This window comes from Aotus nancymaae, unplaced genomic scaffold (assembly GCF_030222135.1).
Source record: "Aotus nancymaae isolate 86718 unplaced genomic scaffold, 86718_ANA_hifiasm-v0.15.2.pri h1tg000048l, whole genome shotgun sequence".
NCBI lineage: Eukaryota > Metazoa > Chordata > Mammalia > Primates > Aotidae > Aotus > Aotus nancymaae.
The window spans coordinates 15,076,253-15,148,341 of NW_026988462.1; the positions used below are offsets into that span (position 1 = coordinate 15,076,253).

Sequence of the window (72,089 nt, forward strand, 5' to 3'; positions counted from 1 at the left end):
CTCCCACCAGCTCCTTTTCTCAACAAGTGGGGATTATGGGAATTACAATTCAAGATGAGATTTGGGTGGGGACACAGAGCCAAACCCTATCAGTGACTATAGTTAATGATGTAAGGTATATATCAAAATAGCTAGGAGAGAGGATCTTGCCTGTTCTCACTCCAAAGATATGATAAATCTTTCAGATGATTAATATAATAATTACCCTGATTTGCTCATTACACTACATAGAAGATCACATTGTACCCCATAAACATGTTTAATTATTATGTTTCAATTTTTTTAAAGTAAATTTTTTACCAACATATAGTTGCTACTCAATTGATTTGCTCTAAGCACATTTTTTTCCCTGATTTGTCAAAGGGACAATTGCTATTTCTATAATACAATCCCCAAGTAGTCAGTAGTCTTTATACAGATGGCAAGATGTCCCTAAAGAAAATTCTTCTCTCTTGTGACTTTCCTAACTAATGATCACTAAGTTTCTTCTGTGTTTATTCTTCCTTGATGTAACAAGTCTTTTGGTGGTGAAAAAATGCAATGCTGTAAAATTAGATAATGATGATGGTTGTACAACTCCAAATAAATTAAAAACCAGTAATCATGCACTTTAAAATAATGAATGTTATCATAGCTTGATTATACATCAACTGTTATCTATGAAAGTAAAAGCATCCAAAATGTTCTTAATAGAGAAAGACAGACTGATTTTGGAGTTAGCGAAAGTGCCAGTAAGGAAAAAAACCAAATACATCAAAGTATGTAAAAATGAAAAAACAGGTCCGGCGTGGTGGCTCATACCTGTAATCCCAGCACTTTGGGAGGCCGAGGCAGTTGGATAATCAGAGGTCAGGAGTTCGATACCAGTCTGGCCAACATGGCAAAACCCTGTCTCTATTAAAAAATAAAAATTTTGCGGGCTCTCTTTCGGTTCCGTATGAAGTTTAAGGTGGTTTTTTCCAGTTCTGTGAAGAGGGCCATAGGTAGCTTGATGGCGATAGCATTGAATCTCTAAATTACTTTGGACAGCATGGCCATTTTCACAATATTGATTCTTACTAATCATGAGCATGGAATGTTTTTCCATCTGTTTGTGTCCTCTCTTATTTCCTTGAGCAATGGTTTGTAGTTCTCCTTGAAGAGGTCCTTTACATCCTTTGTTAGTTGTATTCCTAGGTACTTTATTCTCTTTGCAGCAATTGTGAATGGCAATTCGTTCTTGATTTGGCTCTCTTTAAGTCTGTTATTGATGTATAGGAATGCCTGTGATTTCTGCACATTGATTTTGTATCGTGGGACTTTGCTGAAGTTGCTTATCAGTTTAAGGAGATTTTGGGCTGAGAGAATGGGGTCTTCTAATCCTGTCATCTGCAAATAGAGACAATTTGACTTACTCCTTTCCTAATTTAATACCCTTTATTTCTTTTTCTTGCCTGATTTCCCTGGCTAGAATTTTCAATACTATATTGAATAGGAGAGGTGAGAGAGGGCATCCTTAAGTGTAAATTAGTTCAACCGTTATGGAAGACAGTGTGGTGATTCCTCAAGGACCTAGAAATAGAAATTCCATTTGACCCAGCAATCCCATTACTGGGTGTATACCCAGAGGATTATAAATAATTCTATTATAAAGGCACATGCATATGTATATTCATAGCGGCACTGTTTACAATAGCAAAGACCTGGAACCAACCCAAATGCCCATCGATGATAGACTGGACAAGGAAAATGTGGCACATATACACCATGGGATACTATGCAGCCATAAAAAACAATGAATTTGTGTCCTTTTTAGGGACATGGATGACTCTGGAAACCATCATTCTCAGCAAACTGACACAAGAACGGAAAATCAAACACCGCATGTTCTCGTTCATAGGTGGATATTGAACAGTGAGAACACATGGACACAGGTAGGGGAGTATCACACACTGGGGTCTGTTGGGGAGGAATAGGGGAAGGATAGCCAGGGGTAGGGAGGTTGGGGAGGGATAACATAGGGAGAAATGCCAGATATAGGTGATGGGGGGTTGGAGGCAGCAAACCACATTGCCATGTATGTACCTATGCAACAATCCTGCATGATCTGCACATATACCCCAGAACCTAAAGTGCAACTATATATATATATATATATATATATAAACAACAACAAAAATTAGCTGGATGTGGTGGCAGCTGCCCATAGTTCCAGCTACTCAGCAGGCTGAGACAGGAGAATTTTTTGAACCCAGGAGGCAGAGGTTGTAGTGAGGCGAGATAGCACCATTACACTCCAGCCTGGGCAACAAGAGTGAATCTGTCTAAAAAAAAAAGACAAAACAAACAGGTTTACTATGATTTTATATTTTAAAAAAGAAGATTTAATAAGTATTTTAAATGATTTTAGTGCTTTTTAATAATATTTTATAAAAATATTCAATAACATCATTAACCCAGACATTGTGTAAGTTAATAATCATGAAAGAAAATCTCTTGTAAATAATATCTTCAAAATGCTGAAAAGAAAAAACTAACACTGAACATAGTAATAAAAGGAATAAAAAATAAAGAAGTGATAATTAGTCTAAAATTGAAAAAGTTTTTTGCTTATGTTGGTCTAAAGGATATCAAGTTGGGCAGCATGTGAGATTTTGCAACCAGTCAAAAGATCTCTGTATTACAATTAGAAAATCAGCTGTGAATGATAAAAATCAGGGTGGAGGAAACAAGGATGTAAATGAGACATCTCTGATTTTGTTTTATTATGTAACTAGACTTTGAAGCCATGCAAATATTTTGTATGTTTAAAATATAAATTTAAAGCAAAAGTTAAAAAAGCACTTCCTAACAATTGAAAATAACATGGAATGAATGAACCTGTGCTTTAAGGTGGTAACAAAATCACATAGAGAATATTATTTCAAGTGACTTTAAAAGAGTATTTTGACAGTATATCCATAGTCATATAAATTCAAAGAACAGATATAGTTCTGAGGAATCTGAATGTCAATTCTTTATTTCTTCTAATAATACAAAATGCGGTATTACTTAGAAATTATTAAATAATATTGTATATTTAATTGTATGTATCAATATAAAGAAAAATGTTTTCAAGAGGTTATAAATACAACTTTTCAGAATAAAGGAAATTACAGAAAAGCCCTGAAATGTTAAAATTGAAATATATAAAATTTAGTTTTTCCAAAAATTCATATTTTTTACCTTTGCCCACTCAGAAGGCCAAGAAGCCATAACGTCTAAATGGCAAGTGTCCCAACCACTAGAGCCCAAACTGTGAACTCTAAATGCCATTCCCATTAGATAAATGGCTCTTTAGAAGCATGGTGACCCTAGGACAACTGTGTCAGAAGCCGAGGATGCTGACAAAATGAGGAGGTGTGTCAAAGGAGAGAGGTATCAACAGGAATGGCCCTATTGGCCCTGAAGTGGGTCAGTTTCAAGCATGACTTTAAGAATTGAAACAAATGTGGTACATATACACCATAGAATACTATATAGCTATAAAAAAGAATGAATTCATGACTTTTGTGGGTATACGGATGGAGCTGGAGGTTATCATCCTCAGTAAACTAATGTAAGAAATGAAAAGCAAATACCACATGTTCTCATGAGAGCTAAATGATGAGAACTTATGAGTACAAAAGAGAAAACAACAGACACTGGGATCTACTTGAGGATGCAGGGTGAGAAGAAGGAGAGGAGCAGAAAAGACAATTGTTGGGAGGAAATCTTGACTTGTGTGTGATAGAGTATATGTTGCTTGCTGTAAGGTGATGGCAAGGATCACCAAGCCATCCCCTGGCAGGAAACTGCTAGAATAAGCAAGCAGTATGTACTGGTCATGAACTAGTTAAACCAGCTCCCAAAAGACAGGATATATGACCTTGTCCCGTTGCTGACTCACAAAGAGTGTTTTTTAGCTTATTTCTATCTTAGTAGTGAGCAGGCACTATCTGTCTGTTTAGTCTATCTTTATTCTATGAAGAAACACTGAGCACCTGATTATTAAAAATAATCACTTATTCACAAAGAATAAGTACATGGGTCAGAGTCAACTCTGGCCTGTCAGCTGGGAAATGCTGGCAGACCCCTGACAGTCCCAATCTGATCCCACTTTTTCAATGTATCTTTGTTTCTGTTTCTTAATTCCTTCAGCGCTGCCTGGGTTGGGGTCTTTATGACCCAGCTGATCTCGGCAGACAATTATTGGGTACTGGACTTAATTCCTGGATGATAAAATAATCTGTATAACAAACCCCTGTGACATGAGTTTACTTAGGTAACAAACCTTCACATGTACCCTGAACTTAAAATAAAAGTTTAAAAAAAGTTAAAAAAGAAGAACTGAAACAAATATATATTTTTGAAAATAACATTTTAATTATTAATATTATAAATATTACATATAAATATATATATTACATATATATTATAAATATTACATATAAATATATAAATACTACATATTTATATGTTGAAAGTAAATGGGATATATAATTCAAGAAGTTTATAATAATACTTTCTAAAGCAAAAAAACCCAAGGTGACCTATGTAAAACATAGTTCTAAAATTTGACGATCACTATTGAAGTATTAACTTACCATCGGCAGACAGAGAAAATTAAAGTATTTATTTTGCCTTTCTTGTAGACTTATATCTCAAGGTAATCAAATAACTCTAGTTAATGAAAAAAAGTTTTCTTTGCCAAAAGAATTTCAACTAGTTGTAATTGTGGAAGGAATATGAGAATTTGACAATCATTATTTTTTTCAATTACTAGTGAAGTACATGATTCAAGCAAAAATCATTAATAGGTGAAATTATAAGATTAAAGCTTGAGGAGAAATTATATAATGAAGGGATAAGTCACCACCTAACCCTCAGATATCTTAGAAGACAGCCAGACATTTGTATTTCAATATGATACAACAGAAACTACACAGCACCAATGTAGCTGCATTCTTGCAGAAAAGAAAATAACCTGACTCAAAATAAGGCTTAAAGCTGAGTCTTGTTTGTAGGAAATACAGAAGATACAGCAAAAACATTAAATAGCATAAAAAAAATGAACAAATGTATAGTAAAACTGACCTGATTTCAACAAAAAAATACATTTTTAAAAATAATAGGATTATACTTCTGATTAAAACAAAACAAAAACAAACAGAAAAACAAGATGGCCAGGCATAGTTTCTCATACTTGTAACCCCAGCACTTTTCAAGGCTGAGACCATATGACTGTCTCATCCCTGTTGTTTGAGACCAGCCTGGGCAACATTGTAAGACCCCATCTCTAAATTAAAAAAAAAAAAAAAAAGGAAAAGGAAAAAGCTATGCATGGTGGCACATGACTGTACTTCCGCTACTCCAGAGGCTGAAGCAGGAGAATTGCTTGAACCCAGGAGTTTGATGCTGCAGTGAGCTGTAATATTGCCACTACACTCTGGCCTGGGTAACAAAGCAAGATCCTGCCTCAGAAAATAAATAAAAATTAAAATAATAAAGAAATGCAAAGTGTTGACAGAACCTCTCCTATAAACATATTACTTCGCCTGTAATATTAATTACTTGCTTCTACTATATCACTTAATGTGTTGCATATTATTTATCTCTATTATTCAGTCTTACTAATTTGAGCTCCTCAAAGTTGGGATTATATCTTATTAGTTGATAGTGTATTCTCATCTATCATCGTTCTTGATTCATATAGAATAGCCACATTTAACATGTTTGTTCAATGAATAAGATTTGAAAATATCTCCATTGGGAAATGTATTAGTTTTATATTGCTATAAAAAGTTATTGCAAACTTAACAGTTTACAAAAACATTTATCACATAGATTTCAGGGCTCAGGAGTCCAGGCATGGCTTTATCTGGTTGTCTGTTAAGGGTTTCATAAGGCTGGATTGCACTCTCATCTGGAGGCTTGCTTCCATGATCCATCAGGTTGTTGGCACAATTTATTTCTTTACTATTGTAGCACTGACTGTCCCAGCTTCTTGCTGTATGCTGTTCTCAGTTCCTAGAAAATGATCACAGTCCCAGCCACATGGAGTATCTCCAACATGGCTACTTACTTCATCAAGCATTGGAGGAAAGTCACTAGGGTGAGCCCCAGTTTGCTGGCAAGATGAAGTGTTACACGACATGATGTAATTATGAAAGCGACATGAAATTTTTTTGCCATATTCTATTGTTTAGAAGCCATAGAATCAAGTTACAAGTACTGTCTATACTCAAGTAGAAGATAATACAGAAAGGCATGAATAACAGAAGGTGAGATAATAAGTGCAACCTTCCAATCGGTCTAACATAAAAAATCAAGGGTAATCAATTGCATTCATCCTTTACAAAAGCAAATTGCCAAAAGTATATCCCTACTGTAGAATTAAATCTCTTTGAAAGCAGCCATAGTTAAATCCCCAAAAAACTTACTTTAAAATATTTTTACTTTAAATATATTTGATTTAATTAAATAAGAAAAGCCATTTAAATTAGGCTAAATTTTTGAAGAAATTGACAGGATAAAAAATTAAAATACAGTTTCAGTAAAATAATGCATTATAATTTTTGATATTGAAAAGTATAAATGTGCTGTTTTTGCTGTTTGTGGTCCTAATGCACCTGTTAATAAATTGTTTATCTCTGAAAAAGAAATATTTTAGTATACATAAAAATTTTATTTCTATAGCTAGTTTATATATACTTTTGCAGCTACAGATTGATATATATAGATATAGATATAGATGAAGATATAGAATTAGATATAAATGTAGGTGCAGATATAAATCCCCAAGTTTGCAGGAGCACTGAAATTGTAATAGAATCAACTTGCCTTTTGAAAATTAAGATGTGATAAATCCAACTCAATGCTGAGTCAAAAGAAAACTGAAATGAGAGCATGATTATATTTGCTCTCAACTCACTTTACTCTTTTCTTCTTTATAGCTCTCTTCATGGCTTTCTAACTCTTACCCCATCATCACATACTAAAATTCACATAAAAATACTGTTGCTGGGTTTTGGGGTGCAGGGGAGGCAGCTCCCCCGAGAGGATGTTTTTTCCAGGCTCTTGGTCCCTCACTTACCCAAGAATGGGAGAGGGGACCAGGCTGGGCATGGTGCACTCGTAAAGTAGATACTGGACCCAAAAAGTTTTTGCAGAAAGTGATTTATCTAGGTAAAGAGAAAGAGAGAGGAAAGAAAAAAGGAGAAGGGGAGAGAAAGAAACAGCTAGCTCTCACACTGAGTGAGAAGAAGAAAAAGCCGCTCTTAAACTGAATGAGAAGGGTTCCCAGAGGGGAAAACCAAGAAGAAAAGCTCCTCTCACACTGAGTGAGAGAATCCAGAAAGATGGAATCCAGGAGAGGAAAAGCAGCGTCCATGAGGATTGTGGAAGTGGACCCAAGGATGGAATCCAGGAGAGAGAAAGCAGCTTCCAGGAGAGTGGAAGGGGACCCAGAGGCAGAAATCAGCTCGGATGAGGGAGACAGGGACTTTTAACCCGGGAGGAATTTTCACCTTCTCCAAGCCCCCTGGCCAATGAAAAGAGTTCCTTTAAACTTCCACTGGAGTGATTGGCTTTTGATCCTTTCCTGTACCTTCGAAAATTTAAACAAAGACCGTTAGGTCTCCTAGATAGAGAGAGGGGATGGGGGCACCCGGATGGAGACGTGGGGCAAGGCAGGTAGGGCAGGTCCCTGGAAATTCCTGCCCTTAAAACTACGCCCCCTTGTGGACCCAGAGATAGAATACATTCCCTCCAAACTACGCAAAGAAACAGGAAGCCAGGACTCCAGCTCAAACTGAAACTAGGGAACAATTACCTTCTTACTGCTACATGCTGGTTTGGTTTCTGATTTGGTTTGTGGATCTGCTGAATCTCACCTAATGGCTGACTAAAATTTGCCCTTTCCCCCACTCAACTATATAAATTCTGTGACTGAAATATTTATCTCACCAAAATCAGAACCTTAAGCCATTGAGCCAGCACCCTAGTAATTCTCTGTGAAAGATCCTAGCAGTGTCTCTACTACAGCGAAAACACTGATGTGTCACCTGTGCTCAAAGTTCGTACAAATTGCTCCTTAAAGATTATTTGCCCTCATTTAAATATTGAACAAAATATATTTAGTTTTTTACTCTATTGGCTTTATTTCCCATACAACCAATTTTTTATCTATTTGTAGATAATATAAATTATTATTCTATAATAAGACAATACCATTAACTTAGGTAACTTTGGTGAAGTAGAATTAGAAGTATTTCTTGTAAACCTACTACTCTATCTGAGATTAATAATTGGTAGGGCTAGACAGATACATGGTAGTGTGTATATGTCTACAGTTGAAAATAATGTTTAAAAAAATCTAAGAATGTCAGAAATGGAATGTATAAAGAAAATTTACTTACATTGCTAAATAGTGGTTGAAAATTGGTTATTTAATAATGTATATGTTAATAAGATTATTATTACTTTCAGAATATACTGGTTGCCAATTATGTTTATGAGTTTCTAGACCCACATGCATAATTCATAATTTGAGAAAAACTAAAGAGCAAAAGCGTCTCTAATATGATTACATTTGTAAAACAGAAATTGCCTCTGGAGCCCTGCTTGAGCTTCCATGTGAGGGAACGTGATTTAGCCCTTCAAACAGATGTCATCCCAGCAAAGAAATAGCATCTACTGACCTCATAATCAACACTACCATCCTATATTTATAAACTCTTTTTTTCATTATTGTTTAAAAAATCAAACTAAATAATGAATCATTGAGATAATATTTTATATTAATGTTAAATGAAGGGGCTAAAGAATATATTATATTTATAGGTTTTAATTATGAATTCTAACAAATTATTTAACTCAACTGTGACATCTTATATAAAATTCACAAGTTTGCATGTTATTAATCAAATGTACTTCTGCTACTAGAATTATAAAGTACAAATTTCAACTCAGTAAGCAAAATATGACAAGTCAAACATTAATGGGACCATTGTTTTTTATACTACTAAGTATCTGGTAACATCTGTTCTTAAAATGTTTTACAAGTCAAATTTCACTTTTAATGCTTTGTGGTATGGATGTCTGCTGCCTCAGCAAGAAAAACACAAAATTTGACCAGTGATAATCAAATTTTTAAAAATTTTGAAGAAAACAAATTACTCCTACTTTCATGTGGTTCTGTTCTTTTTCTGTTTGTTTCCCAGTTAGAAATATATACTTTTCATCTTACTGGGTAAATCTGTTAAGTATTTCAGTTGTTTTTTATTTTTGTTTTTACTTTGGATGGTCCTTTAACATGTTTTTGTAGTTTACTTTTAATTGTTTTCACATACTCTTCCTTATTTCCTTCAGAATTTGACAGGCTGTATATGTAAGAAAATGAAGGACAGTATGAAACAGCTTGAATTTCACCTCTCCTGAAAGTCAGATTTGAAACTTGAAAATGATTTCTAGAGATACTGGTTAGATAGTTCAGAGGATGGATCACAGAAATACTGAGACTGGGAGTTTAACAAGTCTTTAGCTCATTATCAGAAGTTTGATGGCAATTGAAAAAAACATCTAATAACATATGTGTAATATGAGAAGACATATATGAAGCTCACTTGCCTCCATCTCAAAATTTCTTGGCAGTGTGTATCTTGAGCTCCACGAGTATACTTTCATGAAAATATACACTGATTTGACTCAATGAGGTAATAACAACAAACAAATAAGTAAATATACCTTCTTATAATTTTCATTTGGTTGTTCATAGATACATGTTCAAAGACGTTCATAACAGCATCAATTTTATTAACGAGCAATTGGAATCAACTCAAATGTCCTCAAATAGGAAAATGGATGAATAAATTTTGGTTTATCAAATACTATAGATCAAAAAACATATATACGGAAACCACCATGAAACTTTGAAATTCAATTTTGTTTGTATTTACACAAAATCTTTTGAATGCTTATCACATATCTTTTAGGTTTTTAGGATACATCAGAGACCAAAACTGGCAAAGGTCCCTGCTCCTCTGGAAATTACAGAAAAATATGATGAGCTGGTTAATTAATGAATGGTTTAAATTATTTTTTAAAAATTTTCTTTAGTTCTCATATTCAACCATGTAAATGGTATATGTTTATTATAAACACATTCTGTCATATACATGTATATTATGCATGTGATAAAACACACAAAAATAAAAATTTAGATAAGATAATTAAGTATTTAAAACTTTTATTAATGGCAATACCCAGCATTTAATTGATACATTATATTTTACATATTTATTGGGTACATGTGACTATTTTTACATACACAGAATATAACGATCAAGTCAGAGTATTTGTGATATCTATCACCTTGAGTATTTATCATTTCTATGTATTGGGAATATTTGAAGTTCTCTCTTCTAGCTACTTTGAAATAAACAGTACATTATGGCTAACTCTATTTAGCCTACTCTGCTACCATTAGAACTTATGCCATCTATCTAACCACGTTTGTACCCATTGTTCAACCCCTCCTATCCACACACTTTTTTTAATCCTCTACTATCTGTCATTCTATGTTCTACCTTCAGGAGACCAACTGTTTTAGTTCTCGTATGAGTGAAAACATGTGGAATTTGTCATTCTGTGTCTGGCATTTTTCATGACCTTCAGGGGAATTCATGATGCTGCAAATGCCATGATTTCATTATTTTTATGGCCAAACAGAATTGCATTGTGTATATACAACACATTTACTTTATCTATTTGTCTGTTGATGGACACTTAAGTTGATTCCATATGTTTGCTATGTTAAAGTAGAAAGCTGCTTCTCAGCAAAGGATATCATCTACAGAATGAAGAGACAACCCGTTGAATGGTAGGAAGTATTTGTAAACTATTTATATGAGAAGAGACTAATACCCAGAATATACAAGGAACTGAAAACCTCAACAGAAAAAAAAATTCCATTAAAAAGTGGGCAAAGGACACAAATAGACATGTCTCAAAATAAGACATACAATGGTCAAATTGTATATGAAAAAATACTCAACATCACTAATTATCAGGGAAATGCAAACCAAAACCACAATGAGTTATCATCTTACCCCAGTTAGAATGGTTATTATTAAAAATACAAAAAAATGACATCTACCGGCAAGGATGCAGAGAAAAGGGATCTCTTATACATTGTTGATGGGAATGTAAATTAGTACAGCCACTATGGAAAAAAGTATAAAGATTTCTCAAAAAATTAAAAATAGAACTACCACATAATCCAGCCATTCCACTACTGGGTATTTATCTAAAGGAAAAGAAATCAGCATATCAAAGAGAAAGATAGCAACCAGTATTTCTAGAATCATGATTATATTATTATTATAAAGAGTGGTGTGTTTATATTCAAAGTTTTATAATTCTAAGTTAGCACTTTTTAACAGTGACTCAAAGATATATTTCTAAATAACATCTGTTCTATTTCTTGAATTTAATAACAAATTTTTGCTAAAATTTATACCATAGAAAGTTAAATGCCTTGATTTTTAAAAGTTCATATTCTACATATAGTTAAAAATACTTTTTGCTACAATTAGATTTTAGTATAACTTCTGTCATCATTGATTAAAGCAGAAAAATAGATAAATTTTTAAACAAAAGCAATTAAATACTGCTTTTGTAAACATTGATTGATCATAATTTCTAACACTATGTTCTAATATTAACTGGCTACTCATTATATTCATACCCACATACGCAAACATATTAAGTATCAATATGTATACATATATTAGTGGTAATTATTCTGTTGTAAATTGGGAAAATGTACATTTCATCTTTTCAAAAGTCTTTATCTAAATTTCATTCAAATCATATTTTATCAAATTTCTAAAAGGCAATTAGATTTCCAGAAAATATAGCCATATCACTATTAAAATCAAATGTAAAAATATTTATACTAAAATATATTAGAGCAATACTAGAAATTATACATAGAGAGAAAGAGAGAGATCTAGAATGTCAAATCCTATTAAAAAGTGGGCAAAGGATGCAACTTATTTGAAAAAACTACTTATTTTAATTATAAAATTTCGCTCTAAAAGTAAATCTATCTTTCAAATACTAGTGTAGATAACATCTTACATGGATTACAAAGTAATATATGGTCTTTAGAAAGAGTCACTGATTTTAGCATTTGTATGAATTAAATGTCTGTGTGAATGAAATGTCTTGCTTATTGCCCATTTTGCTCCGTATTAAGTATGCTATGGCAAAAGAAATAAAATATATAGTCATGTTTAAACTAAAACCCATTAAAAATTCAATTTCTAGAGGAGTTTAATTTACCAAGAACCATTAAGTGATTTTTGGATTAAAATCCAATTTTCCTGATATTGTACAGTCTTATGCAACTTTATAACTCTCTAGTTCTTTGTTTTAAAGCTTGTAAATAAAATTTCCTTTTAATAGAAAGCATTTGTAATTTACAACTATAAAACTTTAAGATTAAATTTTGTTCAAAATGTAGTATAAGCCTTATCTCTCGATTAAAACTTAAAGTTTTCAAAGAAACTTTGTAAAGAGAATGAAAATTAGAAAATTATTTGTTAATTAAAAGTAAAAAATAAATTAAGAACACTATATCTCTATTTAAAATCAACTCAGTAGGGATACAGAAATTATTCAGACAAAAATTGAACTTCTCTTCTACTTTTTCATCTTTTGGGCAGGCAAGCAGTTTGGAAAATAGAACAATTAAAGTTAAAAAATGCTGCTTAAAACTTTGGTTTTAAGATTTACCTTGGAACTTTAAAAATAAAATTGTTAGCTTTGCAGGTCAACACATTCAAACCCAACATATCTGAGCTAGCTCATGAGATAGTAACACAAAATCATGCATTCAACCTTAAGATCTGGGTGAATCATTCTAATGCAGATGACCACTAACTGATCTCAGGAGGTTATATGAGACTAATATAATAAGTTAGAATGCGGAAGGCCTCAGAAGAGCATTAGCCATTATTATTATCATTATTATTATTACTAATAAGAGCATAGCATATATTCCTTAACCAAATGTTATTATGCATTTTTACATTTTCTACAGGGAGGCTTACTTTACCATGTTGAGCAATTATTAAAAACTAGCCTCCTAATTTTGTTAGTAACCACTTAATAAATTTACTCAAATTACAGAATTTTTAAAATTTCAGCTCTCTCTAAATGAAGACCTAAACTGTAAAAAAAAAAAAAAAAAAAAAAAAAATTGTTTTTACCTTCTCCTGTCACAGGAGAAGGTATGAGTAACACTTTACTGGGCCTCTCACTTTTGTAAAGAAAAACAAAATCTCTGGGAATTTATATAATTTTTAAGACCAAATATAAAGTGGTATGTTATTATAATTATTTATCTCAATTTTTGAAATCTTACATAGAAGTCAGATGCACACACGCTGAGCAGATAGAAAAACATTTCCTCAACCCTCAATGATCTCAGTTCTTCCATATGAAGTAAAAATCATTATTATTTTAAAAAGTAATAGCTGTATTAATATGAGTGTCAGTAGAGATTTTAATGCTCACATATTTCTGAGCATAAAAAGTATCTTTACTGTAATTCCAGCACTTTGGGAGGCCAAGGTGAGCAGATAATCTGAGGTCAGGAGTTCAAAACCAGCCTGGCCAACATGGTGAGACCTTGTCTCTACTAAAAATACAAAAAATTAGCTGGGCGTAATGGTGGACACCTGTAATCCCAGCTACTCAGGAGGCTGAGGCAGGAGAATTGCTTGAACCCTGGAGGCGGAGGTTGCAGTGAGTCAAGATTGTGCCACTGCACTCCAACCTGGTGACAGAGGGAGAGTCTGTCAAAAAAAAAAAAAAGAAAGTATCTTTAAGTAACAGCCATTCATTAAATCCTGATAAGGACATAGACTTATTCATCTAATTGTTGCCCCAGAAACAGAAGGCTCGATTTGTTATTGTTTTTTGTTATTCTAACAATATAAATTAGACAGTTTCATACCAATTGATGTGAATTTTGAATCTCAGACTTTAGGAGAAAGCTTGACATATTACTGAATTCTTACAGGTTAGGCTATAATCCCAAGAAAGCAACTACTTATCAACAATGTTCTCCAATTTCTGCTGTTGTGATTACTTCGGATAAATTGTGAAATTTACTAAGACACTATACGGTTTGCTAATATCCAGAGATAAAACAATAAAACAACACATTTTTCAGACAGAGAGTATTTTCTTACTGCTCTGTCCAAGGGAGAGAATACAGTCATGGGTTTTTAGTTTCTCTTTCTGGTTGAGCCAGTAAAGTCCTTTCCTCAGCCCTCCTTTCCATTTATCACTAGAGATAGAAACTAAAAATCATGGGTCTTCAGGCTGTTAAAAGCCTAAAACAACACAAAACAGAATAACGACAAAATAAGGTGGGTTGGACAAACGTACTTGAGACTTGACTTATACTTTGTGAAAATCATATATATTTAATCCAAAATCAACTGATACATAGATGGTAAAGGCCAAAATAAAAGCCCCAATTTCCAAATTGCCAGACAAAGCAAGACCCAGCCAATATATTCTCTTTCTGCTGGTCTGCCTTCACTTCAAAGTTCAGGTGGTAATGCACACACACAGATTTACCAACTATAGGAATATCAGTCATGCTTGCAACATAACTTCCATATTATTTTAAAGGACCAAGTCCTCTTTGAAAAGGATGGCCAGCGTTCACATAGCTGCCACTGAGATGCAAGAGATAGTACTTTGGTCTAGAATGATTTGGAAAAATAGTTTGTACAAACTTTTTATTGCAGTCTAACCAAAGAAAAGTTATACAATGAAAACAAGATCCTATAAGAGTCTACTTAATCTCCCCTTCCATGAACGGTCCCTTCGTGGAAGCTGTTTTTCTTGGATTGCCCCTCTGAAGTCCCCTTCCACACTCTCTTGTGGACGCCTGTCTTCCCCTCCTAAAGTCTATCTCTCTCTATTCCCTTCTACTCTGTGGAAGCTGCTTTCCTCTCCTGGATTCCATCTTTCTGGATTCTCTCACTCAGTGTCAGAATTAGCTGTTTGTTTCTCTCTCCTTCTTTTTCTCTCTAAATAAATCACTTTCTACAAACAAACAAACAAAAAAAAAAAAGAGTCTACTTAATCAACTCAATTAACCAGGTCAACTCATGCTTCATTAGTGCTTAAGAAGGAAATGAAAATCACCTTGACAATACTAAAATCTTAATCCGGTCTAAATTTATTTTTAAAAGATAAAATATTTTTTGAACAAGATGTTTTCTTTATACGGAGATTGGACACCCATAAATACAAAACAAAACAAAAACAAAAATATTTTGATGTGAACTTTAAAGGCTTGGAAACTAACAATGTGCACAGAAGTTTGTTGTTTTTTTTCCCTGCTTTTCTTCTAATTTGATGTCTAGCCATCTGCCCCCCTGCAAAAAAAAGCCACTGAATTTCTACAAAGTACGCTAATTTAATATGGTAAAGAAATAAGTATAAAGAAGACAAGAAGACTGGTTTTTATGTTTTTAGTGTATTCAGACACATAATTAGACATTTTACTCAACATTTAAAACTAATATCTGTAACATTTCATTTTTATAACTGTGTAAAGTAGCTCAAAGTTATTAAATTTGCTGACTCCTATTAATCAACTCAAATTTTATCAGTAAATTTATAATTTCCCTGAAGCCTGTCTTTATATAGGATTATTGGCTAGCTTTATAGATGAATAAACTAATATAAAAAGTCTAGAAATCGATCTAACATTGTCATTTAATTCTTTGTTTTTTTAGAATCATGGTCTTGCTCTGTCACCCAGGCCGGAATGCAGTGTTATAATCATAGCTCACTGCAGCTTTGACATCCTGGGCCCAAGAGATCCTCTTGCCTCAGCCTCCTGAGGAGCTGCAACCCAGGTCCAGGCTACCACAACCAGCTACAAGAATAGGCATTTTTGACCAATGATGCTGAAGCAATGAATGTCAGTGAGCAAAAAAGAGAGCCTCTATCCAAACTTTGTATGGCATACAAATATTAACTCAAAATAGTGAACTAAACTCTAATAATTAAAACTATAAGTAACTAAATAGAACACTGGAAAAGGTGTGACTTAGGTTGGACTAAAATTTTAGATGTGACAGCAAGAGCATGCTCTATAAATGATAAATTGTACTTCATCTTATTTTACTAGAAACTTCTACTCCACAAAATATGTTGTGAAAAGAATTAAAAGAGAAGCTAGAGGCTTGGAAAATATTTGCAAACTATGTATTAGTAAAGGATTCATATCAAGAATATCTAAAAACTTTCAAAACTCAATAATAGGATACTGAACAACTCAATAGTGAAACAAATAAGCATAGGAAAATATGTTCAACATACTCTGGCACTACAGAAATGCAAATTAAAGGTGCAAAGAGATTTTACTGTACACCTGTTAACAATGTCTAAAATAAGAGATTGAGCATACAAAATATTATAGAGGAGGTACAACAACTGTAACACTCCTGCTGATAGAGATGTAAACTGTTATGACAGGTTTGGGTAATAGTTTGGCAGTTTCTAAAAAGAAATGAATATATACTTTGCATATAACCCAGTAATATCATTCCTTGGTATTTAGCCAAGTGAAATGATAATCCATTACATAAAAACCTGTAAATGAAGATTAATAATGGCTTATTTGTAATCTCCCCAAACTGGAAACTATTCAAATGTCCCTTACCTGGATCATGGATAAACAAACTGGGAAAGATCCATAAAATGAAATAATATTCAGCAATAAAAAGTAAAAACTCTTGATAATACCTACCAATATGAATGAAGTTCACATACTTTATGCTGCATGAAGAAAGTCAAGCTCAAACAGCTACATATTGTGTGATTCTAGATATAGGACCTTCTTGCAAAGATAACTCTATAGGGACAGAAATCAGATTAGTAGTTATAACTGCCATGAGGGAAGAGGTGATGGCAGAGGAGCAAGGGAGCATTTTCAAGGATAATATAATTCTTTTATGTTTTCATCATGATGGTGGTTACATGAGTATATATGCGTTTGCCAAAATTCTTAAAATGCTAAAAAGTGTGAATATACCTGATGCAGTTTGGCTGTGCCACTACCCAAATCTCATTTTGAATTGTCATCCTTACAATCTCTACTCTGGTGCTTGCTGTATCCCATGCTGCACAAAGTTTCAAAGACCTAAGAGGGAACGGTGGGGGATTAAGAAAGACGTAATCACAAACATAGAGAAAGCTGGGCCAGGGGGTCCAGGAGGTGAAGGATGTCAGTCTCTCCAGCCCCAACCTGTCTAAGTGTCCTTTATTTTATATGTTCACAAAGCAAATAACGGTGGGAGGGTGCAGTTACTTAGAACAGCCTGTGGTTATTATTTTCATACTTCAGTTAACATACTTCAGCTAACAACTATTTTGCAGCAAGGTCAGTGAAAGCTGGTTATCTTTTTCTAGGCCTGTCTGTTTTACTCCGAGACATACACATCCACCTATTATGGTTTCACTTCTCTGAAGTTCAACCAAAGTTCACAGCAGCCTTGCTGCTGATGCCCCCAGAGAGGGTGGGCTACTCTGGCTCTCTACATTCACGTGTTGTGGGAGGAACCAAGAGGGAGGTTATTGAATCATGGGGGCATTTACTTCGATACTGTTCTTGTGATAGTGAGTAAGTTCTTACGAAATCTAATGGTTTTATGAGGGGCTTCCCCTTCGCTCAGCACTGATTCTCTCTCCTGCAGCCCTGTGAAGAGGTGCCTTCCACCAAGATTGTAATTTCCTGAGGTCTTCCCAGCCATGTGGAACGGTGAGTCCATTAAACCTCTTTTCTTTATAAGTTACCCAATCTTGGGTATTTATTCATAGCAGCATGAACAAATACCTAATGTGAATTAAAATCCTAATAATAGATGTTTTCACTATAAAAATAAACTCCTACTCTTAAACTAGCTCAAAATCAACTGTAAAACTGAACTTCTAGGTACAGGAGAAACAGGAACTATTAAAAATACAGAGGGGCCCAATTGGTCCACTTCAACAACTTTAGCTTTCTGATGTATTCAGAGTGAAGGTGAAAGCAAGGAAAAAAGAGAAACTTATAATATTAAAAGTATGATATCTTTCAAATGTTTATGTTTAATAAAGTAATGCTTTTATCGGCACCAAAAAAAAAAAAAAGCAAATATGGTAAATCCCACAGCAACCAATTCTGTGCTTGTTAAAGAGAAAAGTCAACTCCATTATTATTTTTTTTTTTACATTTTAGGCATAATTTGCTAATGTATTGTTAGATTTTAATCCTTTTTATAGCTTAAGCAGAGTTAATATCCTTAAAGCAATAAAATTTCATGGCAGAAAAGTGAAATTTGATACTGTGTATCATTTCACTTATTTTTGCCATAGTGAAAATATTTTTTTCTCTAAAAATATTGGCAATTTTTGTATTCTCTCTTATGTGAGAAAACTAAATGTTGTCCCCTTACCATTTATCTTAAGTTCAGTCAAATTTTATAAACAGCATTGTATATGACAAAATAGGTTTCATCTTTTGTAAAAAAAAAAAATAGTTTTCTTTGATATTTTGAGTGATAAATGATGATCATAATAGCTCAATTTTTCCACAGTCAATATCTCAAAATCCAGTGTCCAAAACAGCAAGTCTCCTTGTTAGTATTTACTTGAAATATTTCTGAAATAGCTTTTTGGATAATGATTGAAACTGCTGACTTTTTTGGAATGTGGATAACAAAGCTTACATTAGGATATGAAATACTAGTTCTGCCATTGCCTTATTGTCACAAATTCTATAAATAAAATTGTTTTTCACATGATTTCTTGGCAGTATGTTTTTGTCAATTGTCCTTTTAGTGATGATTAGTTCAGTAAAAAACATCAGATGCATTCTACATCATAATTTATGGCTACACATAATTGAAACGCATTGAAGTAGTCTCCAAATAAAGAAGTTGATGGTAAAGCTATCAGTGCTACTGTATTGTGAAAATTCTATTCTCCCCTAGAGGTACAAATTTCCACAGAAATTTATTTTTCTTAGTATTCCACAACCCTTCTAGGGGTATTGCCTTTTTTAATGATGCACAAGCAAACATTTATCTGACATTTTTGGTGAGTATATTCTTTAGAGTGATGACTATATTGGGTTTTCTAAAGAATAATGACATTTTAACCAGCTGCCACTATCCAGTATTCTCTAATGCATATGCATTTTTAATGCATCAACAATTTCAAACAATGTATAGACACTTTAGAAATTCAAATAGGAATCACAACACAATTTCAGAATATATTAAGTATATTTTTAACTATTCAAATAATTATTTTTATACATTTCCTAATTTTCTTTGTTATACATTTAAAATGTTCTTTTTTATTTATTTATTTATTTATTTTAAAAAACTGCATCTATATAGGGCATGCTGTTCTTTTACGGCTGGGTTAACTTGCATTCAAAGGCTTCATTTTAATTGGATTTAGCTAACCCAAGATCATGTTTTACAGAGATCTAAGTCCCTAGAGTGCTTTTTTACTTTCCACTGGCACCATGCTGTTTCTTGGTATTCTTTAATTCTCTTTGCTTTATGAAACAAATATTAAAGAATTTCAGATAAGCCTTTTGAATGGAATCAAAATTTAAGCCAATTCCTTGATGTTAATAACTGCTTTACCTGAAACAGTAACACACTAAGAACATAAGAAGCCTCCAAATGTAAGTCAGTAATTTTTTTTTTTTTTTTTGAGTCTTGCTTTGTGACCCAGACTGGAGTGCAGTGGTGCCATCTGGCTCCACTGCAACCTCCACTTGCCAGATTCAAGCAATTCTCCTGCCTCAGCCTCCCAAGTAGCTGGGATTACAGGCACACACCACGATGCCCGGCTATTTTTTTTGTATTTTTGGTAGAGACAGGGTTTCACCATGCTGGCCAGGCTAGTCTTGAACTCCTGACCTTGTGATCCACCTGCCTCGGCCTCCCAAAGTATTACAGGTATGAGTCATTGCACCTGGTCCCAGCAACTTTTTTAGAGTTTACAATATCCTTTAATTTGCAATTTACCTCATTTTTATTGGTGGCTGCCAATCCAGGATATATTTCTATAGTTGCTTGACCCTGATTGTCCTGATTTGAAACCAAAATATTAGACAGATACATATATATATATACAGATGGATACAGATAATTTTTGCACACTGAAGCACAGCAGAATTCATTGGCACACCACAATAAACATTTGCTTCTTAATCTCTGCTGGTCAACTGAGATTCGGCTGATGCTGCATTTGGCTTGTCAGAGGTTGGTTCAAATCTGTGGGTTATAATCACATCTACTCCAAATGTGACTTATATCTTTGTATCAGTGGCTTAATAAGGCAAGATTTTCTCAAGGTAAATGGCACATAGGCAAGAGAACAAACCCAGCCATGTATGCAATAATCAAGCATTTTCTTATTTGCTATTCATTCCACTGGCTGAAGTAAACCGTATGGCTAGGAAGGAAGAGATCTTTTGGAAAAGTAAATACAAGTATGGTAAGTGTTACAAAAGATATGTAGATAGTAGTACAGAAATAGAAAACAACCTGTTAAATATAGACAACAAGGTACTATTCTGTGAATGAGGTCTGAGGGTTCAGCAAATATTAGTTGGTTAAGTGAAGTTCAAAAATAAAGGATAAATAGTTTTATAGAGATAGGATGAAGAAAGTAGATTACAAGTTGGGGTTGGGGAATAGTAAGAAGGCAAAGGGAAGAAAGGGCCTGGTATTAACACAATGAGGGTTTGAGGAAAGCAAAGGACAGACTGGAGATTCAGGCAATTAGTATACTATAGGCCATGTTCCAGGTTGTAGTCTTAGGATAGTTGAGTACATAGATTGTAAACAGAGAAGGGAGATAATCAGAATTGCAATTTTAAAGTAAACATTCTACCTACAAAGTAGAGGAAGAAAATCACTATCTGTTTAGGGAAAGTGTGGAGCAGTTTTAATAGGCTTTTAAAATAGTTGGGTCAAACTGTGTTTGGTGATTTTGACAGGGTGTTAATAGCAAAGATGAAAAATATTGATTTCAGTAATGGGTAATAAAACATGACTAAGAACACATAATAGTGTTTATAATATGCCAAACATTGGGCCAAGGGTTTCATTCACTGCTTTTTTAAAATTAATAAAATTCATATCAAGTAATGAATCTTCCATTCTCATTTGTTAGTTGACCACAATACATTTTTGAAGAGAGAAAATGACTTGGGTGAAATTCCTAATGTCAAATCCTATTATCTTTATCATAGTCTATATTGACTCAATTTTTAGAAGTAGGCTTATAAAAACATCTTCATAATTGAATACATTTACCTAAAATGGACTTTCTCCAAGCAGCTAGTACCTAATGAGGCTGTATATCCCACCACTGACCCTTTATTAACTTTAGCACCGAATTATTTATCCCATTTATTTCACTCATAACCCTGGGAGATGCTGCTTTAGTTTTTCCGAAGTAGATCTCCAATAATAGCTGCTTTCTTCTCATTGTTTGCTCCTGGAGAGGCCCTTTCATCAATATGTTAAACTCAGAAACATGGAAACCACTTAACTGTGTTATATATCTAAGGAGGACTAATAAGTCAAATAACTACAGCAGGAAGCTTCTGTGGAGGAATTACTAATAGAAGTACCTAAAAAAAAACCAAAATGAATTTTTTTAAAAAATAGGATTATAGAACTGAAAAGAATGTATATACTCAAAAGTGGAAACAAACAACTTCCACATTTAAAGGTAAAAATCAGATACTGACAAATTAATGAAGATAAAATAAACATTTTAAATTTTGCTTGGTTATCTGAATATTTAATATTTCTTTCAAGGCTTGACATATTTGTGGTAATTGGTCAGTATTATTTTTAACAAGTAACAGGAGTACTCAAATCAGTTGAGTACATAGTTGATAAAAATGCTGAAATTAGGAAAGATAGAAAACATGTTAAAATTATTTGCAAACAAGTAAAATACATAATTTTTACATTGAGAAGGAAATACATATTTAAAAAGTATTTAAACTATATAAATGTTTCAGTTCCATTATTTTCTTGCAAATTATTTGCATATACTAGAAAATTACCAGACTGGCACAGTTATTTTCTCAAATATGTTTAGTAACCCAAGAACTACTGCATATGATACCTTAGAGGTTATATTTTTAAACACTCTATTCTCAACAATAGTGCATGATAACTTTAGTTATTACTAAGTTAGTAATATTGAAATATTAAGATTTATAAAAGCAGGTGCCATATAAAAGACGTGATTCCTTACCGATTTTCCAAAATTAAATATCTTCTACTTATCCTAGAATTTCTGAAGTAGACAGACATTTATAGATTTCTTTTCAGGCTATTGTATGTCTTTTGCATGTGTTATAAGTTTGTCTTAGAGTTTTGGGCTGAATGTTTGTGTTCCCTCTAAACTTAAGGTTGAACCCCTTACCCCTAATGGGATGGTATTAGTAGGTGGTGTCCTTGGGAAGTTATTAGGCTTAGATTAGAATTTGAGGGTGGAACTATCCTGATGGGCTTAGTGCCCTTAGAAGAAACGAAGAACAGATTTCTTCCCTCTCCTATCATTTCCATCTCTTCTTCTCCCCAATCTTCTCTCTCCCTCCCTCCCTCTCTCTCTTCTCCTGTTTGAATTCTTAAATAACTACCCTGGAATGAACATGGGATAACTCAGGCACATGGCTGCTGTGAAAGTGAGCTTCCCAAGTGACATGCTTTAAATTATTTTAAAACAACTTCATCAGATAAAAAGATATCTCATATACATTTTAAGGGAAATGGCTGTGCTTTAGTCAGGAGCAGGTGGAGGTGGTCTTCTAGCGCAGCATGACTCAGCAGTTTGGAGAGCAGGCACACAACCGCACACATTATGTAACCATGCCATGTGAGGCACATTAGGTGATCACCCCCGTGAGCTCATGCTTGTCTCAGAGCCACTATTTTCTATAAAAGGTGTACTTACTCTGCTAACTCTGTACATATACCTCGCTTGTGCCCAGAGAGAGAGTAAAGCTGTCAGGTCTCCATGTGCAAGCCTGGACCCAGAAAGTCTGAAGTCCTGCCTGCCTTCCTGCCTTCCTGCCTTAGTGTCTTTGGCTCCCTAGCTGCTGTTCTCACACTGTATGTAGGGCGCCACATAATGAAGTGACCACCGCTATGGTGGCTCTCAGGGAAGCAGAAGGCCATCGGTGGGACTGAGGGGTTCGTGCCATAAAAAAGGGGAAGGTGCTCTGCATGCAGGGAGCTCCTCCACAGGATAAAGGTGGCCCCAAAGAGTGACACACTCACAGATGTGGATAGATTTGATGTTGGCCAGGACTGACTGAGAGAAAATTGATAAGCAGCCCAATGAAGTACTCTTAACTTTGTGGTAACTCTTGTCTCCGGAGCAGCAGTTCCAGAAAATGCCCAAGGGGGAGAAGGACATTGCTATGTGACCTGGTCCCAGCTGGGTGCTTCAGCTCAAAGACTACTTGCTGCAACCAGGTGGAAATGTAGAGCCTTTTGTGTTTGATTAGGGAACTGGCCGAGGCGCCCAGCTTTGTGGGGGACACTGAATGACTGGAGGCCACATGTTGAATTAGCAAGCCACTGGTCCCCATCAATGTATAGCAGGTGCTGGTGCTGATAAATACTGATGTAGATTGCAGCCTTGTTTATGGAAACCCAGATACATTTCTGGGCAAACTTGCTTACACTGACAAGTTATAGAGGACGGTCAGTGAAAGTGAAATCTCTATATCTGCACTTTGGCATTGGCTGTTAGGCTTCCCATTTATATACTGTGTCTGTCTCTTCCATACTGAAATACATTCTAGAGGTAGACATTTTACATGGTCTGGTGTTACAAACCACAGCTGGGGAATTCAGTCTTTGAGTGCATTTGGTGAAGCCAGTGCTGTGTGGACATACACATCACCAGCCTCGGGTCCTGCCACAACCCCGATGGATTACTTTCACCCACTGATACCATTTACCATATGGGCATATGGAGATAACAGACAATTAAAAAGCTGAAGGAGGTGCAGAAGGTGCAGATAGTGAGTAGCACCCACAGCCCCTATAATTCTTGAGTGTGGCCAGTTAGAAAGCCTGATAGACCTTGGTGGATAATAGGTGGACTATCGGAAATTGAACAAAGTAACGTTCCCTTTGTATGTAGCTGTACCATCAATCCCGGATTTGATGGAACATTTGACAATGGAAATGTAGTGGAGTTGGCCAATGCATTTTTCTCCATAGACATCACTCCAGACAGTCAGGAACAGTTCACCGTCATGTGGGATGGGCGATGACAGACTTTTACAGTGTTGCTGCAGGGCTGTGTGCATAGCCACACTGTATGTCATGGTCTAGTCACCATAAATTTAGCCACCTGGCAATATTCAGAATAGGTCCACCTATTTCAGTATATTGATGATGTTATATTAACCCCGGATTCTCTTGCAGATTTAGAAGTGGTGGCACCTCTCTTGCAGCAACGTTTGGCAGTATGTGGTTGGGCTGTCAATGAATCCAAGGTCCAAAGGCCTGGATTATCTGCCAAATTACTGGGAATTATCTGGTAAGACAAAGGCCATCCCAGGAGCTAGCACTGATAAGATTCAGGCTTATCCCTAGCCCACCACAGTGAAGCAGTTGCAAATTTTGTGGGCCTCCTGGGATATTGGTGAGCATTTGTGCCCCATTTAGCTCAAATGACAAAACCACTGCATCGTTTAACAAAGAAAGGAGCTACTTGGGATTGGGATGACGTGGCTGAGACCAATGCCAACCAGGCTATTCAGCAGGCACAAGTCCTATGGGTAGTTGCCCAGGGGCACCCATTTGAGCTGGATGTGCATGTGACCACAGATGGTTTCAGTTGGGGCCTGTGGCAGCACACAGAGTGCTTGTGAACACCAGTAGGCTTTAGTTCCCAACTATGGAAGAGAGCTGAGCTCCAGTATTCCCTGATAGAGAAACAGCTAGCTGCTGTATATACCACCCTTCAGGCTTGTGAGAGTGTGACAGGACAGGCTGCAGTCGTCATGTAGATGACTTACCTCCCATAGCGGGATGGGAGCTTTCATGAGTAATGACTCCCTGGACTGGGACAGTGCAGACATCCACTTCGGCAAAGTGGAACACCTACTTGGAGCAGCGGAGTATGCTGAGTAAAAGCCCCTTAGCAGCAGAGTTGCAAGAGGTATTGGGACCGGTAGTCCTGATGCAAGATAAGGCCATGTTGCCTGAGACGCCCGTTGCACCCTAAGCCTTCACCATTTAAGGAAGGGTGTCTCCCTATTCCTGATGGGACATGATACACAGATGGGTCTAGCTGAGGAGCTACTGCCGACTGGACCACTGTTCCAGTGCAACCTAGTACTGACACCATATGGTTTGAAACCAGATGTGGGCAGAGTAGCCAATGGGCAGAACTCAGAGCAGTGTCATGGCAATCAAAAAGAAGGTGACACCTATGATAATCTGCATCTATAGCTGGGCAGTCGATTGAGGCTTAACTTTGTGGTTAACTACTTGGAAAATACAGAAATGGCTAGTTGGCCACTGACTCATTTGGGGAATAGCAATGTGGTAAGACCTCTGGGAAATGGGTCAAGAAAGATGTAACTATTTATCATGCATCAGGCCATATGCCTTTGGCCACCCCCAGCAATAATGAGGCAGATGCCTTGGCCAAGGTCCAATGGCTAGAGTGAGAACCTACATGCGATTTGGCCTTGTGGAAGCTGGGACATGTGGGGGGTAAACTGATGCAACATGTCAATAATCACTAGGGTCTGTCCCTGCCCACACAAGATATCTGGGAGGCTTGCCAGAAATTCCCCACATGTGCTTAGGCATACCCTAAATGGAGACAGCTGCCCAATGTTACACAAGTAATGATAGGGCAAGTACCCTTGACCAGGGGTCAAGTAGACTAGATCAGGGCACTGCCAAAGTCGTAAGGATATATGTATGTGCTAACAGTTGTGGACATGGCCACAGCCCTGATGTTCACCTACCCATGCATGGTGGCCTACCAACGCACACCATCCAGGCCCTGCCACACTTATGTACCCTGTATGGTCGCCCTTTGGCCATTGAGAGTGATAGGAAAACACATTTCACTGGACAGCAAGTACAACAATGGGCACAACAGATGGACATAAAGTGGGGATTCCATGTACCATACAACCCACAAGCTGTGGATATGATTGAACTATATAATGGGCTCTTGAAGAATGGGTTATGCTTGTATGTCACACTCCAGTCTTTGTGAAGCTGGAGTTCCAGGCTGGACCTGGTGCTCTAGGCCTTGAATGAAAGGTACAGGAAGGTGGCCAGGCCCCATGGAGGCTTTGTTACACTAGGCTGCCACCCCCATTGAGTTGCAGATACACACCAAGGATGACCTTCTCCAACCAGGTATGGGGACGGATGGTAACCTGTTGTTGCCTGTCAGGGGTGTTGCCCAACACCCCTGAAGGCAGGGGAACAGAATACCTGGCTGTGGCCATGGACCCTCCGAGCCTCTCGCTGTTGGTGGTTGGCCATTGCAGCTCCCTGTGGGGAGGGCCTACAGTATTGGCTTGCATGTCACTCCTTGGGTGTTCAATACATGGCCCCCATGGGTGACTGTTCATAGGGGAATGACCAGGGAAGAAACCCTCCTCCGGGAGACATATACACTGTCTGTGTGCCTATTATAAGCTCCCCCATGACTTTGGCATGGATACAGGACTCAAAGGAACCATGACGAGCTGAGAAGGTGTGGTGCCATCAACCAGGGCAAAAGCCTTTGGCAACTGCATTGTTATACGGGGATGAAAGGTTAGCCTGTATTTTGCCTGAGGGATGTGATTTACCTCTGTTAGTACCTATGCCTGCTCTGTTATTTTGACCATAGCTTAACATGCTCCCACTGCATTGCGGACTGGACCCACACCTGTGTGGAGGTGACCCATATTTCCAATGTTGGATCTGCATTACCCCCCTTCCAGCAGCAGCTGCAGACGGCTTGCCTTGGTACATACATTCAACATCTGCAGAGAGTTGGACATGGCTGGAGACTGTCTATGATTCCTCCAGTGCTTTTCCAGCTACCTGCCACTCTACCACTGACGACCCTCGTACTTCAGTTAGAACCTGACATATATATTTATTTATATATACTGCTCAAAGGAATTTGTTCTGAATGAAGTAGTTGTTTTAAAGGAAATAATCACTGAGAAAAATTGATCCCTTGCTTTATATCAAATTAAGTATATTCTAAACTATTTAGTGTTTGTTTTTTGTAGTATGGGAAAATGGGCCCCCAAACAATATTTTATCAATAATATTGATTATATACAAACACCATAAATAGAACAGTGTTGACAAAATAGCCTGAGACTCAGATCTTAGCAAATAATTATGCGTAGTTTGGGGGGAAAATTGGGGCTAAATTATAAGACTTCTACCCCAGAGATTCAAAGGCATATAGTTTCTATTATTCTTTCATAAAATATAAGATATATGTGTATTTTAGATATTTTTTTCTCTTCATGGAAGCGAAAATTACTCAACTATGCAGGTTTATGCAGGTATAACTTACCCTAGAAAAGCCTTGCTTCTTCGAACTGAAACTCACGTTAGTTTTTTTTCTTTTAATAAGTAATCAGTCTATTTTTCAGCCTTAGCTGGAGCTAGTTAACTAGAAATTCAGAGAAATTTAATAGAAACACATGATTTCTGATGCAATTTTACCTTGGTCTACTGGTTTGTAAAACAGTAGAAGACTGAAGGACTGCAGAGTGCAGAATAACAGGAAAACTCGTCCAAGACCCACCCGACTGTAGTCTTCCTTAGACTTCCTCTCTTTTTGTTGCTACCCTGTAGTGTAATCAGCTTGAATCTGGAAGCCAGCTGTCTTGGGCATTGCTGGAGAGTTGATACCTCATCCCTGTGGCCTTATATTTTCCTCTTTCCATCTTTACTGCTTCCTTTGGGGGCTTGAAGATGTTTTGCATTAGAAGAAATGGAACCTAAGAGTTGATTTGACATGTTAGTTTTAGAGTCTGTGTTCCAACTATGTCACATTAGGATCTAAGAGTTCAGGGGTCTAAGCAAAAGATTATAACTCAGTATTAGCTTCTTTTAAGCCTAATTGAAAATTAGAATCACCCAGGGAGATTCTGTGCCCTGGCCCTACTTCTAAATGTTCTGAATTAACTGGTTTCAGGTAAGGCCAGACAGGCTTCATTTCTAAAAGCCTCCAGATGATTTTAATATACTACCCAGGTTAAAAATGTCCCAGTTCTTTTAACAAGACCTTTAGAGCTCTATCAACAAAATACGGTGTGCTCTATATAGTAAGGTATCCTTGTAGTTACTTTATGTGCTCCTAGAAATTGTAAGAAATTAATGACAAAACTGTAAGATTTTTACTGATTATAAACTGTAATTGTCCTGCCAAAAACATTTTCACAGAATGTTAAGTATATGTAATATTAGCCTTACTAAGTCTATTGTCCATCCAGAAGTAGGAATGTACTTTATATTTGGTTCTAGAACTACCCAAGCAGAACCTATCCACCCATATACAATGTTTAATTTTTCTCTTTGTGTGTATTTTCAGTCAAGATGAATAGAGAGTTTAGTTGTTGCATTATTTTTCTACTTAATATTATTTTACATGGTCCAATATACTTTTGAAATTTTTGAAATGATGTTAAGCATTTTTCTATTGGATAATTTGCTTCTATAAAATTATTTTTGTTATGACAGTGATTAAGTAATTTTAAAAATTGGCTGCATCAGTAATTTTTTTCCTTTTCATATAATCAAAATATATAAATACCTTACAGAATCATAACATATATTTCAAAATGTCTTCTTTAAAAAATGAGTGTCACTATAGTATGCAAATTAGAAGATAGATGGAAAATGATACTTCATTATTCAATTGATTGGCCTTTATTAATATATGCTTGTTTACTAGCATGTTTATATTTTTATTTGTACAGTTACTGGTCATTTGCAATAGTTTAATCATGTATTGTCTGCTTCTATATCTCACTAAGTAACTTTTGAAATTTTAGTGTCTCTTAATAAACTTGAAAAGTCTCTATTTCCATTATTTTTTAATTTTTAACTAAATGTATTACCAAAATTCTTCTCATATAGTCTCAATGTATTTTAAATGTCTACATTTTTGTGTTGTATAAGCATTATGCTTTATATGTCAATTATATTTGCCCTTTCCTATGTTATTATAGTATTTAGAAAAGCCTTTAAAATACTACAATCAGATGCAGTGCAAATTTTATTTGTATGCAGATGTTTTTTATGAATTGTTTTTCTCAATACACGTGAAAACTATTTTGTTGTATAGTTTAAAAAGAAACTGTAGATTGATACCAAAACGATTTACTAAATGACCCCTTTCCCTCTTCATGTTGAGAGACTGCAAATGATTTTTTTCTTCTATAAAATCGCATGGTCTCTGGTGTTCTATTGCAACATATTTTTGGATAAACAGATAGTCCCAGATGTAAGATGCTTTGACTTATGATGATTATTTTTCCAAAATATTAAGATTTTCTTAGAATTCTTAGAAAGCTCAATGCAGGCATCCATTAGAGATTGATGCGGTCATCAGTTCTTTTTTTTTTCTTTTTTGAGACGGAGTTTCGCTGTTGTTACCCAGGCTGGAGTGCAATGGTGTGATGTCCACTCACGGCAACCTCTGCCTCCTGGGTTCAAGCAATTCTCCTGCCTCAGCCTCCTGAGTAGCTGGGACTACAGGCACATGCCACCATGCCCAGCTAATTTTTGTATTTTTAGTAGAGACGGGGTTTCACCATGTTGACCAGGATGGTCTCAATCTCTTGACCTCGTGATCCACCTGCCTCGGCCTCCCAAAGTACTGGGGTTATAGGCGTAAGCCACTGTGCCCGGCCGGTCACCAGTTCTTAATTGCCTTTGTTACCTTCTATGCCAGCCAGAAAAATAGAACAGATCAATTTATCTAGCCCTATTAGGGTTGAGGGAAACATTTGGAAGTGTGTGTAGCATAAGATGAAAGTCTTTTTAAATCCTTAACAATAGATCTGTATGTTATATTACTCCTAGAGAATGGAGTTTTCCATATTTGTAAGTATTACACAAAAGAAAAGCTGCTATCGTCTGTCACATATATAACCATAGCACCAGTGGTATTAAGTAAATATCTATGGGTGTATGTTTGAATGAGTGATCACATGTGTTTGATGTCTCCATTAAATTCAAGGAAAGGATAACATTAAAAGCAAATGTGAAAGAGCAAAATGCCAGCAAGGTGTTATATTTCGATATTTCTTTTTTTGTATAGGTCTACTCTATGAGACAGTGAGAATATAATCCCTATATTTCCCAAGCAATAAATTTGTCTTTTAATCATAGAATAATACAACTATTTTTTTAAATGTTAATGAGCAAATATGAGATTATGTGAGTAGGTAGGTAATCTATAAACATAAAAATTATATACATGGGAGAGGATATAATTTTCCCAAATTACACGTTTTTTAAATAACAGACAAAATGAAAGTGGAGAAGGAAAGTCAATAATCCAATTTAAAGCTGTTGTGCTAGAGATGGAAAATCAAGCGTGAAAATCCACACTATAGAAATTAATCACCAAGATACAACACCAGGTTTAAACAGTAGTGCATTTTGTTGGGTGTAATATGCTGAAGTCTCAAAAACATCTGTCAATAATCATGGCTATAATCTCTGAAAACCCTGTCATTACTGATGAAATGTTAAAGTTACACCAGGCTCATGGCTCATAGCTCATGGCCAGGCACAGTGGCTGATGCCTATAATTCCAGCATTTTGGCAGGCCGAGGTGGGCAGATGACTTGAGTCCAGAAGTTCAAAACCAGTCTGGCCAACATGACAAAACTGCGTCTCTAATAAAAATACAAAAATAAGAAAATTAGTGGGGCATGGTGGTGCATGCCTATAATCCCAGCTACTCAGGAGGCTGAGTAGGTTGAACCTGGGAGGTGGAGGTTGTAGTAAGCTTAGATTGTGCCTGGGTGACAGAGCAAGACTCCGTCTTGAAAAAAAAAAAGAGTTAAATAACTTTGGATTGAGACATACTCTTCATGAAGAGCCTGTTCTGTAAGTATACAGACATCTAGAAATACTTTAGAATATGAATTATAAACAACCCAATAGCAGTGTTTTTGGTCAGGTGGCTAGAGTTACAAAACTGTAATGTCCATTTACTGTCCTTTTTGGAGCTGACCTGAACTAGATTAATTGAATTTTCAGTTTTAATTGAAATTTAGTTTTATTTTACAAAGACCCAAATGTCTGGGCCAAATAATGCCATATTCCTGGATAACATGTGTTTTAAAGACTTGCTTTAAGCCTGGAGGAAAAACGTAAGATAAGCAACAGCACTTTAAAGATTTAGCAGTAGAAATATTGGAAAGAGGGATACTTCCATAGGATTGCAATGTGAGACCAATCACTGATCAAAAAGAAATGTTCTTAGATAAACCCTCATTTTAAGATTTTCCCTGCTTTAAAACCATAAATTATTCAGTTATGTAGCCATACAGTTTACACCTATTAATCAAACATTTAGTCAACATAAATATGTTTATGAAGCATCAACTGAATGATACACAGGAATTTATTCCAAAATCCAGTGTTTTCCAAGCAACCATTTATGGGACAAAGCCATTCCAAAAAAGAAGTATCCATTGACTCAGGGTAAAATGAGAAAAGGAACATACAATGCTTTGATTATTTTTGTAAGTAGATATGTTCAAACTATTAACAAGGGTTTGACATTATTTTCTCAGTCAAAAAAGAAAAATATTGACTCTCTAAACATAGTATTAATTTAATAAAACACATAAATTGGAATAACACTTAAATAAATTACATGTGAAAGGAAAATACCTATCCTGTTGAAATCATTTGGCTGCTCTGTACCCCCCAACTAAATCTCTGGTTGAATCGTAATCCTCAATATTGGGGAGAGACCTGGTGGGAGGTGTTTGGATCATGGGACCAATTTCCCCTTGTTGTCCTCATGATAGTGAGTAAGTTTTCATGAGCTTTAGTTGTTTGGAAATGTGCAGCAGTCTCTCTCTCTCTCTCTCTCTCTCTCTCTCTCTCTCTCCTCTCTCCCCTCCACCATTGTGAAGATTTTCTACCGTGATCGTAAATTTCCGGAGGCCTCCACTGCCATGCATCCTGTACAGCCTGCAGAACTGTGAGTCAAATTAAACTTATTTTCTTTATAAATTACCCAGTCTAAGGTAGTTTATAAATTAAAACCTATTTTCTTTATAAATTAAACCTATTTTCTAATATTTCAAATTAAACCTATTTTCTTTATAAATTACCCAGTCTAAGGATTAATACAGAAAATTGCTACCAGAGAAGTAGGGCATTACTTTAAAGACACATGAAAATGTGGAAGCACCTTTGGAACTAAGTAATGGGCAGAAGTTGGAACAGTTGACTCAAAAAAAAAAAACAGGATGATGAGGGAAAGTTTGGAACTTTCTAGAAATTTGTTGAATGGTTTGGACCAAAATGTTAGTAGTGATATGGACAAAGATGGCCAGGCTGATGAGGTCCCTGATGGAGATTAGGAACTTATTGAGAACTGGAGGAAACACCGCTCTTGCTATGCTTTAGCAAAGAGACTAATGACATTGTGTCACTGCTCTAAATATCTGTGGAAATTTTGAACTTGAAAGAGATGATTTAGGGTATCTGTTGGAAGAAACGTCTAAACAGCCAAGTGTTCAAGAAGTAAGCTGGCTGCTTCTAACAGCATGTTCTTACATGCATTCACAAAAAGAAGGTCTGAAGTTGGAACTTATATTTAAAAGGGAAGGAGAGTCTAAAAGTTTGGAAACTTGCGGCCTGACCATGTGGTAGAAAAGAAAAATCAAATATCTGGGGAGAAATTCAAGCCAGCTGCAGAAATGTACATGAATAGAGAGGAACCAAATGTTAATTGCCAAGACAATGGGGAAAATGTCTCCAGAGCATTTCAGAGACCTTTCCAGCAGCCCCACCCATACAGGCCTGGAGGCCTACAAGGAAAAATGGATCCATGCACTAGGCCCAGGGCCCCACTGCTCTGTGCAGCCTTGAGACACAATGCCCTGCTTCCCAGCCACCCCAGCTCCAGAAATGGTGAAAAGGGACCAAGGTACAGGTTAGGCCATTGCTTCAGAGGGTGCAAGTCCCAAGCCTTAGTGGCTTCCATGTGCTGTTGGGCCTGAGGGTGCACAGAAGGCAAGAGGTGAGGTTTGGGAACCTCTGCCTAGATTTCAGAGGTTGTAGGGAAACAACTGGATATCCAGGGAGAAGTCTGCTGCAGGAGCAGAGCCCTCATGGAGAACCTCTATTAGGGCAGTGTGAAGGGAAAATATGGATTGAAGATCCCACACAGAGTTCCCACTGGGGCACTGTCTATCATAGCTGTGAGAAGATAGCCACTATCCTTCAGATCGCAGAATGGTAGATCCACTAACAGCTTGCACTGTGTGCCAGGACAGGCTGCAGGCACTTAATGCCAGCCATGTGAAAGCAGCCTCAGGTGCTATACCCTGCAGAGCCACGGGGAAGCAGCTGCCCAAGGCCTTGGGAGCCCACCTCTTTCATCATTGTGGACCTGATATAAGACATCAAGTCAAAGGATATTATTTTGGAGCTTTAAGATGTAATGACTGCCCTGCTGGGTTTTGCAGTTATATAGGGCCTGTGGCCCTTTGTTTTGGCTGATTTCTCCCTTTTGGAATGGGAGCATTTACCCAATGGCTTTATGCTCATTGTATTTTGGAAGTAACTAACTTGTTTTTTATTTTATAGGCTCATGGGTGGAAGGGACTTGCCTTCTCTCAAATGAGACTTTGGACTTGGGACTTTTGAGTTAATGCTGAAATGAACTAAGACTTGGCAGACTGTTGTGAAGGCATGATTATGTTTTAAAATGTGAGAAGTACGTGAGATTTGGGAGGGGCCAAGGCAGAATGATCTGGTTTGGCTCTGCATCCCCAGCCAAATCTCTTGTTAAATTATAATCCTCAATGTTTTGGGAGGCACCCTGTGGGAGGTGATTGGATCATGGGAGTGGTTTTCTGCAGCTGTTCTCATGATGGTGAGGTGATTCTCATGAGATCTGGTTGGTTGAAGGAGTGCAGCACTTCCTCCTGAGCTTTGCTCTCTCTCCTGCTTCACCATTGTGAAGATGTGTCTACTTCCTCTTTGCCTTCCATTGTGATTGTAAGTTTCCTGAGGTCTCTCCAGCCATGATTCCTGTATAGCCTACAGAACTGTAAGTTAAAACTCTGTTTTTTTTTTTTTTAAAAACAAATTACCCAGTCTCAGGTAGTTCTTTATAGCAGAGTGAGAACAGACTAATATATCTGTAAGTAAAATAAAACAAAAATTAATTCAAATTAAGCACATAAAAATGAAGATAGTGCAAAGGAGAGGAGCATAGCATTTAAAAGGGAATAAGGCAGTAAATAAAACAGATAAAAGTATGTATAATCACTTTGGAAGGCCGAGGTGGGTGGATCACGAGGTCAAGAGATCAAGACCATCCTGGTCAACATGGTGAAACCCTGTCTCTACTAAAAATACAAAAAATTAGCTGGGCATGGTGGCATGTGCCTGTAATCCCAGCTACTCAGGAGGCTGAGGCAGGAGAATTGCCTGAACCCAGGAGGCGGAGGTTGCAGTGAGCCAAGATCGTGCCATTGCACTCCAGCCTGGGTAACAAGAGCGAAACCTCATCTCAAAAAAAAAAAAAAAAAAAAAGTATGTATAATAAAGCCATCTCCATTTTCCTTAACAAAGATAATGATTGTAGATACTACATATATATATTACATATGTATCTACTACATATATATCTACCATATATATCCACTACATATCTATCTATACTATATATATAGTAGTGTATTATATATACATGTATCTACTATAGATATATGTCTACTCTCTCTATATATATGCACCATATATTTATTAAATATATATCTGTGTCCCTTCTTGGCCATTCTATTGACTTCCTTCATAAGTAAAATTCAATATTACTGTTCTCTGATGTCACAAATCTTGGGACTTATTATTATACATCATGTAAAACCTGAAATTAACTAGATTACTGTTATAATATGAACATAATTTATCTTTAATAAGTTAAAACTGATTTTCCATGTTTGATGTTAATGAGCATTATAGGGAAGAGCTCTAAAGTAACAATTACTAGATTGAAATTAAGAATAATTTTCTGAGCATTGTTAGCAATATTACATCACATATATCATATGTCCTCTTTTAAAGTATGAGAGAAATATCTCTGGTTCTCAACATTTTTTTAGCTGTTGTGATGCTATAATAAAACATTTCTTAATTACATTGCACTGTGATGCAGGTGTGATATAAACCTATATTTGCTTAATTCATTTAATGTAAATAAACTAACTCTTTTTCTGACCTCATTATAGTATGTGGTTTCAATATAATCGTTTTTTGCATTTTTCCTATGGCCCTACAGAACTCATGTTATTTTAGTATTGGTTGAAAATACTACCCATTACAACAGATAACTAGGAGGGCTGAGGGAGGAGGCATGGTAAACTTATGATTTCCCCAGTTTTGATGTATTGATCCAAGTGAATAAGCTCATGATCTGCGGTTTCATTGTGATAAAAAACTGTCATTATATTCTATAATATCATTTTATAATACTTTTGATACATTATCTTGTTTTTATTCCAGTTATTCAAATACTGGCACCCATTGTCCACCAAGCCTGGGACTACATAAAACAGTCCATTTGAAATTTCCATTACCCAGCCTTAATCTTTGTGGCACAAGGGGTGTCTACAGTTTTGCCTTTCTTAAGAAAAACATGTTAATTTTAGAACCACAAGTATTTTCCAGGAAACACTCCCATAATCACATCATCTTCTTGACATACCTTCCCTTTCATCACTGAGAATTGCCAGTCTGTAAGTGGGATGTTTATGTATAGAAGAAATCTACATGGAATAAATGAAATAATATAGTTTCAACTCCCCAAGGTAATTATTCAGAAATCTTAGTTCTGATTATATAGGTTCATAAAGTAATAATAAGTAAATAGATGTGAGTCAAAATCATATGTCTTCTTTAGAAATAGTAGTTTTATCTTGGAGGTAATCTTCCAGTTACTGCCATTTGCTACTTTATAGACTTAGCCTCTTTGAAAGGTTGGTCAAAGAGGAAAGACGATTATCAGTTTCTTCTGTGATTTGTTCAAATTTCTCTTTAAAAAGTGGCTGTCTCAAATGGGCTGCTGAAAAATAAGAAGCAGCCAGTATTAAGATATATATGTGTCTGTATGTGCACATATGCACACACCCTATACACTCATATGCTCATGAGTTTGTATGTTGCACACTAATAAACTTAGAACACTATGGAAATTCCTCAGAAGCCTTAATTTATGAGAAAAAATGACTACACATTCCTTCTTCTCACATGATTACTGGACCATGGTACATTTTCCTATCACTGACTGTGTTGATAGTTTATTGCTGACAATAGCTATCTACTCTGCTTTGCCAACCTCTGCTGATATTTTAATTGCTTTTCTTGTTTTTATAAACAGTTGAAAGTTTTAAGATAAATAGCAATTAAATTATACAAATATGTTCAGTGGTAATCATCAGCTTTTCTGCGATAAGCCAAATAATGAGACTTTGACAGTATTTAATGAGTTTATATTCCATTAAATTTAAATTACAATAGAAACATTTTTTCAGTGCTAGATTATAGCAAGTGCAAAATTCAGAAGCAACTCATCTTAGTCTATGTATTAAGAACAGACCATTATTATTGATATTATGAACATTTCCAGCATAAGATGACAAAAGCTAGCTTTTTTCAGGATCAAGTGAAGTGGAGATTTTACAGTGATTAGGTTTAAATACACAACATATTGAAAATTATTTCAACTATCTGATATTTTGCCAACAAATAAATGTGTTACTTATTTCTAAATTTGCACTTGATTTTTATTTAATAATAATTGTAGACTAATGAAAGTCATTATAAAATGTCCTTAGCTTGTTAGGGAGAGAGTAAAGTGGCAATGTCAAAGTGCATGTGAAGTTTTATATGTAGAAATCTAATTTATGTACATCTCATTTATATATGTCTCATATATATGTCACATATATGTATACATAGGATAAGATAATTTTTGGCAAAGCACTCCTCTGTAAAATCCATGGTTTTTAATTATCTTTATGTCATGTTATCTCCTGGACAATTTGTATTTCTTTTCTCTGTCTGATCAGACTCAGTCTCATGTCTGAGGTCAAACCAAGACTCATCTGTTCTGTCAAAATTATATGGATTACACGTTAAAACATGAAGTGTTTTCTTCTTTTCCATTCCTTAACTACTTTATAAATTGTACATATGTTTAAGGTACTTCATTATTGCCAAGCTCTCAACTAAATGAGTTACCGTTATTTAATATGCACATGGTTTATTTTGTCATCCCTATAGAAATATACATTCTTAGCAGTGATTGAATACAAAATTCTCTATCTTTTCATACAAATGATTCAATGTCTCTTTCATGGAATTCATGCAAGACATATTTATTGCTTTGATATTTTTTGGACAGATGACTGATGAATTTTTTAACATGAAGCAATTGCCAGAAGCAGGAAAAGAAGGATGGATCATTCCTTAAATTCAGAATTTCAGGTGTATTTACCCAGTCAATTTATATCTAGCCTTATTAGTAGGTATTTTAAACTAAAACCATTTAATTTAGGGATCTAGAGTACCATTTCTACCACTTCTCTAAGCACCAAACTAAACAAACAATTACTGAAAGCAATTTTAAAAGAACTGAAAAAGACATGTTTTAAAAATACATATCTAAAGATCTTTGTGAATATGCTTCCTTATTCAAATTGTTATTACAGTCCATATTTAATTAAATTTAAATTCAATTTAATGTTAAATGTTAACTTTAATTAAAATATTAAAATTACAGCCAGGCGTGGTGGCTCACACCTGTAATCCCAGTACTTTGGAAGGCTGAGGCAAGTGGATCATGAGATCAGGAGATCGAGAACATCCTGGCTAACATGGTGAAACCCAGTCCCTACTAAAAAAAATATATAAAAAATTAGCCAGCCATGGTGACAAGCACCTGTAGTCCCAGCTACTCGGGAGGCTGAGGCAGGAGAACCTAGGAGGCAGAGGTTGCAGTGAGCCAAGTTCGTGCCACTGTACTCCAGCCTGGGTGACAGAGTGAGACTCCCCCATCTCAAAATAAATAAATAAATAAAACTACTTATATATATTTTTAGAATGATGCCATAAAAGGAACATGTTTCTTATATTCACAATATCAGAATTTGAGTTCTTGCTATTCACTTCCTCTGTAAATGTATATCATGTAGTCAATCTGAACCTCAATATTATAATCTGTACTCTTAAAATTTGATTACTATCTACCCATCATCATTGCCAATTATGTTTCTTCATGCTTCTTTTTCAAAATTAAGAGAAAATATTTGAAGTTTTAGGTATAAAATTTTTAAAAAAAAGAATATAGTTTTTCCTCACTGCCAACTGTATTGAATACCTTTCCTCCTTTTGAAATTCTTGTCAGTGTTGTTGGCGTGTGTGAAGATTTCATGAGGATTTTTCATGAGCCTGGCATTATTCTGAGTGCTTTGTGAAAGTATTAAAGCAGTTAAGCCTCATCTCAACTTCATGAAATACTTAACTAATACACACACACACACACACACACACACACACACACATATATATATATACACATATATATATGTTTTTTGAGACAAAGTCTCACTCTTGTCCCCTAGACTGGAGTTCAAAGGCACAATCTTGGCTCACTGCAACCTTCTCCTCCCAAGTTCAAGTGATTCTCCTGCCTCAGCCTCCCGAGTAGCTGGGATTACAGGTGTGTGCCACCACACTGGCTACTTTTGTATTTTTGGTAGAGATGGGGTTTCACCATGTTGGTCAGGCTGGTCTCAAACTCCTGACCTCAGGTGATCTGCCCACCTCAGCCTCCCAAAGTGTTGGGATTACAAGAATGAGCCACCATGCCCAGTGAATACTTAACTAATATTATCCTCGATTTGGAGATTTGGAAACTTATGGAAAGAAGTTGAGTAAATTGTATAAGACCATATTCTAAGAGGTGGTGGAGTTAAAATTGGAATCCAGACAACTTAAGCCCAAAGACTGTCTCATAATTCCTACCATGCTTTTCTCATTCTCCTTTTACTTTGCTGGCCCTATTGTTCCACTACTCAAAAGCCATAATATTTCCATTTCTTTTATAAATGGCAAGCTTATCTCACAATGTAAATATTCACTTCTAGAGGAATTTACTCATGAGTGCTCCAACTCGGCATCTCCTACTCTCCTTTGTCACTCAAAATGCTTGTTGAAAAGTTCTACTTGTGCCTTAAAGTGTTATCACTTTGAATTCAAAATGTGTGTGGCAATTTAAAGAAGGGACAAAGAAGACAAAGTCTGCTTCATCATAATTCAGACAGTTCTATTAGTACTTGCCCAGTGATTAAGGCTAATGATATGTCTCCCCAAACCTCTGGCTAATAGCATTTTAATATTCACTGTCATTTTTTTCCCTTTTTCTATTTGTTCTCTTTTTGTTATTGTTCACTATAAGCTGTACTCAGCACTTTATATCGTTTGTGGTTTTTTTTTTTTTTTAATTTTGTTAGTCACTTTCCCACAGGAAAGATTCTCAGTATCTAGTTTTACCACCATACTTTCTCTTCCACAGTTCCTGTCTTAATCAATTTGTGTTGCTATAAAGGAGTATCTGAGTCTGGATAATTTAGAAGGAAAATTATCTCATGTTTTTGCAGGCTGTACAAGATGCATGATGCCCACATGTGCTTTGATGAGGGCCTCACACTGCTTCCACTCATGGCAGAGGGCAAATAGGAGCCAGCAAATGCAGAAACCCTATGGGCAAGAGAGCTGGCAAGAGAGAGGCAGGAGGTTCCATGCTTTCCCCGCCCCCCCGCCGAGATGGAGTCTCGCTTTGTCGCCCAGGCTAGAGTGCAACGGTGAGATACTGGCTCACTGCAACCTCCGCCTGCCGCGTTCAAGTGATTCTGCCGCCTCGGCCTCCTGAGTAACTGCGGGACTACAGGTGCATGCCACCACAGCCAGCTAATTATTATTATTATTATTATTTTTATTTTTAGTAGAGACGATGTTTCACCATATTGGCCAGGCTGGTCTCAAACTCCTGATCTGGTGATCCGCCCGCCTTGGCCTCCCAAAGTGCTGGGATTATAGGCCTGAGCCATCACACCTGGCTGGTTCCATGCTTTTTAAACAACCATCTCTCAGGGGTACTTCAAGTACTTCAAGGACCCAGTCACTACCAAAAGGAGTGTAACAAGATATTCATGAGGAATCTGCCCCCATGGACAAAATACTTCCCTTTAGGGTCCACATCCAACACTGGGGATAAAATTTCAACATGAGTTTTGGGAGACAAGCATTGAAACTGTAGCATATCCTTACTTCATTAATTTAAAAAAATATCGCTTTTCAGTAATGCAGCAGTATTACTCTTCTGGTAATATTTTATGGCCTATATTCTCTAGATAAGCCTGTATAACAAAAGTCCTCCATATGTGTCCAATTATTCCTCAATTATTGCTGTGCAACATCTTCCTTTAAATCCACCTGGATTATTTGGCCACCCTTTTCCAGATATTCCATGTTCATACCACTCTTTACTTTTAGTCACATATCCATTTTCTTCTCTCTAGAAAAGCAGCTCTCATTTTTTCCAATTATTAAGATTTTTGTTTTCATCTAAGATTTGTATTAAGACCTAGTATCTCCAAAAAACCTCTGTTGCTACCCTAGTAGACTGTTGTCTCTTCTCTAAACTCTTAGGTCACTTTGCATGTGTCTACTTATTTGTTTCTTACCATGCAATAGTAGTTTGTGCTTTCTATTTATTTCTATTTTTAGTCCTATCACACACATTATATCTTATTACTTGTATGTGTGCAGAATCATTTATTTGCATAACCATTCTGTAACACAGAGTTTAGAATATATTAGGTATTCAAATATGAGGTCGCTGATACACACAAAGTATTTCAGCAAAACCAGTTTGAAAATACAAATAACTATGTTAATTAAAATGCTTAAAAGTAGATCTAATTAATGTACTTTAAACAGACAACTAATTTATCAGATTTAAAATGTTACACATTTTGAAGGCAATTATCAAAAAGCTGATTTTAAAATGTGATTGTTTTGCAAAAATATTTTGCTGTCCCAAATTTTTGGCTCATAACTAATTAACATGAATATATATTTCAAAGTGTGGTGAGTGAATCAACAGAAATAAGAAAATAAAAAGCTTTGCAAAGCATAAACTCAAGAGAAAAGAAAGCCAATGTATTAATCAAGGTTATTTAAATGTCATTGAAGTAGCAGGTTTTTTAATGTTTATACTTTTTACTTTCAGAATTTGTTAGTACTTCAAGTTTATTTAAAATACTTTTGGTTTGATTGTTTAATGGGTAAAACAATCACTGTCTAATGGGCTATATTTTTAGTGCTTTTAAATAAAATATATTCAAAAAAAACAAATGAAATACCTAATAAAAATTCAACTTTAATGAAATTCAAAAAGCTATTCTACCAATTGCCTTGCATATTTTTTAGGATGATGCCATAGAAGAAACATGTTTCTTGTATTCGGAATATCAGAATTTGAGTGCTTGCTATTTACTTTATCTGTAAATTTGTGTGTATGATTTAATCAATCTGAATTTAAATATTATAATCTATACTATTAAAATTTGATTACTGGCATTTCTGGGTTGTGGGTAGACATAAGATAATAAATATGAAAACACATTTTGCAACTCTTGGAAAGTAGTGAACAGCAAATATTGATTGAATCTGAATATTAGGAAGCATTAAAGCAAAAAAGTTAACCCTATGTTTAGATTATTCTTCTATATATTCTAACCCAATTATAAAAGACAATATACTTATAATTGAAAGTGGAATTGTATGTAGATATTACAACTGATACCACAGAAATACCAAGAATAAAATGAGCTACCATAAACAATTGTATACCAATACACTTGATAACCTAAAATAAATGGATAAATTCCTAGAAATATACAACCTACCAAGACTGAATCATGAGGAAATAGAAAATCTGAAAGGACCAATAATGAATGAGTAGAGATTGAATCAGTAATCAAAAAATTTTCTACAAAATTAGCCAAGGACCTGATGCCTTCAATGGTGAATTCCAACAAATATTTAAAGAATTAACACCAATCCTTCTCACACTCTTGCAATAAATTGAAGACAAGGGGACACTTGAAAACTCATTTTATGTGACCAGCATTATCCTGATACCAAAGCCAAACAAGGACATTACCAGAAAAAAATTACTGGTTAATATTACTGATGAACTTGGATGCAAAAATTCTTAAACTACTAGCTAACCAAATTCAACAGCACATTAAAAAGGTCATAAACATGGTCAGGTGGGATTTATTCCAAGGATGCAAAGGGAGTTCAATATATGCAGATCAGTAAATGTGATAAACCACATTAAAAGAATGAAAAGTAAAAATGATACAGTCATCTCAACAGATGCAGAAAAGGCATTGACAAAATTCAAAATTATTTTATGGTAAAATGCCTCAACAAATTAGGTTAGAAGGAATGTATTTCAACATAATAAAGGCCAAATATGAAAAGCCCACAGCTAAACGTAATACTCAATGGTGAAAGCTGAAAGCTTTTCTTCAAGATCAAGACCAACGCAAGGATGCTCACTTTGACGACTTCTATTCAACAAAGTGTTAGATGTCCTTGCCAGAATAATTGTGCAACAAAAATAAAGGTTACCCAAATTAGAAAGGAAAAGGTTAAATTGTTCCTCTTTATACATGTCCTGATCTTACATGCAGAAAACCTTAAAGACTCTAACAAAAAAATTTAGAACTAGTAAATAAATTAAGTAGTTTCAGGATACAAAATTAACATACAAAAATAAATAGTGTTCTGTAGAGTAACAATAAACCATACAAAAAAGAAATTGAAAAAAACCTAATTAACAGAATAAAAATACTCAGAAATAAATTTAATCCATGAGGTAAAAGATCTGTACATTGAAAACTATAAAACATTAATGAAAGAAATTGAAGACAGAAACAAATGGGAATTTTTCTCATGTTCTCAGATTGGAAGAATTTGTATTGTTAAAATGTCCATATTACCCAAAGCAATCTAAAGATTAAATGCAATGTCTATCACAATTATAAAAACAATTTTATTGAAACAGAAAAAAGAATCCTAAAATTCATATAGTATCACAAGAGGCCCCCAAAGACATAGCAGTCTTGAGCAAAAAGAACAAAGCTAGAGGCATCCTGCTAGCTGATTTCAAAACACTCTATATAAAGCTATGCTAATCAAACAGTATATTACTGGCATAAAAACAGGCATATAGACCAATGCAGTAGAATAGGGAGCCCAGAAATAAATCCACATATGTATAGTCAATTGATTGTTAACAAATGAGCCAAGACGATGTAATGGGAAAAGACAGCCTCTTCAATAGTGGTGTTGAGACAACTGTCTGTCCACATGCAGAAGAATGAAATTGGGCAATTATCTCCCTACCATATACAAAAATCCACTCAAAATGGATTAAAGACTTAAACATAAGACCTGAAACTTCAAAACTATTAGAAGAAACCATAGCAAAAAAAAATTATTGACACTGATCTGAGCAATGATTTTTTTTATATGACCCCAAAAACACAGGCACCAAAAGCAAAAATAAACATTCATTTTGGAAGGGATAAACCAAAAGGCATGTGTATACAGACATTCATTTTGCAGAGTGAAACATATTTACCACAAGAAGAATTTTAAATAGCGTTTTCATTTAAATTTTATTTTCAGTTATATTGAGGGCCTGTCCTATTCTAAATGTCTTTCTCCAAATCGTGCTCACACCACATATTTCTTTTCGTGTCCTGATTATAGCTATTATAAGTCTAAAGAAGAAAGTGACTGGAAGCATTTGTTTCACACAGGCACAATATATAGAGATAAGCAATTTGATTAGATGAAATTACTAAAAATTTTCATCCATTTCATCCATTTCCCTGAAGTCTTCAGCAAGTATACCTTCAATCTAGGAAGAACAGCAGCAGTTCTCCCTGTTAGTCTATATGTTCTCAGTAGCAGAAAAAAAAAAAAAAAAAAAGAAAGAAAACTGTGGAAACCTAGAGGCTACATTTACAGGAATTCTGTTCAGGATTTCTTCTTTTGTGTTTTCAACATGTGCATTTCATTTGGAGGAAATGATAGCCATATGGTTTTTATTCGTTTACACTCAGTTCATAAAAGTTCTGTGTTTTAAAAGGTATTTGATGTCCACAGAATTTCTGAGCCTTTTTATAAGCCAGTTTATAAAAACCAGAGACTTATATTTAGCTAGTATATGAAATAAAATATCAAATGGTTTATATTTGCTAGAAAAAGTAAAACTCTCAAATCTATGAATGGATATATATTACAGAATTACTTTTTATTTCCACTTTCTTACCTCTAGGATTTTGTTTATACATTCTCAGTGAAGTATTGAAGTAATTATTTACAAAGCTCATTAAAATGTTTTTTAGTGAATTATATGGTTAATTCATTGTTTTAGTTTTTTTTTTTTTTTGAATACACAAAATTTTCATTCAAATTCCACTGAACTTCATGCAAACATTTTTATGATTTTATAGCATTTATTTTGAAAGTAAGACCATTAATTTGAGCTGTTTGTATTCTGCTGACTGGTTTGTGATATTAGGCAGTTCCAGAAGCCTGAAACATATATTTTAGAAAATTGTAATTATAACAAGCTTTTAGAGCTATAGTTTGCAATTAATTTTTTCACAAAATTATTTATCCAAGTGAAAAGTCTAATTAGTAACTTGCGTATTATTTAGCACTAAATAATTCAGAAATTCAGAACACCTTATAGGCAACATAGACACTGCAGATTCTGGTAACTAAATAAAGAAACTAGTTCAAGTTGGTTTCCAATTGCCAGTGGAAAAAATAAACATGAAGTAGAAATAAATGAAAATAAGAATTTCTTATTTGTTTTAAATCAGTTTTATTTCTCAAATTGAAGATTTTTTTTTTTTTTAAAGTTTGCTTACTGTCCTGGGACCAAAATAAACTCATTCAAATCTCTTCAATTTTTTTTTTATTATAATGTGTCAGCAAAGTCACTAGTTACCATACTGGCTCCATGGTAACATTCAATGATATCATAAAATTGACATGCTTTGTCAAATAGTATATCTCTTACAGTCTCCTCAGCAGCTAATTGATGAATGCCATTCCTTTGGTGGTCAGAGTATCTCTCTGCTTTACATAGTTACATATTTGCTCAAAAGCAAATAATTTGAGAGAACTTACATTACCTTGAAAAAGAAAATGGGTTTCTAAAACCATTAGTTTGGAGTAATGTGTACTGTCTGTATACATTAAAATTTTCACCTGCAATTATTTACTTTTTTACTACAACACTGATTTTTACAGTGGTTGCTCTATGTATTAAAGTATGCATACTTTAATTATCAAAGTAGGATTATTACCATGCTACTTCCTGAAAAATTAAACTTACAATATTAAAATGCTTTTTACCAACCACCACCCTTTTTTGCAATTGTTGTCATATATTAAAATCTGTATAAGTAATGATTTTGAAATTTATTATTAATTATATTTACATTTTTGTTTTTCTTTATTTCATCCTGAAGATTTGAGTTTCCATTGGTGTCAGCTCCTTTAACTCTAAAGAGGCTTCTTTAGCAATTTTTAATAGTGAAGTTCTACTGGTGATGTATTCTCTCAGCATTTGATTATCACAAAGTTTTTATTACACCCATTTTTAAAGAATTTTCTCACTTTATAAGAAATACTTTGTTTAAAGTCATGATAGTAGTTTCAGGTTTTTTGAAATTTATTTTACTGTCTACTCTGACTTCCATTGTTCTTATTCAAAAATCAGCCATCTCTTCTAGGTAATTTGTTGTTCTCTGGTTGGCTATAAGCTTTTACATTTTGTATTTGGTTTTTACCAGTTTACCACTGCAATTTCTAGATATGCTGTTCCTTACGTAAAATCTGAAGATTTCTGATCTACATGATTCTAGATGTTGATGATCTGAACTTTGCACTAAATTTTTTAAATCCTAATTATTTATATCTCTTTCAGAGACTACAATTATACAAGTAATATACCTATTAATTTTTATTTAATGGGGCACTGATATGCTCATTTATTCTATTTATTATTTTTAAACCTGCTTTTGGTTTGTTTGTTTGTTTTCTTCTCTATGTTTAGTGTAAATTACTTATCTTGCTATCTCTTCAAGGTCATTGGCTACTTTTTATGCTATCTTTGCTTTGTGGTAATGTTTACCCAGTGAAATTTTACATGTTTAATTCTATAATTTACATTTCGTTTCAATTTCTTTGCCATGATTTTCCAAATGTCCACTTTAGGTGTATAATGTTCTAGACTTCATGTGTGTGTGCATGTGTGTGTGTCTGTGTGTGTTGGTATATACTTTTTTCAATTTGTTTTGGGGGGAAACAGATGGTGTTTGGTTACCTGGTTAAGTACTTCAGTGGTTATTTCTGAGATTTTGGTGCACCGTCACCCAAGCAGTGTACACTGTACCCAATGAATGTGTAGTCTTTTAACCCTTGAGCTCCTCCCACTCTTCCCACTGAGTCAAGTCCATTGTGCCATTCTTATGCCTTTGCATCCTTATATCTTAGTTCCCACTTATAACTGAGAATATTTGATGTTCGGTTTTCCATTACTGACTTACTTCATTTAGAATAATGGTCTTTAATTACATGCAGGTTGCTGCAAACTCCATTATTTCATTCCTTTTTATGGCTGAATAGTATTCGTGTGTGTGTGTAAAACATTTTCTTTATCCACTCATTGATTGATCGGCATTTAGGCTGGCTCTGTGTTTTTGCAATTGCAAATTGTGCTGTTATAAACATGTGTGTGCATTTTTTTTTTTTTTAATAATGACTCCTTTTCCTCTGGGTACATACCCAGTAGTGGGATTGTGGTATAAAATGGTAGATCTACTTTTAGTTCTTTAAGGAATCTCCACTTTATTTTCTTTTGTTTTTTTATATTCAGTCTCCTTAGAGACTCAAAAATTGCCAATGCCAACTCTATTTCAAGTTTTCATGGTGGGGTATTGGGAAAAGTTTTCAATTAGCAATAATCATGCCTCAGATAAACCTCATTGGCTACGATACTGCCACTGCACAAAGCTATTTTCTACAGTGGTCATAGTAGTTTACATTCCTACTGAGAGTGTAAACATGTTTTCTCTTCACCACATCTATGCCATAATCTATTATTTTTTTGATTTTTAAATTATGGTCATTCTTGCAGGAGTAAGATGGTATCACATTATGGTTTTTATTTGTATTTTCCTGATAATTAGTAATGATGAGCATTTTTTCATATGTTTGTTAGACATTTGTGTATCATTTCGGAATTGTCTATTCATGTCCTTAGCCCACTTTCTGATGGGATTGTTAGTTTATTTCTTGCTGATTTGTTTGAGTTCTTTGCAGACTCTGGATATCAGTCCTTTGTTGGACACATAGTTTGTAAAGATTTTCCCCCACTCTGTGGTTTGTCTGTTTACTCTGTTGATTATTTATTTTGCTGTGCCGTATCTTTTTAGTTTAATTAAGCCCCCTCTATTATTTTTGTTTTTGCTACATTTGCTTTTGAGTACTTGGTCATGAAGTCTTTGCATAAGCCGATGTCTAGAGGGGGGTTCTCTGATGTTATCTTCTAGAATTTTTATGGTTGCATGTCTTAGATTTAAGTATTTGATACATCTTGAGTTGATTTCTTATATAAGGTGAGAGATGGGAATCCTGTTTTATTCTTCTATATGTGGCTTGCCAATTATCCCGGCACCATTTGTTGAATAGGGTGTCTTTTTCCCACTTTATGTTTTTGTTTGTTTTGTTGAAGATCAATTAGCTATAAGTATTTGGCTTTATTTCTGTATTCTCTATTCTGCTCCATTGGTCTATGTGCCTACATTTACACAAGTACCATGCTGTTTTGGTGACTATAGCCTTGTAGTATAGTTTGAAGTCAAGTAATGTGATGCCTCCAGATTTGTTCCTTTTGCTTAGTCCTGCTTTTCTTCTTTTTCTTCCATATGAATTTTAGGATTGCTTTTTTTCTAGTTCTGTGACGATTGATGATGGTATTTTGATGGGAATTGCATTGAATTTGTAGATTGCTTTTGGCATTATGGTCATTTTCACAATATTGATTCTACCCATTCATGAACATGGGATATGTTTCCATTTATATCATCTATGATTTCTTTCAGCAGTGTTTTGTAGTTTTCCTTGTAGAGGTCTTTCACCTCCTTGGTTAAGTATACTCCCAAGTATTTGATTTTTATTATTATTATAACTACTATAGAAGGGTTGATTTCTTGATTTCATTCTTGGCTTGATCGCTGTTGGTGTATATCAGTGCTACTGATTTGTGTACATTGATTTTGAATCCTGAAATAAATTCTAGGAGCTTTTTGGATGAGTCTTTAGGGTTTTCTAGTTATACAATTATATATCATCAGTGAACAGTGACAGTTTGATTTCCTCATTACCAATTTAGATGCCCTTTATTTCTTTCTCTTGTCTGATTGCTCTGGCTAAGACTTCCAGTATTATGTTGAACACAAGTGGTAAAAGTAGACATCCTTGTCTTGCTCCAGTTCTCAGGAGAAATACTTTCAACTTTTCCCCATTCAGTATAATGTTGACTGTGGTCTATTCATAGATGGCTTTTATTTCCTTAAGGTATGTCCCTTCTTGATTATGGTAGATTATCTTTTTGATATGCTGTTGAATTCAGTTAGCCAATATTTTGTTGAGAATTTTTGCATCTATTCATCAAGGATTTTTTTGTAGTTTTTGTGTGTGTGTGTGTGTTTGCTTTTTTTTGTTCTATGTCTACTCTGGGTTTTGATATTAGGGTGATACTGGCTTCATAAAATGATTAAGGAAGGATTCTTTCTCTATCATTAGAATTAGTGTCAATAGGATTTGTACCAATTTTTCTTTGAATGTCTGATAAAATTCAGTTGTGAATTCATCTGGGCTTTAACTTTTTTTGTTGGCAATTTTAAAATTATCATTTCAATCTTGCTGCTTATTATTGATCTGTTCAGAGTTTCTATTTCTTCCTGATTTAATCTAGGAGGGTTTTATATTTCCCTGAATTTATTATTCTTCTCCAAGGTTTCTAGTTTGGGTGCATAAAGGTGTTCATAGTAGCCTTGAATGATCTTTTGCATTTCTGTGGTATCAGTTGTAATATATTCCATTTCATTTCTAATTAATTTACTTGCACTTTCTCTCTTCTTGGTTAACCTCATTAGTGGTCTATCAATTTTGTTTCTCTTTTCAAAAAAAAACCACAGCTTTTTGTTTTATTTATCTTTCTTTTTTGTTTGTTTCAATTTTATTTAGTTTTGCTCTAATCTATATTATTTCTTTTCTTCTGCTGGGTTTGGGTTTTGTTCATTCTTGTTTCTCTAGTTCCTTGAAGTGTGGCCTTAGATTACCTATTGGTATACTTTCAGACTTTTTGATGTAAGCATTTAAGGCTATGAACTTTCCCTTAGCATCATTTTTGCTTATCCCAGAGGTTTTGATTGGTTGTGTCACTATTATTGTTCAGTTCAAAGAACTTTTTATTTCTATCTTTATTTCATTAATAACCTAATGATCATTTAGGAGCAGATTATTTAATTTTCATGTATTTATATGGTTTTGGAGTTTATTTCCAATTTTATTTCACTATGGTCTGAGAATGTATTTAATAGAATTTTCATTGTTTTAATTTCAACTTTTTTTTTTTTTTTGAGATGGAATCTCACTCTGTCACCCAGACTGGAGTGCAATGGCATGATTTTGGGTCACTGCAACCTACATCTCCCAGGTTCAAGCAATTCTCCTGCCTCAGCCTCCCTAGTAGCTGGGATTACAGGTGTGTGCCACCATGCCTAGCTAATTTTTGTATTTTTAGTAGAGATAGGGTTTTGCTATGTTGGCCAGGCTAGTCTCAAACCTTTGAGCTCAGGTGATCCACGACTTCAGCCTCCCAAAGTGCCGGAATTACAGGCATTGTGCCTGGTCTCAATTTTGTTAAATGTATTGAGATTTGTTTTGTGGCCTGTCATATGGTTTTTCTTGAAGAATGTTCATGAGCTGATGAATACAATGTATAGTCTGTAGTTGTTGGGTAGAATGTTCTGTAAATATCTGTCAAGTTTATTTGTTCTAGAGTATAGTTTAAGTCCATTGTTTCTTTGTTGACTTTCTCTCTTGGTGAACTGTCTGGTGCTGTTAGTGGAGTCTCCCACTATTATTGCATTGCCATCTATCTCATTTCTTAGGTCTAGTAGTAATTGTTCATAAATTTGGGAGCTCTAGTGATAGGTACTCATATGTTTAGGATTGTGCTATTTTCCTGTTGGATTAGACAGGACAGTTTATCATTATACAATGCCCCTCTTTTTCTTTTAACTGTTGTTACTTTAAAGTCTGTTTTGTCTGACATAAAAATAGCTACTCTTGCTCATTTTGATGTCCATTTGCATGGAGTGCCTTTTCCCACCCCTTTACTATAAGTTTATATGATTTCTTATGTGTTAGGTAAGTCTTGAAGACAGCAGATTCTGGGTTGGTGAATTCTTATCAATTTTGCTACTCAGTATCTGTTAAGTGGAGCATTTAGGTCATTTACATTCAGCATTAGTATTGAGATATGAGTACTATTCTATTCATCATGCTAGTTGATACCTGAATACTCTGAGTATTTTTTTCCATTGTGCTATTATTTTATAGGTTCCATGAGATTTATGCTCTAAGAAGTTTCTATTTTGGTATATTTTGAGGTTTGTGTTTTAATACTTAGAATTCCTTTTATCAGTTCTTATAGTGCTGGTTTGATAAAATTCTCTCAGTATTTTTTCTGAAAAAGATAGTATCTTTTCTTCATTTATGAAGCTTGGTTTTTCTGAATACAAATTTCTTGACTGCTAATTATTTTGATTAAGGAGGCTAAAGATAGGACACTAATCCCTTCTAGCTTGTAGAGTTTCTGCTGAGAAATCTGCTGTTAATCTGATAGGTTTTCTTTAAAGGTTACCTGATGCTTTTGCCTCACAGCTCTTATAAATCTTCCCTTCATCTTGATTTTAGATAAGCTGATGACTATGTGCATAGGTGATTATCTGTTTGCAATAGTTTCCTTGGTATTTTTTGAGCTTCTTATATTTGGATGTCTAGATATCTAGCAAGACCAGAGAAGTTTTCTCAATTATTCTCTCAAATATGTTATTTAAATGTTTAGATTTCTCTTCTTCACTGGGACCATCAATTTTATTTTTAGGTTTTATTTTACATTTACCATAATCCCAGACTTCTCAGAAGCTTTGTTCATTTTTTAAAAAATTCTTATCTTTGACAAACCTGACAAAAACAAGCAATGGGGAAAGGATTTCCTGTTTAATAAATGGTGTTGGGAAAACTGAATAGCAGTGTGCAGAAAGCAGAAACTGGACCCCTTCTTGACAACTTACACTAACTCCAGATGGATTAAAGATTTAAACATAAGACCTAACACCATAAAAACCCTAGAAGAAAACCTAGGCAAAACCAGTCAGGACATAGGCATAGGCAAGAACTTCATGACTAAAACACCAAAAGCATTGGCAACAAGAGCCAAAATAGACAAATGGGACCTAATTAAACTTCAGAGCTTCTGTACAACTAAAAAACAATCATTAGAGTGAACTGGCAACCAACAGAATGGGAAAATATTTTTGCAATCTACCCATCTGACAAAGGGTTAATATCCAGAATCAACAAAGAACTAAAACAGATTTATAAGAAAAAACAAACGAACCCATCCAAAAGTGGGAGAAGGATATGAACACTTCAAAAGAAGACATGTATGAGGCCAACAAACATGAAAAAATGCTCATCGTCACTGATTATTAGAGAAATGCAAATCAAAACCACATTGAGATACCACCTCATGCCAGTTAGAATGGCAATCATTAAAAAATCTGGAGACAACAGATGCTGGAGAGGATGTGGAGAAAGAGGAACACTTTTACACTGTTGGTGGGAGTGTAAACTAGTTCAACCATTGTGGAAGACAGTGTGGTGATTCCTCAAGGACCTAGAAATAGAAATTCCATTTGACCCAGCAATCCCATTACTGGGTATATACACCCAAAGGATTATAAATTATTATGTTATAAAGACACATGCACACGTATGTTCATAGCGACACTGTTTACAATAGCAAAGACCTGGAACCAACCCAAATGCCCATTGATGATAGACTGGACAAGGAAAATGTGGCACATATACACCATGGAATACTATGCAGCCATAAAAAATGATGAGTTCACGTCCTTTGTAGGGATATGGATGAATCTGGAATCCATCATTCTCAGCAAACTGACACAAGTACAAAATATCAAACACCACATGTTCTCACTGATAGGTAGGTATTGAACAATGGGAGCACATGGACACAGGGAGGGGAGCATCACACACTGAGGTCTGTTGCAGGGTGCAAGGGAGGGACAGCAGGGGGGTGGGGAGGATGGGGAGGGATTACATGGGGAGAAATGCCAGATGTAGGTGATGGGAGGGTGGAGGCAGCAAACCACATTACCATGTGTGTAGCTATGCAACAATCCTGCATGTTCTGCACATGTACCCCAGAACCTAAAGTAAAATAAAAAATAAATAAATGAAAAAAAAATTCTTTTTTTCTTTGTCTTTGTTGCATTGGGTTAATTTGAAAGCCTTGTCTTGAGCCTCTAAAGTTCTTTCTTCTACATGTTTAAGTTCATTGTTGAGACTTTCCAGTGTATTTTGCATTTCACTAAGTATATCTTTGATTTCCAGAAGTTGTGATTTTTTAAATTTATACTATTTATTTCTCTGTAGATTTTTCCATTTATATCCTGTGACATTTTAAAAAGTTCTTTAAGTTTTTATTCATCTTTCTCTGGTGCCTCCTTGATGAGCTTACTAATCAACCTTCTGAATTCTTTTTCTGGCAATTCAGAGATTTCTTCTTGTCTTTGATCTATTGCTGGTGAGCTAGTGATCTTTTGGGGGTGTTAAACAAAGTTGCTTTGTCATATTACCAGAATTCTTTTTCTAGTTCCTTCTCATTTGGGTAGACTATGTTCAGAGGAAAGATCTGGGGCTCAGGGGCTACTGTTCAGATTCTTTTGTCCCATGGGGTACTCCCTTGATGTGGTGCTCTCCCTCTTCTCCTAGGAATGAGGCTTCCTGAGAACCAAACTGCAGTGATTGTCATTTCTCTTCTGGGTCTAGCCATCCAGCAGAAGTACCAGGCTCCCAGCTGGTACTGGGGAGTATCTATAAAGAGTCCTCTGATGTGTTCCATCTTCAAGTCTCTCACCCATGGATACAAGCACACACTCTGGTGGAGGAAGCAGGTGAGGGGACTCTGTGTGGGACCTTAGTTGTAGTTTTTTAGGGTGCTGGTTTTCTCAAATGCTGGTTGTGCTAGCAGTAAAATTGTTACATGGACAGACTCAGGACCTCTGGTTAGTCAGGATATTATAGGCGGTGGAGTTAGCTGTTGTTTTCTCCTTTCTTGGGTCAGGGTTGTTCTTTTATTAGTTGCTGTAATGGTTTTTTGGTTTGGCCTTCAGCCAGGAGATGGTGCTTTCAAGAGAGTATCAGCCGTAGGAGTAGAAGGAGGATACAAGCTTGCACTAGGGTTGCTTGGATAAGTCCTCAAATTTCCCAGGCAGTGGGCAGGGCTATAGAGCTCCCAAGAGACTATGTCTTTTGTCTTTGGCAACCAGGGCAGATAGAGAAAGACCATCAGGTCGAGGCAAGGCTAAGTGTGTCTGACCTCAGACTCTCCTTGGGCAGGGCTTCCAGTGGACACTGTGGAGGATGGAGGTGTGTTTCTCAGGCTGATAGAGTTGTGTTCCTGCCAGGGTCCAACAGGCAAACCCTGACCCAAGGATGAATGAATAAATTCACTCAGACACAGATTTTCAGTGAAAAAGCTGGCCGGGGTGTCTGGCCATTCACTGGAAGGAGTTAACGACCACCCTACTGCACCCAACTCCCCAACTTGCAGGCTTTTACTCAGTGTAGATCAAAGAACAAGGGTCTTTGGATAAACATCATTAGAGGGCAACTAACTTGAGTAGGAGGCCCTCAAGGGCAGACTGGCAAAGGTTGGTCTTAGGACAGCAAGCCATTTAGATAAACTCCTTTGCATTCCCCTGTTAACTGGCCTATGCTTCAAGATAAAAGAACTAGCTGCCTTAGACCTGGAACTATTCTTGCCTGAAGCTTTGGCAATAACCTCCCAGCCTTCCAAGAAGGTTTGCAATTATTCTATAATGTTTATAATTTTGCCAGCCACCCTGATTGATCCTCCACATGTTCTCAGGGGGATTACAGCTGCCTCTGCTGCATCATACAGGTCATCAGGGAAGTGGGGGAAAGCCAACAGTGACAGGCCTCACCCAGCTTCCATTCAGCCAGAAAGGCCAGTCTTACTCCTACTCTGACCCCCCAACAGCACCCAGTTTATATCCAGGCAGCTGGTGAGGAGCAGCATGGGAACTTGCCCCAGGCTACAAGCTTCCCTGCTGGGAAAGTAAGCAGGGCTCTCAGACTTCCTCCCTCCCCACTGCAGCATCTATGCGCCTATCTGCACTTCCTGTCCACCCCCTACCCGCCCCCTCGTTTCTGCCCTGGAAAATTCATACTCAGTCAAAATTATTACAAATTTCAGCAGGAAGTTTCCGTCTTCCTGTGGTCTTTCCCCAATTTCACTGGCATCCCTCCCAAAGGACTCCTGTGAGATAAACTCAGAAATGGGTTCCCTGGGCTTCCATGGTGACTGGCAGTACCTACAGGGCTTTCTGCTGTTTCTTCTACTTTTATATTTTGTACGGCTATCTAAATTCATTTCACCTCTAGGTAAGGTTAAATCCTCAGGCTCCCAGTGAGGATGTGTGTTGGGAAGCAGAATTTCCTCCCTCACACTTTGGGTACTCACTGTTTTTCAGCTATTTCTCAGAGTTTGTAGCAGCAAGCCACTTCTTTCAAAGGGTCTGTGAATTCTTCCCATTTTCTTGGTATGTTTCTGCAGTAGCTCTTAGAGTAAAAGCTCACAATGTGAGTCTCCATACACTGTTCTATCCATCTGAGTGGGAGATTAAAGTTAGTCCTGCCTCCTATCTGCCATTTTTCAAGATCCATATATCAGTTTGTTTTTATTTTAAACGTTGTAAAATGTAGCTACTTCGTGATTAATCTTACCATAACATTGAAATTAGAAAGCACATAACCCAAATGTAACCCATACAGTCTATATTATTCAGCAAACTTGTATAGAAAATTAAGTTCCCAGGTCAACCTATGTTCTCTCATTTTTTATAAGAGCAAAATGAATTAAGGTAATAGAGCTGGCCTGATTATATTGCCTGATTAGCAAGATGAAGCAGGTTAAAATTCCTCAGTGACATATCATGTATATAAATAGTGCTCTTGGCAGAGAGTAATAGAAGTAGCCATAATTCAGGTCAAACTAGGATCATGGCCTCTTTTGATGGATAGATTTTAAGAATTTATAGCATGATACTTTATAATAGTTCAATAACTGCTACATCAATATAGACTTTAGAGATGATTTCCCTCTTCACTGAATTTATCCAAGGCTTGTGATAAACAAAAGATTTAATTCAAAAACATTGAATCTATTTGGGGGATGAACATTTTATTTTCAAGTTAACTTTGAAACACTGATGACCTTTGAAACACTAAAGGGTTTGGTTAGTAAGGAGAATGATAATGATGTTACAACAGAGTTACAACCTATGGAATGATTGTTTTAAGAATCAGAATTATAAATCACAGTGAAACATTCTACTATGGTAAGAATATATTTAAAACAAACAAAAAAAAGAACACATGCAATTCTGTTTTCACATATTTAAATTATATTTATATATGGATTGAACAAAATTTATATTATTTCCTTCTAGATATTCTTTCACTCAGGAGACAAATAACATTGTATTGGGCATAGTTTTTAAAAATATTCTCACAATCCACAAACTCTTCCTGTTACTGCTTATTTGGAATCATTTGCCTTGAGACCTTGGAAAAAGGTCTTACAGAAAAATCTTGGAAAATGTCTCATGATAGGAACAAATGTGTTCCCCTTAGAGAACTGTGCTACAGAAATAGCTTCACCTGAAAATATATGGAAACAGGAAGGCAATGAAAATTATTATTCTCTTGAACTGTAAAATTATCTACAGGATAGGAAATAGCAAAGCAGCCATCCCTCTTGAAAAGAAAACTCCTGTTCTACTTTCTCTCTCCATACATAGCTCACAAGCATAGGGTGTTGAAGTTCTTCACACATCTGGCTTTTGTTACATGTTTGAGGGAATCTTTAAGTTATATAGATATCTAAAGTCCTTGCAGTACAGATCATCTGACAAAGAACCAACTCAACAGAGATTATAGTTGTTTTGCTGCAAAGATAATTGGCAGGGAAAGCATAAAGGCAGAATCTGCCAGCACTAGAACTGTCAAGAAAAGACATATGACAGGGGCATATTGAAGGTTCCCGAAAAATACAGGAACATTATGAATAGAAGGTACAGGCACAATAAAATGAGTAGGCAGCTCGAAGAAACAGAAGAATCTGAGAATTATTGTATTACGTGGAGGGACATGGAATACATTTTCCTTAGTAGTACAAAAATGTGTGAGCATCATGTATGATTACTTGGTTCAATGAGAATCAAAGAATGCCCTAAAGCACTATTGAGTTTTATATACTTGTTGTTTTAGAGCAGAATATTTTGCATTTCAATAGTTAGTATATTTTTACATGCATACAAACATCCAGTGTTTGGAGGACCTCATCTCATGTCTCAAAAACAGCAAGGGAAACTGTAAACACACACACACACACATACACACAAACATAAATGTATCACAAACAGCATTACATATATGTGAATATATATATCATAAATAGCATTATATATAATGCTAACATATATGTGTGTGTATATATATGTGTGTGTGTAACATGTATATGGTATACGTGTGTATATAATCATATATATATGATTATTCATATATATAATCATATATATATGTGTATATATATAAATATAATGATTCATGTGATTCAGGGCATGAGAGCCCAAAAATTGGGGCTCAGAATAGTTCTTGGCTTCACCCAGGAAAACTTTCAAGAACAAGCTGGTGGTCTTACCAACTTTTGTTGAAGCAGCAGTGTACAGCAGCAGTGAAGGTTCTGCTCCTTGTGGAGCAGGGCTACCCCATAGGTAGTATGACCAGAGTAGCAGCTCAAAGGCAGTTCTGCAGTCCTATTTATACCCATTTTTAATTTCATGCAAATTGATGAGAAGATTATGCAGAAATTTCTAGGAAAAGAGTGGTGGCATCTTCCAGGTTGTTGAGTGATTGGCATGGAAAGGGGTGGTAATTCCAAGTGTTGCCATGGTGTGGAAAATTGACATGGCAAACTGCTGGGCATATCTTACAGAGAGGTGCTTACCCGTTTTCCCTGATTTAACTAGTTCTCCATCTAGTCTGCTGTCTGAGTTCTACCTCCTACCTCACAAGCACACATAATTTACAATAGAGTATTTAAATATGTAGTTTAAAATCCATGTGATTATATCCCATAATCCCATGATAATAGCATAAAAAAGCACAAAGTAAAACAAAACATGTCTAACCACAGATTGTAGAATAAGCATTAGAAGATTTCAAAGAGGACCTGAAGTACAAGGAAAAACTTGAAGTGTAAATACTAATTTTTCTCCTTAGGAAGTGGCTTTTACATAGAGAGGATAAAGTTTTTTCAAAATTCAAAGGAATAATAGGGTAAAAATAGTGTTCCAGGAACTAGAAATAATTTATTAAGACTAATGTTTAAATTGGTATGGAGGATGAGATGAGTGATATTGGCAATATCTCAGCCATTTAGATTTACAGAGTAGAGCTGAGTTTCTAACTAGGCTGTTCTGAGGGTAAAGATGGTTGGGAGTTGGTCTTGTTTGTGAAATAAAAGGGTAAAGTTTCTTTCATAACTAAGTTCATTTAAAGAAAGGTGTACCATAGCTGCATAAATAGAAATGGGCCAAATTACTTTGATTTATATTTCAGGAAGACAGAACACTTAATCTTTTCTGTAAAATTTTAATAAATGCTCATAAACCTGTGCTTTGTAAGCAACAAAAATGAAAATCCCTAATTAAAAGTGATTGAAGAGTTCTGCTTTTTAGAAAACAAATAATACAAATTATTTTTCCTTCAGATTTCAAAGGAAATATCTCAATTTTGTGATGCAGATGTTAATACGTTTGCATATAGCATATAAAAGTGAAGAATAATGAAAATGAGTATGTCTGTTGGCAGTAACCTGATGCAAACAAAAAAAAAGTTATTGCTTCATTGGCACACATTCACATGTGACTTAAGAGCAAATTTATTGCTAAAATACAAATATTTTAGATGTTTACACAATAATGTGGCTTCATATGCTTGTTAGTCATAAAATGTCCCAGGACATAAATCCGTTGCTTACTATATGATTAGAAAGCAGTGAAAATATTTCATAAAATATGAATTTGTTAGCAGAAAAGCGTTTTCTTTCTTACTTGATATTCATCGCCTTCTAAAATATTCTTAGGAAGAATATGCAAATCTTTAGTAAAACCAAAATAAATTCTATAAAACTATATCTGTTTCAGATTAGGATATTTATCAATGTTTTAATTTGGGGCAGTTGAAACAAAAAACTCCATTTAAATTCCTACATTTCTAATTTTGAGAAATGGAAAGTAGATTGTATCTTCAAATCATTTCTTCCTGTTCTCCTTTATATATTCTTTTAATGTAAAACAGAGGAGAGAAGATAGATGTTTCCAGAATAAAAGCAAAGCAAATTTTATCATATTTTAAAAGATTAAACAGGAAGCGACAGAGGGAGGGAAAGAGGGAGAGAAGTAGGGAGAGGGAGAAAGGGAAAGGGAGGGAGGGAGGGAGGGAGGAAGAAGGAAGGAAGGAAGGAAGGAACAATAACAAAAATGAGTATGTCTGTTGGCAGTAACCTGATGCAAAAAAAAAAAAGTTACTGCTTTTTTTTTTTTTTGGAAGGAAGGAAGGAGGGAGGGAGGGAAGGAGGGAGGGAAGGAAGGGAAGGAGGAAGGGTGGAGGGGGAAGGGATGGAGGAGGGAGGGAGGAGGGGAAATAGAGGGAGGAGGGAGGGGGAGAGAGGAAAGAAAAACAAAACAAACTAAACACACACACACACAGAATTAGCACCTGTGGTAAATATTTTTTAACTTCAATCCATATAGTTTCCAAACACAGGGGTTTCAGGTATTTGCTCTTATTAGAAAATTTTCACTAGGAGCAGCTTCGTATATGTGAGAACTAAAAGTATTACAAAATAAAAGTATACAGTAAGAATTTGTACATAGCATCTAAATTTTGATTGTCAACTATTTCTTAGAGTCAGAAAAGGTTGGGAAATCAAGAGGTACCACAGATACTGAATTGTTTTGTTTTCTTTTGAGAAGAAGTTGGTGCTAGCGAGGGGAGAATAAAAGGGAATACGTCTTTGGTGTTTGTGCTTGCAAACACATCTTTTGCTGGCTAACAAGGTCTATACGTTTTCAGTGTTTATATAAGGGGAACCTAGTAGAATCAATGAAGTAATGATACAAGAAAAATTTTACCCACTCCTGGTTGCAGAGGTGGATGAAATTTTCTAGCTCTATTGCTGATACTCTTTATTTTCAAGTAATAGTCTTGCTACTGTTATCTAACAATCTTGAATTAATGTTATCAATATTGCTACCACAAATAAAATGTTTATACTCATATTCAATAATCTTATCTTCAGTTGTTCCTTCTGCTCTTATTCCTCTTGTTTCTTCTATATACTTGATGTTGGTGATTATTTATGTGAAAACAAGTTGGAATGTCTGATTTAGATTCTTGTTTTCTTGCCATTTTATCAGTGTATATAAGGGTTAAATTATTTGTGAGTTATTGATTCAAAAATTTTGTTTTTCTATTATTCTTAATAAAATTTTGTGAAATGGTTGAACAATTAGATATTAAAATGAATTTTTGTTATTGGGAACATGAAGATAGTTTATCATCAAATACAGTTTTATTCATTGGCTTTTTACCTTCATTAGCTATGACTGTCTATTGAGATAATGGACGTTGATATATTGGATATTGCCTAATAACAATTGTTTATTGAGATATTGGATATTATCTATTGTCTATTGTCCTTTGTGACTTATTACCTAATTAATATATAATTGTTGAAAAAATGAATTTTCTACAAGTGCTAAAATAGAAAACACCCTTTTCACTATCCTGCTATCAAATATATATTAAATAAAATTAAAATTATTTTGCCAAACGAAGTTTATATTTTCAGTTAAAGAAATTTTGGTAAATTTCTTTTTGGGTTAATAAATTTAAAATATAATCTTGATTAAGACAGACAAGGACATAATGTTAGTAAGTTCTTCTTATCAATCATATAAAATAATCATTTCACATATATGAGGACATGAAAAGATTTCAATTTTGTATGAAATAAAATGCAATAGGTATGAGGATAATTATAGATGAGAATTTAGTATCACCTATGACTGTCTATTGATACATTGGACATTAATATATTTGATATTGCCTATTGTCTATTGAGATATTGGACAATTGTCTATTGAGATATTGGATATTATCTATTGTCTATTATCCTTTGCTGGTTTAAATTATATGATACTTTTCTTAGAAATGCTTTTGGACAATATCCAATATATTAATAGACAATTGTCAATAGACAATATCCAATATATCCAATATTGTCTATTATCTATTGAATACGTGTCCCTATTGATAATTGTCTATTGATATATTGGGCATTGATATATTGGATATTGTCTATTGACAATTGTCTATTGATACACTGGTTGATATATTGGATTTGTACAAATATATGTCAATGAGCCCAGGAGAGAAACACTGTGATTCTGGAGTTCCATATAATACCTAACACCCTAGAAAATTAAATGTTAGATGTTTTCCAAATTATTTTTAAGTGAAGCTAGTCCATTTTGGGTGTGAACTCTCAATTCAATATTAATTTAAAAGGTACCATTCATAGTATGTGCTCTCTGGAATAAAAGTATTTTTATTTTTATATTTTACAACATCAAATCTTGTCTAGATTTGAGTAGTGAGGAAGAGAGGAAAGTTCAGAAAAGATTAACTTTATCATTCTAATTTGTATGTACTCTAAGTTCTGCTGGAAAAGTTAAGATACATGAAAAAGTTAATAGAAAAACAATTTGAATTATCATCCTGGTAAAAGTACCATCCTTCAATAGTTATGTTCTAGATGCTTGGGTAAAATACATATGCATATATCCTGCACACACATATGTATGCATGCATACACTCATGAACAAACACACATCTACACATTCATTTGTAACAACTACCACCCTGTAAACCTGCCATAGCTAACAATTTTTTCCATTGCATATCACATTTATCTTTAAACCTAAGAAAGGAATGAAAGGAAATTTAAAATTGTTTCATGTTCTCATATATATGAAACAATTACATTTCTATTTCTCAGCACTTTATATTTATCTCCTTTGACCTCCTTGACCAAAAACATATGTTTTCTTGTGCCTTCATGAGGATTTCTTAGCTCTTTGAGCTTCTTTGCTCTACTCCCTTTTCTAACCATATTCAGTGTCCCTAGGACATCTTTTTAAACTGATTCCCTACTTACTCCACTCTACCTTAGCAAGTGTATCCACACTTACAGTTTCAAATACTATATCTGGCATTTTTCCCAGCTTTTCCTTTACTCACATCAACCTTTTCTTCTCACTGTCACCATCATTTTTCAGGTTTATCTCAGTTTACAACCAGAATGTGTCAATATCTGAATACTGACAAAAACAAAATTAAAATGAGATAAACTTTTTAAGATTGACACAATGCATATTTCAATATCAGTTTTATATGAATGATAATTAAAATTTTTGTTCCAATCTCTATATCATTAACTTACAGTTTGAACTTTTACTTTAAAATTTTCTCCAAATATACCATTTTGGATGTTCTTTTGTTTTAACAAAATGATTTATGTTATTTCAATATATCTTCAGTAATTCCTAGATTAAATAATCTTGGCATACACATTTTATTTTAAAAATTATTGCAAATTCCATTTGTCTTATAAAATCACCAATGTAAAATATAAAATTAATTCTAAGGTGGAAATTTAATGATTGGAGAATCCAAAGCTTCAGCTTCATATGTGATATCAGGATGATTAACTTTTGCACATAATTTTGCATATAGAATTTTTTAATAATCTATGTTATACTGAAAGATATAATGCATGTTTCCTGATAGAGAATGCTCTTTTTTTAATCAAGATTGTATATAGGTATTTTTTATCTAAAGTTTACTTAGACCTAGTTGTGTGCTAAAATCCAAACCAAAAGGAAGGATTCACTGTTTTGTCACTAAAATTATTATTGCTACCACTGATTCAAAAGTTGGAGACATTATCATGTATAGTAAGTTTCAATAAAAAAACCTTTAAGTTAGGTGTTATTCAATATTGGGGATGTGGCTGAAAAATATCCAGTCTTCTGAAAATACGTGCCTTTAAAAAAAAAAAACACTATTATTAAGATACATAAACAAGGCAAAGAGCAATAAAAATGGAAGTAAATCATTATTTTATAGCTAAAGTATTTTAAAATGAGTTAAATTTTTTATTTACCTTTGTATTTGATAATCAAAATAAGCAAGAAGTAACAGAAATAACAGTAGTGAAAACCATTTACTTATAAATAATAATAATGTGCCTGTAGAGAATAAAAGTTACTCTAACACTGCCTTGTAATCATGCCTTGTAGCTATTGTTTTATGGAGATCTACTTCAATAATTGTTCTGGAAATTTGTTTATAGAAACAAATTTTCTCCTTTCTTGATTGTTGTATTGAGAAATCTAAATGAACAGGCTCTTTGCTAGACTGTTGACATTTAGTTCATTCCTTGTAGAGAAGGAATGTAGGAATATTTCCATCAAATATTAGACTGCAGAGATTTTGTTTGCAGAGCCCCTATCTTTTTAATCTATTTATCTATCTAATCTATCTATTATCTGTCTATGTATCCACCCACCTACCTGTATCTTGAGCTATGGAGGTATCTATGCCATATTTTTATAAATAGAGGAAATATTCTTTAGGTTGGAATTGGCTATTTTGAAAGTTTTACTGGATGTTTTAAATTTTATTCAGGTGAAACACACCTATCCTTTCAACTTACTACACCCTTTTCAAAATATTTGAATGATGTACAGTGTGGTTTCAAAACTTGTTAACTGGGTATAATTCAAACCAGACTTGTCAGTAGCCATGCCAGTATCTACTTTACCATTTTGTACTTAACAACCTTTAGAAATCCAGAATGAGGTGCCATCAGGATGAAGAAAATGACTAAGACCTGCAGTGGGATCAGCAGTAGGACCTATGCAAGACTTCTAGGAAGTCGAGGAAGGTATGCAGAAGACAAGATCAGAGATTAAGGATTATTTAGACATTGAAGAAGAACTATAGTAAGTCAGGTAAATAAAAGTATTTTACTAAATACAGAAGGATCAGTGTACTGAGTCATTTAATCCTTTTAGAACATTTGACTCAAGCCAACCTATCCCCACTTTGTTTTCCTGTAATCTTAACAATTTTCAGATAATTGTTTCCTGCACTAGTATGTCAGAGTCTAAAGATAGACTCCCAGCCTTAGAATTAAAACAAAGCATCTGTTGCAAAGAATAAAGCTGCTTTTTCCTCCTCAAATAGCTAAGATCTGTAGTAAACAAAGAAAAAAAAATTGTAAAGTTGTTTTGTTTCTCAAATTAGAAGTGCCAAAAATATTACTGCCCTATTTGAATGGAATGTACATGATCTATCAATAATTGTAATTTAGCTTACTGTTTCTTTGTAAATTAAACCAATCTAGGAATTTTCAAAATGATTTCAATATTATTTACTTTGGATAAATCAGTCACAGTAGAAATCATACAGTGTCAGCTCTTTTAGATACCTCATGTAAGTGGATTCATGCAATATTTGTTCTCCTGTGACTAGTTTGTTTCATTTAGCATAATGTCCTTCAGGTTTATGTAACAAATGGTAGGTATTTCAGTTAGTTCAGGCTACTATAATAAGATATTGTAAATTGGATGGCTTAAACAACAGCATTCGTTTCTTAGAGTTCTAATGGCTATGAGGTTCAAGATCAAGGTTTTGGCTGGTTTTGTTTCTAGGGAGGGTCCTCTTTCTAGTCTACCATCTTGATGTATCTCTACATGGCAGAGAGGTAAAGGAAGCAAGCTCTCTCCTATCTCTTAGAAGGGAACCGTCTTCATCTAATCACCTTCCAAAGGCTCCATCTTCAAATACCATCACACTGGGGATTAGGGTTTAAGCATATGCATTTTGGATGACACAAACATTCAGTCTATAGCAGGAAGATTTCCTTTTTAAGGACAAAAAATATTCCACTGTATGTATATACAGCATTTTCTTTATCCATTCAGCAGTTGGTTGACATTTAAATTGTTTCCACATCTTGATTCATGTGAATAATGACTGAAATGAACATGGTAGTGCAGACATCTCTTTGAGATGCTGTGAGTAGAGAGACATGGAGAATTGTTATTCAATTATATAAAATATCACTAACATAGAATCATTAAGTTCTGGAGATTTACTGTACAACAATATACTTACAGTTAACAGCACTGTATCATATTCTTTATAATTTATTGAGGGAAGATATCATGTTGTTTTCGTTGTTTTCTTACCACACACACACAAAAAAAAAAAAAAGAAAGAAAAGAAACCTCTCTTAGTTTGCCCTTAAACTTCTCCATGTCCCATTTTAAACCACGAATGCACACAATCCTATGTATCAGTACACAAGACAAAGGTCAGTATGCATTTAAATTATAACTACATATTACTCATAAGAGAAGGGGAGACCACAAGTGAATCCAATATTTTCTCTCTACTTCCTGCTGGTTCCTGATGTTGACATACAACTCCAGTCCTTTCTTGTGTGTGTGTGTGTTTTGTGGGATTTGTGTTACTTTTAATTTCTTATTTTACTAATGTCTTACAGTAAGTGTGAGGAGTAAAGACAGGGATGGGGTAAAGGTAAGGAAGAAGAGAAAAGTATCTTTCAAGTTCCTTGAACTATTGAAGCATGTGCTAGGATAAGAAAATTTAGTAAAAGCATCATGTCCTTTCACCAGAGCTCTTAAAGGAGACGTGGAACAGAGACAGGGCAACTCTTCAGCTGTGGTAGAAGTGACTGCTGGACAGAGAACAAATCCTGCATCAGTCTTGGCACACGTGAAAGACTGGGCAATGCAGATGCTACACAGTTGGGCAGATGAAGAGCTGACTGGCCAGAATCTACTTCTAGCAAGCAAGTAGGCACATACACACCCCTTCTCTGGTCTGAATGTCTCTTCCTCTCCGGCAGGACCCCATCAACTGTGCAGCCATGGGGTAAATGTTGGGGAATTATTTTAGAAAAGAGAGAGATTACTTTGTTTATATTTGCTTGTGGTTGATTGACCAGAAGTGGTTTCTTTTACTTTGGGGCAGTAGCATTGTGTTCTGCCCAACACAAAAAATATCCAACACTTAGCACTCATAAAAGGCATAGGAGGGTGAAAGCAAGGACTTGTTAGCACTTAGACTAGTGGGAAGGGGAATACGTGAATTCTAAGGGGTAAGGGCACGAGAAAGCTAATTCCATATCACCACAAACGAACTGACACAAAAAGGACACCTTGGCTTTTTCCACTCATAGAAACACTCACTTCTGCTAGCTTATACTAGTAAATCACTTCTAGCCTATACTACTAAATCTAAGGTCAGCATAATCACAGTTTGGGATAACTATTTGTTGTGCTTCTAAAGTAAAGGTGAAAAGCTACATCCTTAACTGTTTTTCCCCCTAATTAAATAGATTTGTGTAAGCAAAAAACCTAAAGTCTAGGGATATTTTTCATTATTTTATTTGTTTGGGGGAACCCTTTAAATTCAGAACTGCCATTTTTTAACCTACAGGATTTAAATAATATGAAACAGGCAGGGATGTCATTACACAAATCATAGACGTGGTTAACGCATCTAATTTTACCCACTGAGCAAAGAGAGCTAACGAGGGTAAGTTCTTTTGAGAAAAACCAAAACGTGTTTAAAAGGGAAGACTACTACACAGACAATTTTTTTCCTGCATGGAAAAAAAGGATATATGGAATTGAGGGAGGTAGAAGGTGTACATTAAACAAACACATATTATTAGTGAAATAGTTCTATCAGAGTGGAATTGGGTGTGGACCATTAGTTTATCTTTGGCAGTGATCTTATGTTTTAGGTATCTAGAGTAAGATTATTTAGCTGGGTAATGGCTGAGTAACGTGAACAGTTTTAATTTCAGTTCACAGCAAATGACGATGATCACAGATTTAGTACCTTAGTTTGTACTTCCTCTGCACCTGAATCATCGATCACTGTGAAGCTTGAGCTGAAAGTCAGAAAGCTGTATTCTTAGATAACTCGTCTGTGATTGCTCCAGGACTGCAGTTTACTTTAATCTAAGGGGTAGTTTTCTTATTAGAGAATGTAAATATTAAATACTAAATATGAGACTGAAGCCTTAAAGACATTTAATAGTGGTGGCAGGTGTTATGGTTTAGGAATAGGCTGTTTAACAAGTCAAATGCATATCATTTCCTTTTAAGCATTAACTTTTTCAAAGCAGTGGCATTATATTTTTTGGCTTGAAATGGTGGTTTCTTCTATATTTTATTTCTCGGTTTTCTTAGTAGATATTACTGTCTCCTCTAACATTTCTTCAAAATTTTCCCCTATCTGGGAGGTTTGCTTAGATGCTACCTTAGATGCCTCCTCCTCCTGTTTCTTAAGTGATAGCCCAGAGGATGAGACTTTTGAGGTTGTAGAACTGAGGATTCTAGGTGGGAGCAGATAACTTGGATTGGGAAGTGGATTCAGCCCCGAAATGCTTAACCCACTGGTGCCAAAACGCGTCTCTTCACCTTCCAGCAGTTTCCTGTAAGCTGCTATCTCAATGTCAAGAGTCATTTTGACATTGAGCAAGTCCTGGTATTCCCGAAGGTGGCGTGCCATCTCACTCTTGGTGTTCCTCAGATCATTCTTCAGCTGCCCAGTGCTACCCTGGTAGCCAGCCACTTCGGCAGTGTGCCGCTCCTCTGGATCCAGGATATCCCTCTCCAAGGACTCCTTGGCCCCGCACAGGCCCTTGATCTCGATGGTGCGCGCCTGCAGCTGGCACCGGTACTCGTGGATCTCCTCGTGGCTGGCCTGGACGGCCTCGGTGCTGCGCGCCACCTGCTCGTTCGGGTTGGCAAACTTGAACTTGCACCATTACGCCAAGGACTGCAGGTTCTTAGTGGCCAGGGACTCATACTAGGCGCGAATCTCCCTCGGCGCCAAGCTCAGGTCTGGTTTAGCCACAGCCACGTCCACCTCGGCCGCGGTCCGTGATGACGCCTGAAGCGTGGCCAGCAGCTTGGCTACCTCCTCGTGGTACACCAGGCGCACTAAGGCCAGCTTGTTTAGCAGCGACTCCACCTTCTACTCCAGGTTCAGGCGGGCCAGCATGGAGCCGTCCGCTTGGCGCCGTCCACGTCGCGCTGCTGCGCCTTCAGGGCGCGCTCCGCGCCTTCGCGTCCACAGCTCTCCTCCTCGCAACGCATCCGCAGCAGCTGCACCTCATCAGCCAGCCAGTAGCGCTCCAGCAGGGCCTGCGCGTGCGCCAAGCTCGCCTCCTCCAGTTGCGCGCTCAAATCGGAAGAGCTTGCCGACGCGCGACAGCTCGGCGGTGTGGCGCTGCCTCAGCGCGGCTAGCTCGGTCTCCAGCGCGCGGTTCTTCGTCTCCGACTGATGCACCTTCGATGAACACTGTGAAGCGGTCGTTGAGGCCCTGCAGCTGCTCCTCGGGGGTGCAGCTGATGTTGTACTCGTTGGTGCTCGCTGCCGCCTGGCTTAGGTCCAGCCTGTCAGACGCCGGCGGCCGGCGATAGGCCAGGCCGAGGCAGAGGCCGAGGGACTTGGCCGAGGAGTAGTTGATCAAGGAGGCCACATTGCAGCGGGACACCGACTGCGAGCGGAAGCTGCCCGCGCCGCTGACCCGGAGAGGCATGGACAGGCGAGAGCCATCCCCAACACTTTGAGGTAGGAGGAAGAGGAGCACAGGTCGTGCTCCCAGACAAAGCTCATGGTGCTGGGATGGGGCCGGCCGTGCGGCTTCGGTGGGAGCAACAGAAGAAAGGAAAGGTGTGGCAGGCAGGGCCCTCAGTCCTTTCATCATGAGCGATACATGAAACAAGGAAGGGGTGAAACTGTGCCTTTACAGAATTGCTAACTTCCCGCAGATTTAGAAAGTGCTGCTGGTCATCTGAGAGTTAACCGTATATATAAAAGCTTCATCAATCTCTACCGCTTTTAAGTACCTTTCTATTGACAACGCCACAGTCTTTTCTCAAAGATATAGCTGCTTGATATTTAGCAGAACATTCATCTTTGCATTCAATATGAAACGCATAGATATCTGTAAATATCTGCTAAATTTATGAATTCATAAAGCATTCATAGAGTGAATATTTTATATTAGGTATCACTTTAAAACTGGGCATAGACTCATGAACCACATAGTGAGGGTATTGCTCTCGTTAAGGATTCAGTTAAGAGAGTTGAGTGTTATATTGAATAATAAAGTGAAACAATATTGTACACACAAGGTATATACTTACATTGGGTTGCAAGAGGATTCTTTTTCTTTTTTTTTAAAATTGTACTTTAAGTTCTGGGATACACGTGCAGAACATGTAGGTTTGTTATATAGGTATACATGTGCCATGGTGGTTTGCTGCACTCATCAACCTGTCATCTGCATTAGGTATTTATCCTAATGCTATCCCTCCCCTGGGCCCCCACCCCTCAACAGGCTCCAGTGTGGGATGTCCCCCTTCAATCTATGTGGTCTTATTGTTCAACTCCCACTTATGAGTAAGAACATGCAGTGTTTGGTTTTCTTTTCCTGTGTTAGTTTGCTGAGAATGATGGTTTCCAGCTTCATCCATGTCCCTGCAAAGGACATGAACTCATCCTTTTTTATGACTGCATAGTATTCCATGGTGTTTATGTGCCACATTTTCTTTATCCACCCTATCATTGATGGGCATTTGAGTTGGTTTCAAGTCTTTGCTATTGTGAGTGAACAGTGCTTCAATAAACATACCTATGCATGCGTCTTTATAGTAGAATGATTTCTAGTGCTGTGGGTATATACCCAGTAATGGGATTGCTGGGTCAAATGGTATTTCTGGTTCTAGATCCTTGAGGAATTGCCACACTGTCTTCCACAATGGTCAAACAAATTTACACTTCCACCAACAGTGTAAAAGTGTTTCTATTTCTCCACATCCTCTCCAGCATCTGTTGTTTCCTGACTTTGTAATGATCACCATTCTAACTGGCATGAGATGATATCTCATTGTGGTTTCAATGTGCATTTTTCTAATGATCAGTGATGAAGAGTTTTTTTTCGTATGTTTGTTGGCCACACAAATGTCTTCTTTTGAGAAGTGTCTGTTCATATTTTTTGCCCAATTTTTGATGGTGTTTTTTTATTTCTTGTAAATTTAAGTTCTTTGTAGAATCTGGATATTAGTCCTTTGTCAGATGGATAGTTTCCAAAAATTTTCTCCCATTCTGTAGGTTGGCTGTTCACTCTAATGATGGTTTCTTTTGCTGCAAAAGCTCTTTAGTTTAATTAGATCCCCTTTGCGAAGGACCACTTCAAGGAGAACTGCAAACCACTGCTCAAATAAGGAAGGACACAAACAAATGGGAAAACATTCCATGCTCATGAATAGGAAAAATCAATGTCATGGAAATGCCATGCTGCCCAAAGTAATTTATAGATTCAATGCTATCCCCATCAAGCTACCATTGACTTGCTTCACAGAATTAGAAAAAACTCCTTTAAATTTTATAGGGAATTAAAAAAGAGCCCATATAGCCAGCACAATCCTAAGCAAAAAGAACAAAGCTGGAGTCATTACACTACCTGACTTCGAACTATACTACAAGGCTACAATAATCAAAACAGCACGGTACGGGTACCAAAACAGATATATAGGCCAATGGAACAGAACACAAAGGCCTCTGAAATAATATCATACATTTACAACCATTTGATCTTTGACAAACCTGACAAAAACAAGCAATGGCAAAAGGATTCCCTATTTAATAAGTGATGTTGGGAAAACTGGCTAGCTATATGCAGAAAACTGAAACTGGAACCCTTCCTTACACCTTATACAAAAAATAACTGAAGATGGATTAAAGACTTAAACATAAGACATAAAACCATAAAAACCCTAGAAGAAAACCTAGGCAGTACCATTCAGGACACAGGCATGGGCAAAGACTTCATGACTAAAACACCAAAAGCAATGAAAACAAAAGTCTTTTTTTTTTTTTTTTTGAATGGAGTCACACTATCACCCAGGCTGGAGTGAAGTGGTGATCTCGGCTCACTGACGCTTCCACCTCCCGAGTTCAAGCAATTCTCCTGCCTCAGCCTCCCGAGAAGCTGGGATTACAGGTACCCACCACAATGCATGGCTGATTTTTGTATCTTTAGTAGAGATGGTATTTCACCATGTTGGCCAGGCTGTATTTGAACTCCTGACTCAAGTCACCCGCCTTCCTTGGCCTCCCAAAGTTCTGGGATTGCAGGCATGAGCCACCAGGCCCAGCCAAGAGGATACTTTCTTAAGCTGAAATCTGAGTGCTAATAAATATCTATTCATCTAAAATTCAGGAGAAGCATTCGCGCACAAGGAACAGCCATTGCAAAGACCAAAACTGGAAGTAGCACGGTATCATTATGGAAACTAGAGATGACCAGGATGGCTGAAACATGATAAGCATATGAAACCCCTCTATGCCTTTCTCTCCTTTGTCTTTATGGGCCACTTTTAATACACTTATTGGTGTGGGAACCAGCTTTTCACAGGTGAAACATGTCTTAGCTCTTTGTGTTATTACGCCATTAACTTGAGCTTTCTTCTCCAATTGTATAGGGATGAGTTGGCATTAGACCCCTGAGAGAAACCTTGACCCTCATCCATGGGCAGCAGAGGGTTGGGACCCAGTGAATGGGAACCAAACACTGTATTTATTTCCTCTATTTTCTTAAAACAACAAACAAACAAAAAGAATCTCTTTACCTCTATCTACTTATTGTCACCAAGCTTCATCTCATTCCAGGTATGGGGAATAAAAATACATTTTGTGCTGTGAAACTATGTCTCAGCCCATTTACTTTTACACTTGATGCTGTGTCCTCCAAATAATTGATTTAGGATCTGATGAAATTTTCCCAGCTTTCATGTTTGGAGTATTGTACAGAAGAAAAAAGCAACACACCTTTGATATTTGAAGTTATCTGCCTGCCTCAGGTGAATAATCTACATA

At 35.7% G+C, this 72,089-nt stretch overlaps 1 long non-coding RNA gene, 1 other non-coding gene and 1 pseudogene across 2 annotated transcripts; 1 reads left to right on the forward strand and 2 right to left on the reverse strand.

Moving 5' to 3' along the window:
* Positions 1–17,652: 17,652 nt before the first annotated feature.
* LOC135268967 (uncharacterized) lies at positions 17,653–33,344 on the forward strand. Its single transcript, XR_010337298.1, has 3 exons — positions 17,653–17,715; positions 17,793–17,857; positions 32,291–33,344. It is a non-coding gene; the product is annotated as an uncharacterized LOC135268967 (long non-coding RNA).
* Positions 33,345–47,433: 14,089 nt separating this feature from the next.
* LOC135268972 (U4 spliceosomal RNA) lies at positions 47,434–47,572 on the reverse strand. Its single transcript, XR_010337303.1, has one exon. It is a non-coding gene; the product is annotated as a U4 spliceosomal RNA (small nuclear RNA).
* Positions 47,573–67,328: 19,756 nt separating this feature from the next.
* Positions 67,329–68,822, reverse strand: LOC105712352 (alpha-internexin-like; annotated as a pseudogene).
* Positions 68,823–72,089: the final 3,267 nt, after the last annotated feature.